Source organism: Manihot esculenta, chromosome 10 (genome assembly GCF_001659605.2).
Source record: "Manihot esculenta cultivar AM560-2 chromosome 10, M.esculenta_v8, whole genome shotgun sequence".
Taxonomy (NCBI): domain Eukaryota; kingdom Viridiplantae; phylum Streptophyta; class Magnoliopsida; order Malpighiales; family Euphorbiaceae; genus Manihot; species Manihot esculenta.
This window is the reverse complement of record NC_035170.2, coordinates 10,749,810-10,821,898: the sequence shown is the minus strand read 5'-3', so window position 1 is coordinate 10,821,898 and position 72,089 is coordinate 10,749,810. Positions and strand designations below refer to the sequence as shown.

Below are 72,089 nucleotides of genomic sequence, written 5' to 3'. Positions count from 1 at the left end.
CTCAGTATCCACCCTACCAGTGGGGGGTAGAGTACCCGATGAGAGGTACATCAGAGTTTCCTAGTTATCACCCATATCCCACCTTTATGCCCTATCCTTCCTTTTATCCGCCATATCCACCGCCACATCCACAGTATACCATGTTTCCACCCTTCTTTGGTTATCCAAGTTTAGCAAACCCTACCTCAGGGAATGTTGCACCTCCTCCACCACCAGGAGAAACAGTAGCCCCAATTGTCCAAACACCCAAGCCTAGTTCACCTGGGGAAAGTATGGTGCAGATGACAGCTTATTTGAGGTTGGATGTTCCCAAATTTGAGACTGGTGATGACCCTGTTGAGTATCTTAGAATGGTTAAGCTAATAACTGATGAGTTGGGAGCCAGTGAGAGTAGAGCCATTCAGATGGCAGGGGTCACATTGAAATGTGAGAAGGCAAGGGAATGGTTCACCCAATATGTGGATCCGAGGGTAGAAAACTTATCCTGGGAACAGTTTGCTATAGAGTTTGCAGGATGGGCTTGTTCAGATAGCTCAAGGGAGCATAAAGAGAGTGACTGTGAGCAGCCAGGGCAGACAGAAAACATGAGTATAGAAAATGACCCAGAGACTAGTGATCGTTTTCCTTTGGGTGAAGCTGCTGCAAAGAATAAAAAGAAAGTGAGAGGCCTGAAAGGGTCAAAGAAAAGAGAGTTCTGGAATAGGGTAAAGTTTGGCATAGGTTGTCGCGAGGGTTCGAGTTCTGTTTGGGATAGTTCTAGATGTGTGAAGTGCGGTAGGAGGCACAAAGGTGTATGTCGGGCTGGGACAACAGCATGTTTCAGGTGCGGACAGGAGGGGCACATGGCACGAGAGTGTCCCATTACGGTCATGTCAGCACAGTTCCCACAGACATCCGCAGACAATATAATGCCACCAGAAGCTCCAGCCTCGGTACAGGGCAGAGGTAGAGAAAGAGGGGTAGTCCCTTCTTCAGGAGGTTCCTTCAGTGGACGTCCGTTAGTTCCGGCTCAGATTTTCACCCAGGATCAGCCAGAGACAGACACACGGAACACAGTGGTGCCAGGTAAACTCACTTTTGAGTGTTCTAATGTGTATAGAATATCAGTTGATGTGAAAATAGTAAAGTGTACTAGAGTTAGATGTTCAGAGCCAAAAGGTCAGAGATAAAGGTTTAGAGACGAGTGAGTCGCTACATGTTAGTGAGCCAGGAAAAAGCTCGAGAGCTATAGCCGTATGGCTTTGAAGTCCAGGTAGAGAGAGAGTGATCTCTCATCTCTGAGTGTAGATCTCAAGTAAAGAAAGAAGGCAGAGAATAGCGGAAGAAAGTGAAGAGTAAGAAAAAAGAAGAAAAGTAAGTAAGAGAAAAGTAAGGAAAGAAAAGAGTAAATGAGAGAAGATAGAGCAGAGAAAGAATAGAATAGACTAAATGTAAAGTAAGAAAGGTTAGAAAGAGATTTCAGTTTAGTCTGGGATTAGATGGCGAGTGAGCTTTAGTTCAGATAGTTCTGGATCCGTGAGGCGTGGAGGTTACACAAAAGTAGTCTGATGGTATGGGACTACGGCATGTATAGATGCGAGCAGAAAGGACTCATATTTTGTGAGCGTCCTACTGCGGCCCAGATTGGCACAGTCCCAGCAGATGACTTCGAGTAGTGTAACTCAGCCTGTTGCTCTAGCCATGTTTCAGGACAGTGGTTGACGCAGGAGAAGAGAGTTCTCCTTTTCTTTGGTCGGTTCCCGAAGGAAGATTCGTTAGCTTTAGCTTGGATCTTCATCCTGACTTAGTAGGCGGTTAACACATTGAACACGGTGACGTCAAATACGTTCACTTGAGGGTGTTCAGATGTGTAGGTTATAGTGGACCCTGATGTTTCTTTCCCTGTTGTTGTGAGAGCCATAAATAGAGGAGGGGTTGATAACTTCTGGCTTAGAGTGTTCTCTTTGGGTCAGAGGGCCCAAGAGTGTGATCCATCTATGGCAGAGTCAGTCTGTCGGTTCAGTTCAGAGTTTGGTGAGAGTAGTAGATGCCGTCCAGCTGACCTTATGGTTCTAGGGGTGACTGATGATGTCAACCTAGGGCGGATTGGCTAGCTACTCGAGGTACTACCTACGTCTGCAAAGACAAGGTAGGACAGGTCAGAGTTCAGAGGCTTGGATGGGTCAGAGTTAGTCCTTAGAGGGGGACAGTTTAGCATACCCAGCAGTTTGATATCAACCCTACAGGCTCGTGAATTCGTTAGGGAAGTTAGTCAGGAGTTTTCTTGCTCTTGTTTGAGCGCATAGCCAGGTCAGGGAACCAGCCTCAGTATTCACAGATAGGAAAAGAGAAAGAGTGTTAGATGTTATTCCAGACGAGTTAGCAGGTTTACCATTAGTAAACCCAGTGGAGTTGAGACTAGATGTATCTTCACCTTTTCCTTTGGAATGATACCTGTAGCATGTAAGAGTTGAAACCTATAAGAGCTAGAAAAGCAGTTACAGACTGAAGAGCGATAGTAGAACAATGTGCACTTGGTAGTAAAGGCTTCTATCCGACTTAGTACTACACCCTGGAGTGTTCCAGTGTCGGTGTGAGAAACGAAGGATGAAACCTTGAGATTTTGTCACGACTGTGAGCAGTTGAACAAAATCACTACCAAGGACAGGTGTTCCCATGCAGAATGGATGATCTATAGGACCAGCTAGTAGAAGCTGGTTGTTTTCCATAATAGATCTAAGAGTTGGGAACTATATGGCCAAAGTCAATTTAGCAGTTGCGTAGAGGTGAGATCTTTATGATAGTGAAGAGTCTAAACCAGAGGGAAGGGGTAAAACTGCTCAGCGACTCTGAGTATACAAGACAAGATTTACTGGGTAAGACTTAGCTGCCCTCAGTCAGATGTCGCTTATCAGTTTATCCTATAGAAACAGATAGCGAGAGAGCTAGAGATAGTCTAGCCATGTTAGAAGGGATCAAAAGAGAAGAAGCCAGTATAGTAAAGAAGAATAAAGACGGGCAAGGATCAGAGTGCGCAGCAAAATCGTAGAATAGTTTAGAGAAACAGAGAAGCATGCCCGATATCTACGAAATGTTGTAGATTTTCAGAGAACATGGCATAGAGGTCAAGTTCTGTAAGCTGAGTGCAATTTCAGGGCATGTCTGTTTCATTGTGATGTGTCACAATATAACATTGAAAGTAAGTAGAGAGAGAGAACGTGATAGCCAAGTCATCTAGCATTTCCGTAGAGTTATAAAGCCGAGAAGCATCAAAGAGAAAGGAAGATCCGTAGTCAGAAGTACAGGTTAGTATAACCAGAGGAGTGCGAATAAGCTGAGAAAAGGCAAAGAAAAGAAAAGTTAGTAGTCATATGAAAGAGTCAGGTCGTTTGTGTACAAGCAAGAGTGGTAAACACTCAGTGTAGACACAGCTTAAGCAGTGAAGGGTCAGCAAAGTCAGACAGTATAGCCAACCCGGGAGTTTTACTCCAGGGGTATCTGTGTCTCGTCGTAGAGACCGATGGTAGGCTTTCTTCTTGTTTCCCTGTATGTTTCTTGTTGTTGTTTTAACATTCGAGGACGAATGTTTTTAAAGGAGGGAAGAATGTAATACCCGGCTAGATTCAGACATCGGAATTCCTACCGTCCGGGGGAGTTCGAGGATGTCAGAGGTCTCTGGAAGGGTAAGAGAAAGTTTTCTAAAATAAGTGCAAGTGTTTTAAAGGTTTAGCGTAGAAAAGGATTGAGTTTTGAAGAGATATGGCCAAGGAGGCATTTTGCCATGTTCGGCCCCCTAAGGTTAAGTTCGGCCGCCTAAAGTGCCCAATGTTCGGCCCCCAAAGGTTATGTTCGGCCCCCGAAAGTTGCATAGTTTTGCATGCGATTCGGCAGCCGAACCTGAGGCGGTTGCTCATCTATAAGTGCACCGAGTGGCAGAAAAAGGAGGAGGTTTCTTCTCTCCTTCTGACCTAGGTGAGGTCTTGATCTCCTTAAAGTATTTTCATGGTTTTTCTTCAAATCTTTCATGGTTTTTATGAGTTTTACTCTTGTTTTGAAGAGTTGTGAGCTTGAAACAAGGTTTTGGAGTTTGAAGCTTTTGAAGCTTGGTTTCTCCATATCTTTGAGTTTGGATCATCTCAACCTTTGTTCTTCAAGAGGTAAGTGTTGATCCATGGTTCTTCTGATGTTTTTATGAGTGTTGTAAAGGGAAAAGGGAGCTAGGCATGAGTTTGCATGAGATGTGCATCATAGGGTTTATGAATCCTTTATGTTTGATGTGTGTCTTGTGAGCTTGTTTGTTGGAGTTTAAAGTTATTTGAAGCTCCCTTAGGCTTGTTGAAGTGTTTATGCATGTTTTAGAAGGGTTAAATGCATGTGTTGAGGTCTGAACAGGTGATGGAGGGACTGGCAGGCGTCCTTGTGCACGAAACTGAGTTCTGGCTAAACTCAGGTTCGGCCCCCGAAAGTCCAAGTTAGGCCGCCGAACATGCCTGACTTTCGTCTCTGGAGGAGACATTCGGCCGCCGAAGGTGCTGCCGAAGGTGCCCTGTCCAGCCTTCCTTTGCTTGTTTTGCATGCATGTTTTGTGATGTTTTAGAAGGTTTTTGGAGAGATGTTCCTAGTTATGTTAGAGTATGTTTGGTACCTCATTTATGTCCATCTGTGTAGGATTGGACCGAGGAACCGAGGAGGCTCCAGAGTTAGAGTTGGCCCAGAGTTAGCCAGCATTGGCTAGAGGTGAGTGGAACTAAACTGAATATTTTATTTTGAGAAATGACACGATTTTAGCATGATCCATGCATCATAAAATGCCATGTTATGTAATAGGTTGTATTGCATTAGACTCCACGAATTTGATGCATTGCATAAGTTGTTGTTGTGGTGTGGATGAACGTTGGATGATCCTTAGCCCTTGACATGAGATAAGATACTACTACAGAGATATGGCATGAGATAGCCATTCCAGGTCGCTCCTGGATAGTCCAGGTCGCTCCTGGTACTCAGTTACAGATAGACATACAGCATAAGAGAAGACTGGGTGATGGCTCCGCCTCCCTAGCATTATTGGATTTGTTGTGATATGATACAGTACAGAGAAGACTGGGTGATGGTTCTACCTCCTTAGCACAGTTGGGTATAGAAGTCTAGGTGATGGCTCTGCCTCCCTAGCAAGTAGGGTATTTGTTTATAGTAGGGGGCTATAGGTGACAAGTTCATCCGTTTGATGATTTGTTTGTGATGTGACGCATTTCATGATAACATGTAATTAATGAACTGTTTTACTGTTCCTCCTCACTGGGCTATAGAGCTCATCCCACTCCCTTAACCCCAGTTTTGCAGGTTCTGAGATAGCTATGGGAAGTCAAAGTCAGCAAGAGTACAGAGGAAAGTTGTGCTTGAATGTATGTTGTAATAGCGTAGTGGACATGATGTAATTAAAAGAGTAGATGTAATGTAATGTATAGATATGTACTGTCGTATACTGGATAGACTTGTGCTTTTCCTAGTATCATTGCTATAGTGTGATGTATGATTAATCCCTTGTACATGAATCCTGTTTTACGTTTCTTGATGAGAAATGTGTGAGTTAGGCTTAATGTATGGCTTTGACGTGATACCAGTGGATTGTGTTACAGAGTAAAAGGGTTTCAATCCCTTGATCCACAGCAGATAGTAGTCCCTGGTATAGGCCCTGAGGGCCATTTCAGATTGATATATCTGAGTAGCAGTAGTTAAGCCTACAGAGTTTTACAGGATTGTTGAGTATCTTTGTATCATGTATGGGATTTATCAGGTACACAGAGAGTATAGTCGGCTTGCTACGGGTCCCGGCGGCCTTAAGCCGATCTGGATCCTAGTGCCAGTGATGGTTCGGGCCGTTACAGAGGGGTACCGGTTTCCGGGTCGTTACATAAATATTTTGTCTAGTGTATATATTTATAAAGTTTATACATAATCAACATGTAATTATTTATTTATATGTAAATGATATATGTTTATATTTGATACATGTTATAATATAGTATGTGAAATTGAATATTTTTATATTCATAAATTTTATATAAAATATATAAAAGAAGAAAATATGATTTGGGTATTAAAATTGGAATGATAGTATAGTTATATCGCAAGAACATTATATTGAGTTTTTTCTAAAGAAGTTTAGACATCTCAATGTCAAACTAGTGAATACCTAATATAATGCTAATTCTCAAAGAAGAATAGAAATTATATTATTGCTCAATTTAGATACACATATATTATTAGAAGATTGTTGTATTTAATGAAATTTTCAGACTTGATATAGTTGATGCTATATAGATTGAGGAGAGTTTTATACATAATCTAATTATTATCATTGGGCTATTTTAGTCAAATTTAAAAATTATTTGAGAGGTACTATAAGTTATGGTATTCTATATAGTAAATGTTCCACTGTATTAGAAGAATATAGTAATGGTAATTGAAATTTAAATTCAAATGAGATAAAATCTACTAATGATTATGTATTTAACTGGTGGTATAATTATTTGAAAATCAATTATTATTATTAAAACCACCATGGAGTTAGAGTTTATTGCTCTGAAATTATATGATAACGAGATTTGAGTAGCTAAGAAGTTTCTTAGCAAATATTATATTGAGAATAAAATTAATATAATTCGTGTATTGTGATTGCCAAATGGCAATAGCTATTGCAAAAAATAAAACTTTCAATAATAAAAATAGACATATTTGTCTAAGACATGATATGATTAAGTAACTGCTGAAAAATGAAATTATATCATTAATTATATGAATTCAAGTGAATTTCGCCAATTCTTTGATTATATTTTTGAGAAAGAAGTTACTATATAAAATATCAAGAGGAATGGACTTAACCAATCTGAAATTAACAGTAATAGGAATCCAACCTCTGCGATTGGAGATTCCATGAAAAAGGTTCATATGGATAATAACAAGTCACTTGTTAGTTCTGCTAGCACTATTTAACGTTGTCCATTTCTATAGTGTGAGAAGTGCTAGACTGTATTAATGAGAGGATGAGATAAAAGTTTTTAAATAATATTCATATCCCTTATAGGTGGTGTATAAATTACAGTATATATTTAATGATATCATCTATATAAGTATGGAGTGGGGCCACTTTTATGAGATTGTGGCATAATTTCTAGAGCATTTATGAACTACCAAGCATTCGCATGGCGTATTAGCGCAAAACAATGTTGACAACAAGTTATGTGGAGTGTTATGAGATTGATGTGATATTAGCATATAAAAAAGAGTTTTTGATTTATAAAAATAAAAGTTTCACCAATTACACTGTATGTTCGGTCTTATTGATTTAGGTATGGTTCATAGTTTAAAAGACACCAGATTCGAAACATATACACTAAATTTTTAAATCCAACAATAAAAAAATCTTTTAAAATATGTGGGGGATTGTTGTAAAATAAATTTAAATTTTGTGATTGTTCAAGATTTTATGGTCGTTAAAAATTTTATTTATGAGATTTTTTTACTGTTGCAAGTTTGATATTTAAATCTAATATTAAATATGACCGTTATGATTTTATTATATTATCTCAAGATTTGATAACAGTTTACAACAGCTATTTTTTTTACTATAAATAGCATGTATCTTCACAAAGAAAGTCATTCTCATTTTTTGTTTTATTCTTTCTCTTCTTTATACTTTCTGCTGAGTTATAAATTTGAGATAAATTCTTATTTTTCTAATCCTGAAAATTAAATTTCAGAAGAACCTGATTAATTCTAATAAATCCTTAAGGACAGTGTCTAATACGACTCAAGTTTTATTATTGTATCGTATTTTTCCAATATGTAGAACCGACTTTAATTTCTTCTAGACCGCCTACTCTCCATGCTATAGATTTTCAAGCAGTACCAGACACCTGTGGTGGTGTTTTATTTGCAGCATTTGATCCAGTGATATTGTAGCGGTGACCTATTTTTACTTATATACAAAATCTAAAGACAAATGTTAATAGCTATGTTGAAACAAAAAAGCAAGTAAAAAGTTAATTAGTGATAAAATATAAAATACAAGCTTTTTTGAGATTAGAACACGTGTACACTTGAAATCAACTCGTTAATTATGATTAAAAGAATTCATTGGCTCGACTAGATCTACAGAGTGCATGAGCTATGAAGGCCTAACACTCTTTCGCGAGCCTGTCGGGCTCTTCTAGTCCCAACCTTTGGATATCAAACCTCCAATCTTTATATTTTTACTTTAACAATTAAATGAATCGTGTGATGACAGCTCTAACATAATATGTGTGTCAGAGATGACATAACTCTAGCCAGCTCAACATTAAATGGGCCAATTGCCTATCATTAATAAGCCGTCTAAATGGCCTGTCAAAAAGCGCTCGATTCTTGTTGTTCTTACAATTTTTCATTTATTTAAAAATTATCATTTTTATTTTAAAATCAGGATTTTGATACTTTTTAACTTTAGAAATCACCCAACAAAAATATATATTCAAACTATTTTTTGAATTTTGATCATACTTTTTTGTATCTTATACTAAATTCTGCTTTCAAAGATTTAATTTTGTATTTTTATAGAGATTAAAATTTCACACAAACAAGTGAATTTTCCAATTGAAGATTTTCCTTTCAGACTTCAAGGCAAAAGTCATGTAAAGCAGTGAAACCCAACAAATATCTGAAATAAATTACCTTAGAGATTGTCTAAATGCTTTGGGTAGAGTGGGTTTTCTTACAACAGTTTCTTGCTTTTGGCTTCTTTTTTCATGCTACTCTTAAATCTCCTTGTGGATGTTAATGGATTAATTTGGAAACTCTTTATTTCCATAAATGATGCTATTTTAATAGTGATGTTCTCTTAGTTTATCAAATGGGTTTTACAATGTCCAATCTTGAAATATGAACTTCTAAAATATAGAAGAAGAATTAAGAGTTTATTGAGATGCTTTCGATGAAAACCCTTCGATACTCAAATTAGATCTAAAAATTTTCCATCTTTTCTATCTCCCATTTATATTTATGTAGTTTCTTTAGTTATTCACTAGAGCAATTATGATCTGAAAGTCGATTTAGGGCAAATGTTCGGATCTATTATGACATATCTACGAGGCGCTCAACGGACCTTTTTGGGCTTTGAATTAATGCAAAAATAATTTTTTGTGCTACAAGTGACGAAGATACGCGATTTAAATAATGGAAAATCTAATATTTAAAAATGGTATTGAGAATGACTGGAAAAGTGGAAATAAGGCCAGATATAATTTGATCGTTACGATCAAATCCAAAATCTTTGTAGACGGAGCCGATCATTAGTTCCCAACATGGTGAAATCTTGAATAGAGTTGTATAGGAAGAAGGAAGAAGAAAGGAAGGAGGGAGAAGGAGAAAGAGAAAGAGAGTTGAATCTTAAAAAAGGTCTCTTTCTGGATACTAAAGATCAGCGTCTCCTTTCCATTTCTCTTCTTTATCTGTTTGATTTTGTTCTATTTTTCGTCATTTTGTTACAGCCAAATAGATTTTACTTACTCTTATGGCTTGATTTTCCAGATAAAAAAAATTCTATTGTGCACTGCTCTTTCCATTCATTGGTTGAAACTTTTGCATCTTTGAAAGAATTTAGAGAAAAAGAACGGTGGCTAAAAGAGGTAAGACTTACTTTTATTTATTGATATAAAAAGTTAAATGTGGAGAAAAAAAAATTATAATTAAGAAATTTTAAAAGAGTAATATAATTTACATAACAAATATTAAATACTCTTATTTTAAAATTGATATAAATTACATTATATAATAATTTAATATAATTCTCAAATAAATAGTTTTAATAGTCTATCAATTACATTCAATCCTTACTATTTTTGAACAATTCTGAAAAAAAAATAAATATTTTTTAATTATTTTTTATACATATTTATTGCGACTTATTTATATGGTGATTTATATATTAATTTTCATTCATTTTTAGTGCTGCATTAGGTCTACATAGATATAGAAAATATATTTGAATTCAACGGCTATATTTACTAATTCAAATACTCCTTATACAATAATTCTTAGTTAGGTATAAAAAAAGAAAAAACCAAAATTTCATAATCTAAGCAGCACTTTTCTTTGTACTATTATTTTTGTTTTTATAACTTCATGGTGATGCGAATATAATTTTGTACTAACTGGTAATGATCATGTATGTTCGAGAGATTTTAATAATTTATATTCGAGAGATAAAAAAGAAGGAGGAGTATTTTTGTCAAATTATACAGGGGTTTAGACAGACACTTGAGAAGTATTTTTATCAAATTATTTTATACAGTATATGATTTTGAATGATTATAAATTTTTGTTAGACTCTAAAATTAATATCTCTGTTAGATAAATTCGTTGTAATACTACTTTAACTGTTCATATTTTAGTTAGAAAATCTATCAAATATAATCGTTTTTCTGTTTGAAATGATATCTTTCTTTATTTTGATGAAAAAAAAAATCATGTACTATGAATTCATTGTACTAGCTAGTAATGATCATGTATATTCGGGAGATTTTAATAATTTATACTTGAGAGATAAGAAAGAATGAGAAGTATTTTTGTCAAATTATCTTATACAAGGGTTTAGACAGACAATTGAAAAGTATTTTTGCCAAATTATCTTATACAAAATTTGATTTTGAATGATTGTAAATTTTTGTTAGACTCTAAAATTAATATTTCTGTTAGATAAAATTAACGTAATGGTACTCTAACTACTCATATTTGGATTAAAGAATCTATCATATATAATCATTTCTTTATTTAATAAAATTTTATTAATACAATTAATAATTTTACTTTAAAAATCATTTCTTTATTTAATAAAATTTTATTAATATAATTAATAATTTTACTTTAAAAAAAAAAAAATCATGTATGTTGCATGGAGCTGGATTTTACTTATTTACACCTATATTGGATATTTGGGTTGCGCTCATTCTCCATATATTCACGAGTGGAGCCAGCTGGATATTTGGGTTGCGCTCATGTCATTCTCCATATACTCACGAGTGGAGCCAGCTGGATATTTGGGTTGCGCTCATTCTCCATATATTCACGAGTGGAGCCAGCAGTGTGTGAAAGCGGGCTATGTACCTCGTGAAATCTTTAAAATTTTTTAAGAGTATATAAGTAATTTTTTTAAAATATAAAAAATTATTATTAAATTCTTATATATTTAAAAAATTTATAACGTTTATTTTTATTTTAAAATTATTTAATTATATCATCATTATATTTTATAAAATTAAACTATTTAAATCTATTTGTAAAAAAAAATTTACTATTTAATCCCTCAATTTTTTTATTATTTTTTAATCTAAAAAATTTAAATCTTATTTTTAAAATTTTAAGTTTAAATCTCCTCATAAATTTCTTTTTTAAATTATTCACTCATCGTCTAATTTAATTTATATATCATTTTTATTATTAAGTGATAATTTTTTATTTATCTCAATTGATTATTAATTTATTTATATGATTCAAATTATATGAAAATAAATTTTAATAAATTAAAATATTTTTTATAAAAATTAAAATTTAATAGTAAATCATGTATTAAAATATTATATTATTTTAATAGTATTATATTGGAATTGAGAGAATAGAATCTGAGATATTTTATTCAAATGCATTTACCACCAAACTAAATCTAACAGTACATTAATAATAATATCATTAACAGTACATTTCAATTAATGAAATAGAAGAGAATGATCATGATTTAATTATAATAATTTATTATTTTTTATAAAAATTTATTTTCTATATATTTATTTTATACTTTCTTTATCTTATAATTCTTGTTATTTTAATTTTTCATACATATCAATAAAGATAATTTATTTTATTAAATTTTTAATTATATCCATTTTAAAAATATTAAATTTTATTAAATATTAAGAAATATTTTGAATATTTATTTAAAAAAATTAATAATAAATAAATTTAAAAATAACATAAAATTAAATAGGATTATAATAATTAATTTACATAAATAATAATTTTAAAATAACAAAAAATTCAATAAAAATAATAGAACAAAAAGAGTATATTTTATTTTTTTAATTATTTATTTAAATCAAACCCTAGAACTAAATTTCTACAACCGTGACCACCATATGTATTTATATCAGAATATAAGAATGAGCTAGGCTTTGCTATTTCTTAAAACCTTCCTTTCAAAATGAAAATGATTCATTTGGAAAATATATATATATATATTATTTAATTTGTGTAGCATAAAAAATACTTATTAATTAATTTATTAATTTTAAAAAATATATTAAAATATTCATAAAATTTTAATTTTTATTATTAAATATTAAAAAGAAATCTAAAATACTTTCAAGAGACTAATTAATAAAATTTTTAAAAATTTCATGAATATTTTAATATATCTTTGAAAACTAAAGAATCAATTAATAAGTTTTCAATGGTATAAAAATTAAATACTAATTTAAAAAAATTAAATTAAATATTTATAAAATCATGCATAATTTTAATTTTGTATAAAATAAAAGTATAAATTATATCATTTTAAATAAAAAAATTAAATTGAATTTATTGGGGGAATTCTTGATCCAAAATAGGAGAAGAGTGTTTAGTATATTTTTATATTATTTTGAGTTTGGGTTTGGATACAAGTTGGGAATGGCAAAACTATTAGAATTATTGGAGACGAAGCCGTGATTCACATATCATATTCCTTTTAATTTTTCATATTTAATCTACTGGATCAAATATATGCTATCTATTTTTATTTGGTTCCATTCTAATCTATCTAATACTTTTATGTTGAAGGGATGAGAGAATAAAGGGAAGACCTGATGGAATTCTTCCTTTTTTAAAAATAAAAAATAAAATGCCCCTAATTAATTATTCCACCTCAGGATACAACTGAATCCGGCATATGGAATAAGCTACTCTCTCTTTGTTTCCTTTTTTTTTTTCCTCAAAGATACGAGTTCTTTATAATGCTGTCAACAGGGCAAGGCCTGATACATGAAGTTCATATGAGCAAAGAAATTATATTTAAAAGATACATTAAAATGAATTTCCGCCCTAAAGAATGAGCAGTCCTTACTGCTACCTCTTCTAAAGAAAACTGGGCACTTGTATTAAACCTTCAATGACCAATGGAGCTGGATTCCCATTACGCACTTGAATAACCAAGGCTGACTCTTCTTCAGCAATAATATGATCGAACCATGACGCTTTGCCAGCTCGATAGGCTAGACCTTCAAAAAGTAAAGGGTTTGTGATGAAGACCCACAAATGACAATGCCAATCAAAAACAAATCCCTGGTGGTCTAGGATGACAACGGCAGTTGTACCTCTTCCAGTTATGTTAACAGCTACATCAAAAAGCTGTGACAGGGCAGTACCATCATCAGGACACTTCGAAAGGGTCCTTTATCCATAAGCATGGTTGATCTCAGACCTAAGAGGAGACTGAATCCAGATAGACACCGCATGAGGACAGAGAAAGAATAGATGATCTAATGTTTCACGAGCACCACAAAAGTTACAATGATGAATACGCCGATTGACAAATCCTTGCATGGAATGTGCTCCAAGCAAAACAACACAAGATACGGATTTTGATGGGAAGAGCTAGCTTCCAAAAATAATGTTTTCAGAAGATGAACTGGGGGCCTGGATCGTCATCTCAACTCTGGCGTGGGAAGGCCTTCAGAAAATGCTGCACCCTCCTCGTCCTCAAACTAATAGGAAGACCCAGGACATACTCAACGTCATCTCAAAATTTGCCCCATGAATGGATATATCCCATTAATTGGAGAGAGGATCAATGAATTGCGAGGCTGTAGTGATATGATACTGATGGTTAGAAATGACACTTATCTTCCACATGCTACTGATTTTGAAAACGACATTGCATTAAGACAAAACCATATCACCCATCTTAACAATACATTAATAAAAAGCACATCAAATATAAGTTCATCTTATTACAGCTTCCTAAATATTTAATCCAGCTCATTCCCATAGTAATCGCACCATTAATTAAAAGATTTTGAATCAAACTGAAGTCTACTGGATGATGTGAAATAACTCAGGACACTTTTAAATGATCAAACCGAGAGAGAGAACTAATTTATTTATTTATTTTTGGGGGGTGGGGGGCGCAAATCAACAGGGATATGTGGATAATATGATATGCAGAACAGATAACATTGTAGAGACAACTCCAAGTCAAATTTGTACACAACAAACTTCAATACAAAATTCATCTAACAAAACAGTAATCTGGTTAGAGATTATCCCTAGAGTGCAGGAACAATGGGCAGTCGGCATTCTTATTATCTGATGCCCATACCATACCTACCAGGGTAAACATTTTAAGGTTCCAAAACTGGCAACTCTACAAATTTTTTCCAATGTGGGACCCTTGAGTGTGATTACTGATGAGTATTTATACACAGAAAATGAACAACCGCTTCCTACCAAACTGCTTAGCATTTACAGTAGTAAAATTTCCCTACTTACACTGCAAGTGGACCAGATAAGTTGAATCCACCTCAACAATTATCCATCAGCACCTTGGCTCTTGCTTCAATTGGATCCCACTAGGCGAGCCAAACATCATTGACTGGATATGGCAAAAAAAAGGGGGTTACAACATAAAATTCGTTAAAGTTAAACAGAAAAAACAAAATCCATCTCTAATCTGTTCTATATCTTGAATTACTAGGTGATGTGTTTTCCATATGCGACAACCATTGATTGCATAACATAAGTAATTCTCAATAAACTGCAAAAATTGTCCACTATTTATCTTAGCAAGGGGTACTGGGAATGAATTTTAGGTAAAAACAAATCTTTACTGAAAAACACTGGCACAAACACAAGTACGATTTATAGTTGAGATAAATGATCATGTCTGTCAAGTGTGAAAATAATGCTAGATGATACACTTCAGAAGTAGAAGATACTACAAAGTCCGTCTACATGATAGAATGGGCATATTCCAAACAACATTTCATGAATTGTCATCCTGGGAAAATATTAAATGCAAGTCATTTCTGAAATAACTACACACATTGAAAGAAATGCAAAAGGCATATCATTTAGAGGGAACAAATGATTTCCACATGACATTTTTTTTGTAATTGTCAATCAAGTATCTGCATGAAAAAATCTATTACAATTAGATGCTTTTGGCTGGATTTACTCAAAGGTATACTAATATGGATCAATTTACACTTAAAAGTCTTTTTACCCTCCACCCCATTTAACTCTTGACACTAACTCCTCCTTTTTACTCTCTATTTTATATTGTTCATTTGCCCTAATAAATTTAATTTATTCTCTTTTTATATTCACCAATATTAAAAAAGTAATCATAACTAAGAAGTCAAATATGGTCAAGAATCATCATTTTTTTATTATTTCCTACACTTTTTTATCCAAGCAAATTTATGTGCACTTCCCTTGCATTTTCCTGGTAACACGATGAGCTTTTAGTTTATTTTTATTTATTTCCTTGGAAACCAAACAAGTTCAACAAATTTGTATTTGTTTATAGATTGAGGTTTTAATTTTTCAAACAATTTGAGGGTATTTAACTTAATGTTATTTTTATGCTGGTAGACAAGAAAATTGAAATTTTATCAGGAAAAGGGTGATGAGGAAATACAGAAAGTAAGGGACGCAGATGGAGGTGAACAATCAGGGCAAAGGATTATTGCAATAATATTTGTAGAGCAGAATGGCTCATTCAGTATTCTAAAAAGCAAATAGGTGGAATGCACTTAATCGAGATAAATTTCTAAAGAAAAGGTTAAAAACTGAAGAAGTCGATTAAAAAAAAAACTAAAGTTTAGCATTGGTGATTTCATTCTTTTTAATAACATACAAAAACGAAACAGAACCTTTCTAGTAAAAAATGCAAAATTTAGTCATAAACTTGCAGAAAACAAATGAAGTCATTGTTCAACTAGTTAAAGATCTCTCAAAACCAAAACAGCACATGCAAATCAAAACCGACCAAAATCATTGATTCATATGAAGATAAGAAAACTCATATTAATTCATATGTAATTCTAATCATCTGAAAAATAAACTACACAAATCAGTTCTACCTTTTTCCTTTATAATTCATATATCTTAATCTCCTTACTTTTTTCCCATCTTTTTCTTTCCCCCCTTCTCTACTCTTTTCTTTCCTATGAAGGATCACTAAACCAGATGACACAGTAGTGAAACAGAAGAGAAGAGAGGAAATTTTGAGAAAAATAACTCAATGATTCCCCTCTAGCTAATTAGGATATTTATACTATAGTATCCATAGATGTATAAATTAGGAAGAAAATTGTGTCAATCCCCTAATTATAGCTTATCGTCTTAGCACCTACTATGCATACAATCACTATAAATCTAGACTATTTACAGCAAGTATCTCACACACATCTTGACATATCTCAACACTCATCAAGCTAGTGTGTACATGTTATATACTCCAAACTTGTTACAAATACACTCAATTCGTGAACCTTGAAGAGATTTAGCGACGACATCTACTAGTTGATCATTTGCATTGATGAAACAGGTAGAAATACATCTTGACTCAATATTTTTCCCAATAAAGTGGCAATCCACTTCTATATGCTCTAACTTTTTATGAAAAACTGAATTTGATGCGATATAGAGAGCATCTTGATTGTCATATGTCAGCTTCATTTGGCCAATTTCACCATACTTCCAACTCTTGAAAAAGTTGCTTCAACTAAATAAGTTTGCATTCTGCTACTGCACTTAACCTTGCAACCACAACTTTCTTTTTACTCTTCTAGGATAAAAGGTTCCCTCTAATGATAATATAATATCTTAAAAGTAGATCGTTTGTCTAAAGGGATCTACCCAATCTGCATTTGAATACCCAACAATTTGTGAGTGACCCCTTGTCTTCACCAATCAAACCCTATCTTGGAGCTCCTTTAATATATATGAGAATACGGATGATTACATCCCAATGAGCAATATCTAGTCATCCGATAGTGAGAAAGTTGAGTTTTTCATTAGAACAAAGTGCAACAAGAATAATCATCAATAAAAGCAACAAAATACTACCATAACTTGGACTCTAAATATTAGAATACACAATGTTAAACATACTAGTAGCCCTGTTATTGACTCGCTTGGGAAATGCAATCTGAGTTTGTTTTCCAAGTTGACATAACTCACACTCGAAAAGAGACAAAGAAGAAAGGCTAAAAGCTATTTTTTGAAACTTAGCGAGTCTTGAATGTCCGAGACTACAGTGAATAAATTTAGTGTTAATGGTAGCAGTAGAAACAAAAGGATCTGGACAGTTATTGGAAGTAGAGAGCTGATAATCTTTATGACTCACATCCTACTCTAGTCATCTTCCCACTACTCTCAATAGTAAGGGTTATAGAATAATTAAGATTTTTAGTCAATTTACTAATCAAGATTATATTGCACGAACATTCAGAAGTGAATAAAAACAGTAGTTAAGGGAATAGAATGAAGGAGTTGTACTTTTCCTACTTTAACCAAAGTTTGAGAATTATTAGCTAATGCAACTTTAAATAGTATAAAAGGTGAAACAAAAGTAGAGAACATGGTGTGATTATTAGATGTATAATCAAAAGCACCAAAATTTGGGATCTACGGACCAACAGGTAAAGACTTAGGTAGACAAGTAAAGGAATTACAGAGTGCACAATGTTGGATGAAAAAGACTATAGCTTAGTTATTTGGCTTAGTTATTTGACATTGTAGGTATTCCTAATAGTCTGCTCCAGTTAACAGTGAACAAATCCAGTGCCCGAGATTTATTTTCAAATTGTGAAAGCAAGCCCTTTCCATCAAACTAGGCCATATGAACAGCTGATTTACCAATATTGTCAGAGTAGTTAGGCAGTGGTGGTCGGCATGCATTGCCCAATAAGTATCCCATGTGTGACCATTTTATCACATTAAGAGCAATGGGACTTTTTCCCTTTCCTTTTGCGATTACCTCCTTTTTGATTTCCATGTTGTATAACCAAGGCTAAGGATTCAACTTCAGAAGAGTCATTCCTACTAAAGGAGACGCGTAAAAGCTTGACTAACACTTCTTCTAGAATAGAAATAACAAGACTAGTAAAAATTTGGTCTTTCACAGGACCAACGTTAGACTGAAACCCAATCAATGCCAATACCATAAAAAAATTGTCTCATTGTTTTTCTTGTGCAGTGATATCATCAGTAAAAGGCATAAGAGAATTAAATTCATCTTTCAGTACCTGCACCTATCCCAAGTAATTGACCATGTCCTGATGATTTTGTTATAAGCGGACTACATCTGACACAGCTTCTTAAATCTGTTGCATATCATTAGTGCATGATGTTTTGGCCTTAGTCCAAACTTCGCAACATGCAATATTGAAACAAATTAAGCAGTTTGGAATTTACCAAATGCCACAGAAGACTACACATTTGAGCATCAATCTTAGCCAACTTGTTTTACTAGTAATAGGAATATTAGTAGCATTTCTTACCAAATGATCATCATATTCTGCCCTAAAAACCATAATTTTAGTGAAGCAGTACAAGACACATAATTATTTCTCCATTGCAATTTAACAATAATGATGTTTGTGGAGGTAGCAATTGAAAAGAAAGGCTTAAGAGACTCGGAACCTGTAATAAGGGCTTCCTATTTCTTAGACATATTGAAAGTGAGTTGGAAAATAAAAGAAAGTGTTTGGAGATTGGAGAAAGGCTTTGAAGCTGTTGGAACAGGAGATCTGAAACTTGAACAAGAGACCTGAAATGACTGTTCACCATGGATCTATGGAGGAGAGGTGGGCAAGTGATGGGACCCCACCCAGCTAGAGTAGCCTCTCCCTAGCAAGGCTGCTAGAGGTGTCACTGATGTGAAATGCTCGTCGGAGATGGGCTCACACGTCGATGCATGGAGGGGAGAATGGTGATGGCGCTTTGAGGATACAGTATGCCCATCTGAACCCAGCAAGGCTGATAGGCTGGGCGAAGACCAATGGACTTCTAGAAGGTCCCCAAAAGAGATGGCAGATCTGCCACTTACACAGAGAGCAATAGTTTTAGCTCTGATACCATGAAACAATCATGAAATGGAAGAGAGAGAGGAAGATATTGAGAAAAAAGAGATCGATGATTCCCCTCAAGCTAATTGAGGTATTTGTACTATTAACATGTTTACAAATTAGGAAGAGAATTATGTTAATCCCTTAATTATAGCTCATAATTTTAGCACCTAATCATCATATAATCATTACAAATCTAAACTATTTACAGCAAGTATCTCAAACATAACATATCTCAACACCTAATAATGAATGAAGATCAAGCTTTTCTTACTAGTCGTTTACTTGTCATTTAACTTGTTTTCTTGAAATTTTGTGGAAGATAACGGTGACAAATTTGCTATATCAGTACAGCATATAAGCTCAAAAATGTTGGAGGTCATAAAAACATAACTTGAATTCAATATATTTTATTTGTCTTTCATGTGTATTATCATTTATAATTGATTTAGAGAATTTGTACACTTCCAATTTTGTGAAACTAGTGTTCTGATTAATGGTGTATGGTGCTAAATTAAAAATATATAATGTCAGCCACTTGATCTAGGATTACAGTAGCCACCTGCTGGAAACAACAGGAAACCAATGAATTCAGATTTCTATAGCCCAGCATGACATTCGTGTAATATACAATTCAGTCAAACTGTACAAAGTTTACCTGAGCAGTCGTTGGTAATATACAATTTGCAAGATCCTCATTAATAGATTCAGGCAGTGGCGGCATCTGGCTCATTATGCCAGGCATCTCTCTCATGCTGCAAAACAAAAAATTAAAAACACAGCAACAAAAGGAAATAATAAATAAAATGGTATATAAATATAAATATTGAATTGAATATATTGATAAACATCCACATACTCATTCAGGATGGCAGTAATATTGTTCCTTGCGTGACAAAAGAGATCAATGTTATCCTGCAACTGTTTGTAGGAGTATATAAAACTAATATACCATTTCCAATGAAGCACAGCTATTATTTTAAATATTTAGTACGAAGGGGAAAAAAATAGCTCAAATGTTCAATAAGAAACATAAGTGGCATGTTGCCAAAAAAGGTTCCAAAGTGAAGAACCAGGAAATGAGTTTCATGAACACAAGCACCTAACAGTCAAACTTGGAAAATAGTTGATAAAAATAGAACCTCTTCAAATCACAAATAGTAATCATTTGTTAACTTATTTGCTAATCCCAACTAATTCTAGGAATATGATTTGATTTGATTTGATTAGGATCATTAATTATCTCTGTAATTATTATTTGATTATTTGCTTCCTGTTTAGATATAATTCTTTGTGTATAAATAGTCATATAAACCAATTGTAAATATTAAGAGTGAAATACAAGAATTCTCTAAATTTTCTCAAAATTCTTCATGATATCATAGCCTTTTCCTGATTTTAGGGTTCAAATTTAATTTTTTCCTCTTTAGGTTTTCAAAACCCTAGATCTACCCTTTTTGGTACTAACCCATCTAGGAGCCTTTCCTCCTCTCACTGTCGGCACCAGGACTGTCGCCGGCCGATCGCCCAACTCCGACACCGAAAAAACCCGCACGTGGGGCTCACGCGCCTCCCTTTCCTAGCGCGTGACCAATTGTCTGACGCTGCTTCGCGGCTCCGATCACTTCGGCGACGATTCCGACCATCTTTCCGGCCTTCCCGTGCCGCTACCCGGTCTTTTGGTGAATCGATTGGGCTCCCTTGTGTGTACAACCTTGGGTACCTCCTATTCTTTCACGGTTCACAAATCTTTACCATGGCAGAAGGTAAAAAGGTTTCGCTTCCTAACTTTGATTCCTCGTCCTCCGGTGCCACATCTAACTTTGTAAAGTCAGGTAATGCTTCCTCTCTTAATAATGTTCCATGGATTATCGATTCTGGTGCGAATAGACACATAACAGGCTCTTCTAAAGGCTTTCTCAATTATTTTCCTTCTCTAACCAAAGATAGTGTCAAAATTGTTGATGGCTCTTTTACTCCCATATCCGGTTCTGTTATTTGCACATCCAACATTAAATTATCATCTGTCCTTCATGTTCCCCACTTTCCTGTCAATCTTTTATCTGTCAGTGCTATTACCAATGCCCTTAATTGTAAAATTGAATTTTTTCCTGATCATTGTGTTATTCAGGATCTTCACACAGGAAAGAGGATTGGCAATGGTAGGCTGCATGATGGCTTATATATGTTAGAGGGTGATCTAGGTTCTTCGATATCTCAAGCCTGTTTTGGAAAAAATAAGGATGTCAATCAGGAAATAATACAGTGGCACAGACGGTTAAAGCATCTATCATTTTTTGCCTTAGAAAAACTTTATCCTAATTTGTTTGCTAGAACTCAATTTGATTTTCTATTTTGTGATGCTTGTGAGTATGCTAAACACACTAAAACATCCTATCCTTTGAGTCATAATAAAAGTCAAATTCCTTTTACAATTATTCATTCTGATGTTTGGGGGCCTACTCAAACTATCTCCTTGTCTGGTAATTGATGGTTTGTCACCTTTATTGATTGTTGCACTCGAATGACTTGGGTCTATTTCATTAATGCTAAAAGTGATGTCTTTTCTTGTTTTCAATCCTTTCATAAGATGGTTTGTACTCAATTTGATACTAAGGTGAAAATTTTGAGAACTGACAATGGAAGAGAATACATGAATAGTAGCTTTTTTGCTTATTTGGAGAGTAATGGGATAGTACACTAAACTAGTTGTCCTTATACTAGTGCTCAAAATGGCGTTGCTGAGAGGAAAAATAGACATCTATTAGAGGTAGCTCGATCTCTTATGTTCACCATGAATCTACCCAAAGCATATTGGGGAGATGCAATTCTTGCATCTGCTTATCTTATCAATAGAATGTCTCTCAAGACCCTTGACTTTATGAGTCCTTTGGCGGTTCTACAAGGGAAGAATTCATACATTGTTCCACCAAAAGTATTTGGGTGTGTTTGCTTTGTCCATACTAGGACGGCAGGAAAATTGGATCCCAAGACCCTTAAATTTGTGTTTGTTGAGTATTCTCCAACACAGAAGGGATACAAGTGTTATCATCCTCCCTCTAGGAAATACTTAGTTAGTATGGATGTTACCTTCCGAGAAACTGAACCTTACTTCAGTACCACCCACTCACCTCTTCAGGGGGAGAATAATGAGCAAGAAGAGGTGATCCCGAATTCTGTGATTCTGAATGATATGGTTCAACTAGAAAGTTTGAGTTCTAGTAGACAGGGGGAGATGTCCAATCAAGGAGAGAGAACTGGTCATTTGGACAAGCCAGATTTGAGAAGGTATTTGAGGAGAGACAAGGCAGAATAAGCTATTATGCAGTCTACTCAGAGTCAAGAATCTTCTCCTGGTGAGTTACCCAGTCATGAATCTTCTTGTGGTGAGTTACCCACAACTCTTTCTTCTGGTGAGTTACCCACAACTCTTGAATGTTTCAATGACTTAGATAAACCTATTGCATAAATAAAAGGGGTCAGATCTTGTACTAAACACCCTATTTCTAACTTTGTTTCTTATGAATCTTTATCTCCTTCCTATAGAGCCTTTGCCTTGTCTATTTCCTCTGTGTCTATTCCACAGGATTGGAAGAAAGCTCTTGCAGATCCTAAATAGAAGAAAGCAATGATTGAAGAGATGAAAGCATTGGCTAAAAATGAGACTTGGAAGCTTGTCACTCTCCCACCTGGGAAGAAACTCATTGGCTGTAAATGGGTGTTCACAGTGAAACACAAAGCTGATGGCACAATTGAACGGGTTAAGGCTAGATTGGTTGCTAAAGGATTCACCCAAACCTATGGAGTGGATTACCAAGAGACATTTGCCCCAATTGCAAAAATGAACTCAATCAGAGTTTTGTTATCCTGCGCAGCCAACTTGGACCGGGACTTGCAACAGTTTGATGTGAAGAATGCTTTGCTCCATAAAGATTTAGAGGAAGAAGTGTTCATGGAAATTCCTCCTGGGTTCGCTAATGAGAAGACACAAGGAAAGGTGTGCAGGTTAAAAAAGGCTTTGTATGGGCTAAAACAATCTCCTAGAGCTTGGTTTGACAGGTTTAGTAGAGCCATGGTGTCCTTTGATTACCAACAAAGCAATGCTGATCACACTCTGTTTATCAAACATCACAAGGGTAAGATCACCCTTCTTATTGTTTATGTTGATGATATAGTGGTGACAGGCAATGACAAAGAGGGAATCACTCAACTAAAGAGGTTGTTAGCTCAGAAATTTGAAATCAAAGATTTAGAAAAGCTGCAATATTTTCTAGGTATCGAGGTGGCTAGATCAGAAAAAGGAATTTTCATCTCCCAAAGAAAGTACATTCTAAATCCGTTGGAAGAATCTGGTATGATGGGGTGTAAACCAACAGAATCTCCCATTGAAAGTAATCACAAGCTGGAAGCAGAAAATGGTGAGTCTATGGATATTGGAAGGTACCAGAGATTGGTAGGAAGGTTGATTTATCTCTCACACACTCGACCGGATATAGCCTATGCTGTTAGCTTAGTCAGCCAATTCATGCATGACCCTCGCGAGACTCATATGCAAGTTGTACTTCGCATCTTAAGATACCTAAAGTCTGCGTCAGGGAAAGGGCTTCTTTACTCCAAACATAGTCACCTCCGAGTTGAAGTTTTTACAAAAGCAGATTGGGCAGGATCTCTCGATGACAGGAGATCCACCTCTGGCTACTGCACAGTTGTGGGAGGGAACCTTGTCACCTGGAGGAGCAAAAAACAAAGTGTTGTTGCTTGGTCAAGTGCTGAGCAGAATACAGAGCAATGGCCCAAGGTGTGTGTGAACTCTTATGGTTACAGAAGTTATTGGAAGAGTTGAGGTTGCTCGAGAGAAATAAGATAACTTTATATTGTGACAATAAAGCTGCTATAAGTATAGCACAAAATTCAGTCCAACATGACCGGACGAAGCACATTGAAATTGATCGGTACTTTATTAAAGAAAAATTAGTAGACGGTGTCTTGAGCCTAGTTCATGTGACTTCTACTGGGCAACTTGCAGATGTGTTTATTAAAGGGCTCAACAACAAGATCTACCATAACCTGATTTGCAAGTTGGGCATGTGCAACATCTTTGCACCAACTTGAGGGGAAGTGTTAACTTATTTGCTAATTCTAACTGATTTTAGGGATATGATTTGATTTGATTTGATTAGGATCCTTAATTATCTCTGTAATTATTATTTGATTATTTGCTTCCTGTTTGGATATAATTCTGTGTATAAATAGTCATATAAACCAATTGTAAAGATTAAGAGTGAAATACAAAAATTCTCTAAATTTTTCCAAAATTCTTCACTTTTCCATAAAAAATACTGTTGCGAATAGTCAATAGCATTTTGAAACATGTGCTGCAAAAGTTTCCCTATTACGTCTCAGCAAAGTTTTTGCTAAGCTTACTTATCTATGTATAATGGACAAAGAGATAGATTTGGTTTAGCTTGGTTCTTATGAAAATAAAAATGAACTCCACTTGTTCAATAATACATATTGAAAGAAATCATAGTAAAAGGAAATTGGACCAGACAAATCAAATGTCTTAGGCTTGTCTATTCAGTTTTGGTTTATGATACTGTAGAGTAAAGACTGATCTGCATCTAGCCAAAACCAAAGCAACCAAGTCTTGATCAACATAATTCAAAGCAAGCAAACTAAAATCAGACTATTTTAACAATTTTTCTCTAAGCAACTAAGAACATAAAAGTCAGCATTTAGCAACATTTAGGTATTTGTTATGCAGACAGAGAGAGTCAAAAGAAAGAAACAGAAATAACTATTGGGTGTTCAAATGTTGAGTGTGACTATGGAAGGACAGACCACAGGAGCCTGGGGAAGGGGGGATGGAATTAATTATAAAGAATTAGAATGAATTTTTTAACCCTACATATTAAATGTACATTTGTAATAAAAGTTTATGGAGTTCTTTTTATATCAAACAACAAACGGTTAAGAAGCTTATACAATCACTATTGACATGTGCAACAATCAAATCAAAATTCAGAAACTGACAATAAAAGTAAATTTAAAAGAGCACTGAACTAAATAATTTTATGGATATGCACAGATTATCAGATAGTGATAATGATTTAGGAGCTGACCTTCATGATTAAAATTATATCAGCAGTAGTGGGGCAAGGGGTGTTCTGATGGGATAATTGTAAACAGAGAGTAAGGATGACAAGAATAGTACTATGGTCAGACCAACCGTGTTATATGGGAATTAATGCTAGGCATCAAATTGAAGGTATGACATATGTTCAAGATGAGTATGACACAAGTACAGATGTTAAGATGGATGTCTAGGTTATGATCACATCAATGAGAGAATGCATGTAGCATATATTAGCCATAAAGTGAGAGATGACTGATTTAATTTTATCAATTGCATGCCCTCCTCTGTTTTTCATGGTGATATCTCTTATAACATTTTATTTCCCACTAAATATTTATTTCCTATTGAACCGCGTATCTTTAGATGTACTTGTTTTGTTCGCGATGTTTATCCACAGATTACTAAATTGGATCCCATGCACTCAAATGTGTCTTTCTTGGCTACTCTCGGCTTCAAAAAAGTATTGTTGTTTTTCTCCTGATCTTAATCGATATCTTGTGTCTGTTGATGTAACATTTTTTGAGTCCACTCTGTTCTTTCGACCATCATTTGCTTATGACACACGGGGAGAAAGATGACCTCTTGGTATACATCGTTCACTCTTTGTCTCATCCTTAGAATCTTTCTGCACCTTCCGCTCATGTGACAGGTCGCCCTCTCATTTTTCATATTTATTCCAAACGCCTAGAGGACTTTTAACTTCACTCTGCTACTAGCTTCTTCATCGGCCCCCACTGATCCTTCACCGTCTGACTTGGATCTACCCATTGCCCTTCGCAAAGGTAAATGTACTTGCACTCGTCCTATTTCGTCTTTTGTTTCTTATAGTCGATTATCCTCTTCTTTTCGTTGTTTCACCATTGCTTTAGATTCTATTTCAGTCTCCAAAACTGTTATTGAGGTTTTATCCCATCCTGATTGGCGTGCTGCGATGAAAGAAAAAATGATGGCCCTAGACTCTAATGGTACTTAGGAGTTGGTGTCCTTGCCCCCAGGAAAGCGGGCTATTAGGTGTAAATGGGTGTTTGCTATGAAAGTAAACCCTAATGAATTTATTGCTCGCCTCAAGGCCCGTTTAGTGGCCAAAGATTATGCTCAATCTCCAGTCGCCAAGCTCGCATCGGTTGAATTGTTTATTTCCTTGGCAACTACACATGATTCGCCTTTATGTCAACTGGATATTAAAAATATTTTTTTCCATGCTGACCTTCAAGAGGAAGTTTATATTAAGCAACCACCTAGTTTTGTTGCTCAAAGGGAGTTGGGCAAGATTTGTAAACTTTGATGGCTTGAAACAGAGTCCTCAAACATGATTTGACAAGTTTAGTGAGGTTGTCTGACAGGTTGGAATGCAGATAAGTAAATGTGATCACTCAGTGTTTTATAGAAATTCTGATAGTGAATTAATTCTGCTTGTAGTATATGTGGATAATATTGTTATCACAGGAAGTGATGTTGCTGACATTACATTTCTAAAGAAATTTCTCAAAACACAGTTTCATACAAAAAATTTGAGCTCCTTGAAATATTGTCTGGGCATTGAAATTATACAATGTAAGAAAGGCAATTTCTTATCTCAAAGAAAATATGTACTTAATTTGTTGACAGAAATAAGAAAATTAGGTGCTAAGCCTTGTAGTGCACCAATGACCCCTAATTTTCAACTTACCACAGAAGACATTGAGCCATTTGCAAATCCTGAAATGCATAGAAGGTTAATTGGCAAACTGATATTTAGTAAGTGTGGTGAGTCAGTTTATAGTTTCTCCTACTTTTGGTCAATGGGATGCTCTGGGACAGAGCTCCAGGACGTGGCCTCTTCTATGGTAACTATGGGCACTCAAACATTGGATGTTTTATTGATGCTGATTGGGCAGATTTAAAGGTTGATAGGAAGTCAACAATTGGATACTATGTTTTTGTGAGAGGTAAACTGGTCTCATGGACAAGTAAGAAGTAAAATGTGGTCTCTCGTTTTAGTGCTAAATCCGAATATCAAGTCATGTGTGAAGTCTTGTGGGTGCTGTTGAAAGAGGTTGGATTCACAAATTCAATGCCTGTTAAGTTGTGGTGTTGTGACAATCAAGCAGGACATGTCAGAACTGAAGAACAATTGGAGAATATTTTCACTAAAGCTCTAAATGGACTCGAGTTGATTACACATGTAATAAGTTGGCATGATTAATAGGAAGTAAATATGTGGATATAGAAAATAAATATTGATAAATTTGTTAGTTGTTTAATCTTAAGGATTGCATGATTATAGGCTTACAAAAGGATTCCTTTCCTTTCTAGATAAGGTTTTTCATGCATAAATATGTTATAATCTCTATTGTAATATAGACAAAAAATATTACTCTTCTACATAAATAAATAAAGCTTGAACACAATCTTGTGGGATAGGACTTAGCTTTCATTTTTAGCAAGCACAACTAAATTTGCAGTAAAGTAATAATAAATTTGTATGAGATTTTAGTGCTCATGGGTTCAATATACAAGAGAAGCACAAATGTAATTAATTTAAAAAAAAGAATAAATTACACTTTAGTCCTCGAATTCTAGCATAATTAATGGATCAGTCTCTGTATTTTTAAAATCGAACACTTAAATCCCTCTATAATCAGTCAATCCAAATAAGAGGTCCTTCCATCTATAATTTTGTTAGTCATCAGATCAATGGGAGAATAAACATTTTAAATACCTAAATACCCTCATGAATACTTAAATCCTTACTAATGTTGGTGAAATATTTTGTATTACGTAAACTACACTTTAATCCCTAAGTTTTAATATAATTAACAGATTACTCCTTATATTTTTAAAATTGAATCCTTAAATCCCTCTATATACAGTTCATCCAAAATTACAGTTCTTTTATCCACTGTAGACATCAGTTTAAAGCTAGTGAGTGGTCAAACTTCTGAAAATTACAATTTCTTCCTCAAATACCTTTTGTAAAAATCTACAATCTATTTAAAGGTTACATAGTACCACTTAAAAATGGCTGAAATTGTAAGTATTTTCTGAAAATTTTGAAATTATCAAGTACTGAAGTATTTTAATAAATGAAAATTGAAGAACAAAAAGTGTTAAAATTTAGTTGAATATGATAATCTAGATATAAGTTAATGGAACTCAAGTGTTCTTTCAAATGAAAAATAAAAGATCAAAATGCTTAAATTTTAATAGCTAAGAGAAAATAGATGAAACCCTAACTCTTTAATATTTTTAATTTAAAAAGAGGACAAAAAGACATTTTCATACTTTTAATTGTAAGAAATGCTTTTAATTGAAAGAAATGGATGAAAATATTGGAATCTAAATGGATTGATTATAGAGAGATTTAATTGTTCGATTTTAAAAATACAGGAACCTATCCGTTAATTATGCTAAAATTTAATGACTAACGTGTAGTTTACCCATTTAAAAGGGTAATAAATATATTTTCACACCTTTAACGGCAAAAATGGATAGAAGGACCCTATTAGGACGGACTGATTATAGAGGAATTTAAGCATTTGGTTTCAAAAATACAAGAATCGATCCATTAATTATGCTAAAACTCAGGAATCAAAGTGTAATTTACCCAAAAAATCAAGAACCACAAAAGGTTGAGTGAATTAAGTAACAAAGGAATAGTGTAAGGTTATCCAAATTTCATTCTTCACAAGGATAAGACAAAGGGGGTAGTATAAGCAGGTCTAGATTCATTCTTCACAGACGTAGAACACAAAATGATCTTATCTACATGAATTACTTATAAGCTAGCATTTATCGCTTGAAATAAATATGGGGATGGCGCACTCACCTTGAGCATTGAAAGGTTAGCTGTGATTTTACTAAAAGCTTGGGTATTTTGCTCCAAGAGATGCCTGGATGTACCACTTATTTCTGAAAACATCCAAGAAATAAATACAATAAGAAAGAACATATACTTTGAAACAGTAAAAATTAATTAACTTCTGCCTTAATTTAAATAAAAGAAGAATTATAGACAGCAACGTAAAAATGAACAAAACATATATTTTAGGAAGTATTGGATAAATCATGGGTAGTGTGGGAATTTAGAAGTATTGGTACATGATAACTAATTTCTTAACCTTGATTTATTTAAATAGTTAATTTTAAAAATAAACCTAATATTACTTATTTATCATTCTGAAGAATTTTAGGACAAATTTTGTGTGAATTTCAATTGTATTGATCTTTACAAGCTTTAGGTACTTATACACATAGAATCCTAATAAGGAACTTCACCTAATTTAGGAATATTTACAATATCACAGTGAATAAAATCCCTATGATCAAACCTAATTAGAACCCAAAGGGTATAACTACCCATTTAGTAGTTGAATCTTCCTAATTAACCGAATTTGCAATGGTCAATATTCTGACTCAAGTCTAAAGATGTAATAGGTGTTGCCATTGAACCCTTTGATAAATACATCATTTAGTTGTTTGTCGAAAGTCACATGATTTAATCTCAAAACACCATTTGTTAACTTCTCTTTAATGAAATGTCGATCAATCTCTATGTGCTTCATTTTGTCATGTTGAACCGGATTGTGAGTTGTACATATGGCAATTTGTTGTCATAGTATAAAAGCAATTTATCCCTCTCCAACAATTTCAATTCCTCCAGCAATCTTTAGAACCATAGGAGTTCACACATACCTTGTGCCATAGCTCCATACTCAGCTTCAACACTTGATCGAGAAACGACACTTTACTTCTTACCTCTCCAAGTGACAAGATTTCCTCCTACAAGTATGCAGTAACCAGTGGTTGACCTTCTATTATCAAGAGATCCAACCAATCTGCATCTATGAATGCGGTAATTTAGAGATGATCGTATTTAGAGAACAGGAGACCTTTTCCAGGAGCAGACTTCAAGTATCAGAATGCGAAAGACAACTTGCATATGAGGTTCCTAAAGATCATGCATGAATTGATTAAGTTGACGGTATATGCTATATCTAGTCAAGTATGCAAGATACAAATCAATTTGGCTACCAATCTCTAGCATCTGCCAATATCTACTGGTTCACTGATCCCTGCTTGTAGCTTGTGATTGCTTTTAACAGGAATTTTTACTATTCTGCAACCTAATATACCAGTTTCTTCTAAGAGATTCAAAATATTTTTGCTTTGAGATGTAAAGATTCCCTTCTTCAATATAGCTACCTCAATTCCCAGAAGATATTGAAGTTTTTCTAAGATCCTTAATTTTGAATTCCCGAGCCAGAAGCTTCTCCAATCGAGCCATCTCTTCTTTGTCATCTCCTGTCATTGCAATATCATCAACATAAACTATCATAAACTATGAGGAGTAATTTCACCCTTATGATGTCTAATAAACAGGGTATTATCAGCATTATTCTGTTGATAGCCAAAGGAAACTATAGCTTTGCTCAATCGGTCAAACCAAGCTTTAGGTGACTGCTTCAACCCATACAAAACCTTCTTTAGTCTGCACACCTTTCTTTGTGTATTTTCATTAGCAAATTCAGAAGAGATTCCATATACACTTCCTCTTCTAAGTCTCTTAGTTTTTAGAAGAAGACACTGTTGTAAGTTTTTATGTGTAGTAATATTTTATCTGCCATAAGAAAGTTTTTATGCCTAGTAATATTTTATCTGCCATAAGAAAACTAGTTTTAATAGACTTAACTAATAGACAAGAGGTATTACGCTTTAAAGATGAGCTTATTCAAGAAGGTAGGGAATTATACAATTACCATGTTGTCAACCATAATGAACACTGTGACTGTAGAGAATACCAGCGAACTCTGAGATTATTTAATGTTATTTTAAACTATTTATATCAGCTATTAAGAAACGATAATTTTTAAGCTTTTAATGTTAATCTTTGATCTAGTTTGTTAGATTTAGTTGCGCTAGCTTCACCTATTGGTATCAGAGCCTGGTTAGAGAAGAGTTGATCCTTTAAGTCTAGTGAAACCCCAAGTCGCGTATCCCTTAGCCGTGATATCTGAGTGTTTTAGGCGTTGGGAGTAAATCGTTGACAGTGATCTAGACTAAATGGATAAACTATTTGATAACCTTTCTGGTCACTCTAGGAGTTCTAGTTCTTCTAGCTCTAAGACAAGCAATAAGAAAAGAACAAAAAATAAAGAAATTTTATTAGCGTCTGAAATAGATAGTAATCTAAATAACTGGAAATTACCGCCTATGTCTTCTAACCTTATATATAAGTCTACTTTGAATATTTTTAAATCTGATTATGTTGTAAAGACAGTAGAACAGGCTACTCCAGTACATGAAGGATTTCAGTCGATGAGTTTGCTATCAGAAGAACTCATTCAAAAACATCTGGAAAAGTACCTATTCCTGCACATCGGAATGGTACAGGTAGCGGTAAAACCCGCAACAAGGCTGGGTTTAAATACAGCAGTCATACTGTGTGTCAGAGACGAGACACAACAAATTCAATGACTCCTTATTAGGAGTAGTGGAATCTTCGCTTTGTGATGGACCGATCTATTTTTCGTGCTACCCCAATCTTACTTTGTCCTCACATCATGAAGACGTTGATTCTAAACATTAAGACTTCTGGGTATGATATGATATCCGGATCTGAGAACCTGATAGTTATATACAGGATCCATTATACGGCCATGAACACAGTAATCCCTAATCTAAGGGAAGAAGCTATCAAGCTGATTACTCCAAAAGGCACAACCACCCGGTTTGTGACTAATATGTCAAAAGGAAATCTAATGGTGCCAAGGTCTATACAATGGGATCAAGTTAATTTACCTGATAGTTGGATCCTAGAAGAAGCAATACCTCCTAAAAAGGAGGAATCTACATCTGTGCAATCGATTGTAGAAAGTAAAGAAGGAGCTGTAGCAATTTCTTTTGCCAGAAGCAGAAGCTTGGCTGGGGGCAGAAGATCGTTCTCAGGAGCATCTGTTTTGTCAGAACCAATCCTACCAAGATCATCGGTGTCAAACTTGGAATCCCTAACCAGATGTAATTGGTCTGCATAGATCTGAAGAGAAGGTTGCTCAACCAGTATACGAGAAACCACATAGTCCCACTCCATCTGATATGGGCTATGACAACGACAGCATTCTCTCTAAACCATTTAAAATAATGGTATTAGAAAAGGAAGAAACACCATTTAATAAATGGTTCTGTCTGAATTTCCCTAAAAGGGAACAAGAATTGTGGAGCCAGAGATATGATGTCTATAAACACCAGAAGAATGGGATTAAATCTTTCCCCGAATTCCTAAAGCACTGTTTGTCCCTAAAAGGGAAAAGCTATCCTAACTTTGAGGATACCATCTTTTTAAGCACTCTTGAAACAGCATACAAAAATTTTCTTACTCCACAGGAAAAGATTATTAAAGATGTGCATCCACCCTTGACAGATCTTTCTTACAAGATATCCGAAAATTCCTAGGTAGAGTGCATCCCGTTTGCTCACCAAAACAGTGAAAATCCCATAGCAAAGCAACAAAATTTCACTAACTTGAGTCTCCATACCATTGGCCAACAGTTAAACCGAGTAGAAAACCAAGTCTCCAAACTAAAAACCCCAATAGAACCTATACCTCCAACTATGAAAGGAGAAACCTTTGGAACCAAAGTAGAAAAGAAGGTGTTGTTCAAGCCCATGGACACGGAAAGTATAGGATTACAATTATCCTCAAATGACCATTAAGAGATTCTGGATGAGCTAACTAAAAGGTTAGCAAAGCTGGGGCTAAAAGATGACAAGAAGAAAGCGATAGTTCCATTAACTATGGAACCAGTGCCAGAACCAGAGCTGGAATCATCAAGGGAAAACTCTTCTAATTCAAAAGAGGAAGAAGAAACCTACATAAACCAAATAGAAATGATGCTAAAAGCATCCGAGCCTAATGAGGTTAACAGGATAACGTATCCTAAGCCGCAATCAACCATGGAATTAAAGTCGTATTACCCGAGACCGTCACCAGTCAATTTACAATATGAAGATACAAATTACAACTACGTACATTATGACGGTACCTCCATTGTAGAATGGAACATTGACGGACTATTTGATTACCAGATCAAGAATAAGATCTTCTCCCATTAAAAGAATAACATTAAAAGCTTAAAAATTATCGTTTCTTAATAGCTAATATAAATAGTTTAAAATAACATTAAATAAACTCAGAGTTCGTTGTCACAGTGTTCATTATGGTTGACAACATGGTAATTGTATAATTCCCTACCTTCTTGAATAAGCTCATCTTTAAAGCGTAATCCCTCTTGTCTATTAGTTAAGTCTATTAAAACTAGTTTTCTTATGGCAGATAAAATATTACTAGACATAAAAACCTTCTTATGGCAGATAAAATATTACTAGAGATTCCAGATAAGCAAAAAAAAAGACCATCCATGTACTTTTTGTCATTATTAGTTCTTAAAACTTTTATCTTAACATCCAATTGACTATAAATCATCTTGTGAAAATATTGAAAACAAGAAAATACTTCACTTTTTGCCTTTATCAAATAAACCCAAGTCATTCAAGTGCAACATACAAACTAGCGATTAACATATAGAGATACAGTCTAAGTAGATCTCCAAACATCAAAATGGATAGTTATAAAAGGAATCGTACTCCTATTGTTACTCAAAGGATAAGAGTTTCTTATATGCTTGGTATACTCACAAGTATCACAAAATAAAAATTGAAATAGTTTTGAAAAATAAACCAGGATAAAGCTTTTCTAAAGTAAAAGTATAAAAGGATGGATATCCTAATCGTCTATATAATTTTCTAATTAACATCCGTATTTTCTCCAATAAAAAAGCCCTGAGACGAACTAGAATTTGGATTTTTTTTCAACATACACAAGCCATCATGCAACTACCATTACCAATCTTCTTTCCAATTTGAAGGTTCTGAATAACACAATGGTCAAGAAAAAATTTAATTTTATAGATAGGATCTTTGATAAGAGCACTGAATAAAAAATTAACCGAAAAATGAGGAACATGAAGCAGAGGATAGCTTAATATTTGGAGTACAATCAACAAAACGGATTCCAGAGACCGGAGTGAGGGAACCATCAGCAATTCTGACAATATCTTTTTTGAGACATGGAAGAAAATTAAGAAAGCTTTTAGCAGAGCCAGGCGTGTATCTATTTATATCAGAATCAATAATCCATAGAGCACTATCAAGAGATGACATATTAGAAAACAGCAACAAAGCGAACACAAATTCAGAAAAGAGGTTGCCCAATGAAAACAAATACCCAACCAACACCCAACTCAGCAAGAAATCCTTTTTATTTCTGCCATGGTAAGGAGCAACAACAAAGCTAAAAAAAATACCAAAAAAACAGGTAAAATACTGCCCTGAATCAACACCAAATCCAACAAGCAACGGTAGGAAGAGGTCAGAAATAGAGGTCTAGACTCAATGACGATGGTCAGACGTGAAGATCTACACCAGAAACAAGCTCACGCAACGAGGAAGGGTGGCGCGAGTCACACAAACCGAGATCTCGATCACCAGAGGCTGGCCATCAGCCGACAATAGGTCTATAACAGTGCTAGAGTGGTCAGTGATGACAAGAAACAAGTCTAGGTAGAAAAGTACCAATTTTGGTTGCCTAAGGTTTTAAAGGGTCAAAATTGAAAAAACCCTAAATCAGGCACAAGCTCTAATACCATGAAGAATTTTAGGATGAATTTTTCTGTGTGAATTTTTATTGTATTGATCTTTATAAGTTTTAAATATTTATATACAAAAAACCAACCTAATTAGGAATTTCTACAATATACCTAATTTAGGAATATTTACAATATGGTAGTGAATAAAATCCCTATAATTAAATCTAATTAGAACCCAAAGGATCTGTCCATTTAGTAGTTGAATCTTCCTAATTAACCAGATTTGTGTTGGTCAACACATTCATTTATTAAAGACATTCCTTACTGGTCAATATATGATCTTAAGGTTGATAACAATAAGCCATTTTATTTTATTTTTTTTCCGGAAAAAAAAAAAATTCAAGGTAACATGATGCTACATGTTTGGTGCATGGTTACTTGGAATGTGGTATATGGTATGCCACTTAGCTAGATATGAAGTACATAGGATGTAGGCTGAGTTGATGTAACAATCTGGAAATTGGTATGTGATCGATATTTAATAACCTCAAATAAATTATTTTTTTTACTTTTTTATAACTTGTACATTTTGCAATATTAATATTATTAAAATGAAGCCCTAAAATCTTTTTTAATATACAATTAGGTTTACAATTAAATTTAACAATATAAATAATATTTAAATACAATGGGCCTTTAACTAAATTTAACAATATAAGTTGATTCAACAGGCATATAACTTCTGGTTTCATCAATTGATTCAATGTGCCTTGTGTTGACACCCAAATCTCAATTAACCCATTAGATTTAAAGATATGTAAACCGGGGAAAAAAGTCAGAGAATGATGCAAATAACAAAGCAGAAATGCCCCTTCCTCCAAAGTTGAAGTCCCAACACACCTAAACATAAACTTATGAAAGTTATTATGCACTTGTCTTTTCTAGGCTTTTTTTGGCACGATATATGACATTACAGAGGTAAAAATGACAACGAAATTTCTTTGAGAATGAGTACAAGAGTAGAACACCTCTTCCTCCCTGAACTCTCACCCTGTCTTTCCTGTAATTTAAGTTGAGCTACTGGATCACTCATTTTAGCAACCTGGGCTGTAGCCCTTCATGGATTGGGACGCAATGTTTCACAAATTGGGATGAACAAACTAGATTGTGCAACTCAATGTGTCCAGCAAATCTGGTATCTATCATTTGATATGCAAACACAACATAATGCCCTTAAATAGGCACAAAGAAATAACAAAGTTGGGAAAAATAAAAATATCCTACCAAAATCTTGTCGAGAACTAAATTTCCATTATTTAAGAAAAAAAGAGAAAATAAACTCAAATTTATAACTAATCCTAATAAAAACCTAGATATTGGATTGGACATTCTCCAGTAGTCTACATTATAGTTGTCAGAGGCAAGGTTGTCGAACTTGCTTCTTTTAACCTCAAATCGATAAATGGGTAATAAAATTGTAAGGATTTTACAACATACTTAAAATACTCTTCAAAAAAATTATAATTATATTTCTATCAACATAAACATATAGAGAACTGATTTACAAATCTTCAGTTTCACTAAATACGCCCTTTTAACAAGCTTTTAAATTTTAAAGTCAGCTTTTGTCGTCAAAAGGCTAAACTATAATTAGTTAAAGCAGGAAAAATGGAAGGAAAACAAAGTATCAAGTTGTAGGTCCTATATTGTCATTCAAACATAAGTTGCAGAAAACATATATATATATTTGAAATACAGAAGAAAGACAGCTATCTATTGCCTTAAAAGAAAAAGAATGCTTAAGATTCTAATAAAAGATATCAAAAAACTAACCTTCAAAAGACAAGGGTTCACCTTGGTCTAGGTGGTGCATCATTTGAGGGTACATAGTTATGCTCTGTGGCACAGCTGAAGGCATATTCATCTTTGGCAATGATTCCACCAGTTTATCCTGAAGAAGCATGATCTTTAGAATACTGGTTCTTCAATCAACATTGCATCTTAAAGAATTAATTGATTCAATAAATAAAAACATCCATCAGATCTTTAAGGCTACACTACAAGTAAATAGAGTTGCAAATATTAAGTTCACTTCAGGTGAGCTGTTATAGCTTAAGCTTATCCAGCATAAGAAAGTAATCATCAGAAAACCAGCTGCCATAAAATTCTTCAACATGAAACTCATGCTGAAGCCTGAAAGTTTCATGACCAGAAATTGCATTAGTTCACTCTTGAAAATTTGTTGGATAGTGTCTCAAAAGTGCAAGAACCTTTTGAGATAACAATCATTTCATCCTGGTTAAGGCATAAGACATACAGATTTCTCATCTGAATGGCAGCCCCTTATCACAGTTGGCATGTTAATATAGGACAGGTTAAGGAACCAGCCTTTGATTGCTTTGTTGCTAGAGAATTCTCAACTAAGTGATGAGTTTTAGGATTATGATTCAAGGAAGAATGGAAGTCTATGGTTAGAAAATTGAATTACAGCTCGTAAGAGTGAGAAAAAGGGGGGAATTGGAGCTTCTAGCGGCCATGACCTGCAACCAAGAGACTGCAGCTGTTGCAGCAGAGAGGAAAGGACGAGAGGAAAGAGGGAAGAGAAACTAGGCATGAAGATCTTAAACCATATCAAAATACTCGAGTCCATTATCAAAATCCTATGAAAATAACCAAGTTATGCAGATAATTACAGAGATTTACATAATTAATCCCACTGCTACAGTGCTACTGTGATTATGTTATGGATAACAGATTAGAAATCTTGTACCTGGAAGATTCAAATCCTAATGAAAACTCTAAACTGATACTATATAGGATATGAAGCAAGCAACTGTCTAAATATTCCAAACGACAAAGGTTCTAAATAGTACTAAACCCTCAATATCCCAAACAGAAAATTTAAAAAGGAAAAAACAATTCATAATTAAGAAGTAAAAGACAAATTGACATAATAAACACGAGTCAGTCCAAACTGCTTATCCTATCCATGTAAATTATGACCAAGAAGGATACCCTTTTCCCCAGAAAATAAAATAAAGATAATATCGAAAGGCATAAAGTTGCAAAAGAAGTGTGCCAATAGGAAGGACCATCTCAGTGAATAACATTAAGGTCAGGCATCACATTGCCGTTATTCTTTCATTTAAATATTGTTGTCATATGACGATAAGTGAAACACCATGCACAGTGCTAAGGCATTTTCTTTTCTCCAAATGCATGAAACCAAATGATAAAATTAAAGAACTACTACAAAAAGTAAAACCAAATCCCACAAAGAACTTATGTACCTTCCTATTATTGCACATCTTTCCCAACACACATTCTTCTGCTTTCCTTCGCTTTCGCTGTGAAGGTTTTTCGTCAGTATCTATTAATTCAATTAAACACATCTAAGGTAAACGTTAAGCATGGAACGCATATAATATTTAACAATTAAAAAACTGAGGTATATAATACCTGTAGTGACTAGATTTTGTGCTTTGCTTTCAATTTGGTCAAAATTCTTTAATTTGTAGCACTTTTGTAATTAAACCTCAAATCTGATCTCAATAGAATCAAAGTGATCGAAATCCAGTTAAAGGCAACCAAAGTGTTTATTTTGGCTGCAAGATTTGAAATAGAAAAGAGAGAAAAATGAAGAAACAGAAGGCTAAAAAACATCAGCCTGTGGAGTCCCTAGAAAGCTAAAAGGGCAAGATACCATTGGGCCACAACAGATTTTCCAGCAAGCCTCTCACTAGATTCTAGTGACATGGTTCAATTGAGACTGAATTAATGTTTGAGGACCAAATTGATACCAAATAAAGATCAGTGAACAAATAGAAACATACTGTTAGTCAATTACCACAGGTTTAATCCACCATTAAAAACTTTATGAACAAAAAAGGAACAAAATTGATCAGATACCAGACAAATACATTAAGATGCACTTTCTTTAACAAGATCAAAAAAACTATTGATCTTATTCCTTTTTTTTTACTTTCCATTTCATAGAGAATTAGGTAACATTAGCCAAAGATCCTCTTCAATTCACACCATTTTTCCATAAATTCTTCTTAAGTTGCAGCTTTTGGTGCAAGGCCAAAGTTCAAAATGATAATAATGAAGAAAAAAATAAATTCCAAGCTTAGCACTTCTCAACTTTCAACAAAAGGAATTCTGGTATTTCTTCTTACTTAGGGGCCAGAAAAAGCATTAGTTTATATGCTTCTATTTGAGAAATGAACATAAAGAAAACCAAAATACTAATAAGAATAATATAGCAGCAGCAGCAGCAGCAGAAGCAGAATTTTAGCAACAAAAACAAGGGCTAACCAACAAAACCCACCACATAACTTAAAAGTAATAATATGACAGCAAAGACATGAGAGACATCATGACAGGGAGAAAAGACCCTACCGTCATCCACCTACTCCTTAATGCAACGTCACGCACAGTTTTGTCAGGTAATGTGGCAGCAATCTTTATGTATTTCAAAATACTTGGCTCATCAGCAAAACTACATGTTCAAAACAAATTATGAGTGAGTGAAAATTAAAATATTAAAATATAGAATAAAAGTAAATCAAACTTAGCCCAGTAGGAAAGCAAACATGCAGTGTAAATAAAAGACATAATCAAAGGAAATTTTCATACCAAGGCTAATAAACAAGGTAAGCAGTCATTTCAACATCACCATGGAAATATAAATCTTATAAGGTAGTAAAATCAAGTAGGCTGAAAAACAATTGCCAATATTCACGAGGATATCTGAGCAAATCACCATATTATGTATAGTTATACACATAAAACCAGAAGCAGCAAGTATTTTTATGTGCAGTTAATAATTGGCCAGTCCACATTTTATTTCTTTCTTGACCTAAGGAAATATCACATAAATCCCCTCCTAAACAAGTCCAAAACATCTCACCTGGAAAAAAAAAAAAGGTTGAATATCTACCCCAAGTTAATTAAAAACGTAAAATCAGCAACAACACAGTAAAACCGTTGTTACTTTATTTAATTCTTAATCTTTTAATTTATAGGAAGAATGGATTTGAACCATCTTGGCTAGTACGTTAACAGTATTACAAGACATAAAAATTTTCAATGAGCATGTGCATAAGCACATAAAATATATGTAGCAGTTATCTAGAAAATAAATAAGGAAAAAACACATCCCAAAAACCAACTACCTACTTGCTAAGGCCTTCCTCCAATTTGTATTGTTCGTCAACAGACCACTCAACAGCCAGGCCAGTATCATGCTTGATGTCAGGGGCAATACCAAGAAGAAGAGAAGAAGCAGAAGAATTGACAGCTTGAACATGAAGAATTCCAGGAGGTCTGTTGTTAAACATGCCAGAATTTCCCGGCAAAATTACAGTATTAGCACTAGTATTCATCCCAAAGTAACTCCCCATCGGAAAAATCTCTGAAGAACTATTTATTGCATTGGATTGAAAAGATATCGCATGCCGACTGAAAGCAGAGCCCAAAGCTTCTTCACGGCGAAACCCAGTATTGTACTCCGCTGCCATATTATCGGCTAAATTCTCTAACACACCATAGTCCCACAGAACTCATAACTCAAATCTCACACTTCACTTGCTCTGTTAGTACTCGTAGAATCTTCACCACTAATAAAACCTAAAATAACTGATGAATCACAACAAATGCCCAACAGACTTCACAAATCAGACTCCAATACATTAAAAATACACAGCTTCAAACTTCAAAAATCAAAATTCAAGAAGTAACTAAACTGTAAAACAGTTAGAAAATGGGATGTGGGGGTGAGAGGAGGGGAGAAAGAGAGGGGAAGACGTTGAGTTACCTTTTGAGGGTCACTTTCCGACGGAGCCCTAAGTTGGGCTAATTTGCCCTTTGCATATGCCTTTTTCTCTCAGTCGTTCCTTGCGCTCCCACCTTTTTCCTTTTGCCGAGACTCAGTTGTCAGTTGTTGGTTTCTCAGGGTCTGTTTTGCATAAATGGCATTGGCTTGAAAATTGCAGTTATATTAAAAATATAAATACTACGTCGTTTTAAATGAATTTTCTTTTTTTATTTCAAAAACATGCATTCTCAAATCAGTTGAAGACGTTGGGTAAAAAGTCCAACCGATAACTACCCTATAAAAGTAAAATGGGAGATTTGAATTTTTAAAATTTTATTAATTAATCAATATTTTAAAATCACCAATTGAAATGTAAATATATTTTATGAATTAGCCCTTTTCATTGAAATTAAGTGATTTAAATTTTTGAAAAATTATTTACTTAAAATATTTATTTTTTTTGAAACAATTAAAAATATTTAATTTAATTTACTTTTTAATCTAAGATTAAAATGTTAATTATAATTCTATGTTAGACATACTATAAAAATTTTAAGGCATGCTTTTTTATTTTTAAGAAAATACAGGAGAAAAAAGAAAAATAATAATTGAGGTTTCCAGAGCTTGGAATTGAGTGCGAGTTCCTACAAGCATTTGATGCCAATTGTGGTGGAGCCTCCACCTTTCCTTTTTCGACCAACTTTTTTTTATTTATTTAAAATTTTTAATTTTCTTTTTCGTGTTACTTTATGATTTTGATTTGTTGTTTTTTTTTTTCAAAATTTCTTGTTCCCTACTCAAACTCTATTTTTCTGCCTTGCCTTACATCGAAAGTGGTTAATAATTAAAAAAATTAAAAATTAAATTTTCAATTATTACATTAATGTCTTATTTAAATTCAAACTCTATTATTAAGTAATTATTTTTTTAAAATTAATTTAATTTAAATCAATCATTATATATGTAATTAATTAAATTTCATTGAAACTTAATTTTTTAAAAAATATTAATTTAATATAATTTCTTTGAAAATACTATGAGATCATATAGTGTAAGAATTTTGTAACTATGCATTTTATTTTATTTTATTCATTATATATATATAATTATTTAAATAATAATTTCAAGCATTATATATATAAGAGAGGAATACGTTTATTTTTTTCTAAATATTAATAATTATATTTAAATTTTAAAGTTGACAGATTTTTTTACTTCAATTATTTCATTATTTAGAAACCCAAAATTTCTGTACATTTGTATAAATACTCACTTATAAGATTGAAATTTCAAGATAAGGCTATTAAAATAATATATTCAAATATTAAATAATTATATACATGTTCATATACAATATAAGATTAAAATTTTGGAATAAAACTATTAAAATACTATATTTATATATTAAATAATTATAAAAAAAATTATGTTGCTGAAAGTTTTTATGAATTTTAGATTTAAAATTATTAACATAATATATTTAATTTAAAGATAAAATTAAGATGATTCAATAATTTTATTTAATTATTTCATAATTTTAAGAGTTAACTTAATTTTAAGCATTAATGATATGAATAAGCTAAAATAATGTAACTAACTTTTAAAATTTAACAACTAAAATACTTTACTTTTTTGCACGAATATAATAAAGTTCGTATTAAATTAATGTAATAAAATAAATTTTTAATATTAATTTAATACCATTACAATTTAAAAAAAAAACTTTTATTATAATTTATAACTTTTAAATTTAGTAATTTTATGGTCGTTATTTTTTTCTAAAGCTAGCAAATATATTAAAAAAAGAGAATACAGAATAAAACCAAAAGCACAAAGAATTAACCAACCCAAGCCAATAGGCTTTCTACATGCACCCAAGCCTATGATACATTAGCTTCGGAAACAAAATAAAGCTCATTCAAAATAAAAGAAGGCCGAGATGACCAAACATGAGGACAAGCATAAGAAAGAGAGGATCTAGCAAGCAAGTGAGCCACCCTGTACGCTTGATGCTTAACCCAAAAAAGAGAAATGTTAAGAATACACGGCTAATAAGTTTCTTACGTTCAGAAATTAACAAACCATACTCGGATTGGTCAACAATATCCGAACTCATACAATTGGCAAGCCCAAGGTTGTCCACTTTTACATCCACACCTGTGCAACCGCGAGAAGAAAGAATTCAGGAAAGCGCCTCCTTCAATCCCATCGCTTCAGCACCCCCGAGATGGAAAATGACCCATATTATGCCCAGAGATTGCAGCAACAAACAACTCCTCACTATCCCGCAACACTGCTCCAAAACCCACTGCATCTTGCTGTCTAAACAAAGCACAGTCCACATTAAGCTGCAAAACAAGATTAGAAAGGGCAAAGGAAAGGCTTTTTTATGCAAAACATGAGTCCAATCTTGAAGTAAAGTAGAAGCATGCAGACACATATCAAAGGAAACAATACACTTATTTCTCCACAAAACTTTATTACGATGTCACCACAAACTCCAATAAGAATACACACCTTTGCAAAGAACATCATCCCCAAGAGAAAATACATGGGATAGCATATTGAGCACATCAGAGAAATTAAAAACTAATCCTATGGCCACCCAACTCTCTCTAGCCAAAGGACAATGTAAAAGAACATGATTGACATCTGATAACATTTCGGATTAATAGGAATACTCTTATTTTAAAGACACACTCAGTAGGTAAAATATTCCTAGCAACCCTCCATTCAAAGTTCCTAAATTTAGCAGGAATAGCAGCCTTCCAAATCTTATTCTAACAGAAATTCAAACTTTTCTCCTAACCCGTGGAATAAATATAAACCACCACATGATAGACTGACTTAACACTGTAAGTACCAAACTTGTTAAAATGTTAAATCAATTTATCAAGATAGGTAGAACCCGTACCAGATACAGCAAGTACCCTCTCAACATCCACTTCAGCAAACATACCCCTAATTTTTTTCTAGAGAAATTATTATGTATGTAAAAATAATTAGTAATAATTTATTATAATAAATAATTAAATTTTATTAGTTATTAAATTAAATACATGATAATATGTTATATTAAATAATAAAAAATTAAATTTATAAATACAACGAGTAAAAATTAATAATTGCACGTTAAAAACAAAAAAAAAAGTAACAAATTGTTACTTATTATTATTATTATTATTATTATTATTATAATTGGGAGAGTTTGAAATGATCAATTAGTAACGTTAACAAAAACTCTTAGTGAGATTTTTTCGTAATTTTTTATATTTTGATAATTGTTTCTTAGTTAATAGATAAGAATTGGGAGGAAAACTTTTGTTAGTGTAGAAGAGTCATGTGTCTGTGGTTGGCTTTTTTTCAAATTTTATTGATTCGGTTGTTTTGGAATGTCATGTTCAATGGAGGTTTACTAGTTATTATGGGTTTCCGGAATCGCAACGATAACGTCAGTCTTGGAACCTTATTCGAGTTTTATCTCGTAGAAGCTCACTTTTGTGATTTTGTTTGGAAGATTTTAATGATTTATGCTCGAGAGATGAGAAAGAAAGAGGAGAATTTTTGTCAAATTATCTTATGCAGGGTTTCAACAGGCACTTGAGAAGCATATTTGCCAAATTATATTATGCAGGGGTTTGATTTTGAATGATTATAAATCTTTATTAGACTGTAAAACTGATATTTCTGTTAGATGGGTTCGTCGTAATACTACTCTAGCTACTCATACTTTGGTTAGAGAATTTATTAAGTATAATTGTATCTCTAATGATATTTCTCTTTATTTTATGAAATTTTATTAATAGATCGAGTAGTTTTGCTTTTAAAAATATATATATAAATTATTTAGTAATTTTAATAATTAAAAACATCATTTTTTTATTAATTGTTTTGTTATCCCAAACTTCAATAATAATGTTAAAAAATTTTACAAACCATATAAAATTAAATGTAACATTTGGTAATTTTATGTTGATAATTAAAATTATCCTCTCAAATTTTTAATATCACAAATTCTCTGTAATATTATATCATATATAAACTTTAATAATAAATATATAAATTAATTAAATTATAAATTAAACTGAGAGTATAAACAACATGAAAATATCAAAAAAAAAAAATTAATGTGATCAAAAATATAGATAATAAATGGTAGATCCTATTAGAAACACCACTAGCAGAAATCCTTGAACATAAAGAAATTTATCTTTGTATTAAGAATAAAATTCTCTTTTGTTTTGTCTATCTCTTTTCATATCTCTATTTATGGTGTTTAAAAATCTAGCACTAGTAAAAAGAAAAAAAGAAAAGAAAACAATTAATAAATCTACTAATACAAGGAAATTCTACCTAAAATAAATAAAAAAATCTAATCCTATTAAAAACAAGTAAAATAAGGATACTCTAAAAAAAAGGCACATATTCACATGATTTATGGACTAAAAATACTAAATAACATTAAAGTTTAAAATACTTTAAAATCCAAAATTCAGGACAACCTTTAAAAACACGGAGTAAATTTCAAAGAATATAGGACTATGCTCCTTGGTCTATATTTCATTTGTACTCCATGTCTATGCTTCATTGATTCATAATATAACACGGGACAATTGTTTATAATATAGGATAAGGCGTGTATAATCGTATTCTTCGCTTCTATAAGTGATTTTGATGCATTTTTTTGAAAGCTGCAGCGAATCTTTCTCATTGATCGATCTGATACTTCTCAAATATATTTCTCATCTTGGATACCTCAAAGCTATCGAAGATAGCTTGATTTCTCTTGGTTTAGAAATTGGCATTGGATTCCATGGCTTGCATATTTTTTTGTCCATCGAATATAATATTGTTCATGGATGACTTGAACCTTTCTAAATTCTTATGATTTGGAGCCTTCAAGTTATTAAAAATTATTGCTTCCGTGCTCATATTAGATCCTCCCTCCTTAAGGTGACTCGCCTTCGAATCAATAATTGTAATAGCAAAAGAATGACCATCAAGTATAAACTCATTTATGCACTTATTGTCTTGAGCAATAATCTCGGTGGCAACTTGCATTTTATGGCTTTGATCTATTAAAGTCGAAATTATAGATGTATTCAATAATGCAATCTTTCGAATAAGATTCAAAATCTCTTGGCCATATTCAAACTAGACAACATCACAATGGCTCTTTTCATGATCTTCAAAATCATTGAACTTTATCATACAACTCACAATGGATGCATTGCATCTCCTATAACCATCTTTACTACTATTGTTGAATATTTTTCTTATTTTCTGCACAAGCACAACTAAATACATCTTTTACTCAATTGAGCACTCTCTTTTTAAAAAAAAAAATCCAAAACTACGAGATAAAAAGCAAGAACGAGATAAATTGAAACAATAAAAAATAATGATATAAACTAAAACAATGAGATAATGAGATATAATGAAATAATGAAAATAATGTTAAATTAGAAATGACAAAGAAACTAAAATAAAAATAACTTGCATAACCAAGATAGATATATAAGACTTTATCTATGATCTAGCTCTAATTTCAATCCAGGATCAACTTGTGATTAATAATCTATCACACAACTTGATGTTAAAACACATAAAAATTAACTTCCAAGATTTACTCGGCTATACCCCTAACTAAATAATATGATTATAAACATAGGTAATCAATTGATAAATTCTATTAGAAATTCCACTAAGAAAAAATTCTCGACAAATTTACTAAACAAGATGCAACACAAAATATTAAAAATATAAGAACAAAAATCTACATGATCATAAACGTAATTCTAAGGTCGTCCATCCTTTTTTCTCCATTTTTTTATACTATTCTAAAAGCCTAATCCTAATAATAAAAAAAAAATAATTTCTAAAATTCTACTAACACAAGGAAATCCTATTTATACCAAGAAAACTAACTTTATTCCTACTAAAATAAGTGAAATAATTCTACTCTAATGATATGAATGAATTTATATGTATGATTTAATAGGCTTGAAAATACTAAATAATATTAAAAATTATAAAAGGTTTTTTTAAAAAGGATAAATATATAAAGAGGCGTGTCTCCATGAAAGGGACACATTTCTTTAGTACTTTAACTAAACAAATGTATTAAATTTTAATTTTTTAAATTTAATTCAATTTTATTATTATTTTTTAAAATAAAATATTGTCTCTTTTTAATGTGCCCTTTCAATATTTATAAATAGACATCAAAATTTCATTACGAAAACTTCCTCTACTCTTCTTTCTTTTATCAATATCCATTCTTATATTCTTCTTTTTACCATAATTTGGATTGAATTCTTAAAGTTAAAAAGAAATTAAAAAGTGTAGTATATTAATTTCTTGATTAGACTTTATATTCTGGAGATAAAATTTTTATTCAACCTTAACGTGATAATTTTTTTATATTTAAATTTAGCACTTTTTGATACAATTTCATAAAACTTGAAAAGCATTTTCATATGTTTTTATACTAATTTTTTTATTTAATATGCATATACTTCCAAAATTTCTAATTGTTGTTATTTTTCTTATTTCTAAGCGTGCAATGGAGATCAATCGGTACATTTATAGTGAAGTTGAGAGTTATTTAAAGTGTTTAGAGGTGTTAGAAAAATTAAATCTCACATCTAAGCCATGAAATATAGAAAAATATGAAAATAAGAAAAAATAGAATGTTTCATGGTCTAATCATAAGAAATGACCAAGTCTCATGGCCTGGTCATAAACATAAAAGAGGCACATGAGAAGTGATCAAGTCTCATGGTCTAGCCATGAGACATAAAAGAGGCACACGGCGAGGCCATGAGCAATGGCCAAATCTCTTGACCTGGCCGTGAGACATGTTTTTATGCCAAAATCGGTAATGGTTCTTATGGCTAGGTCGTGAGAAAGACCAATCACGTACGACCTAGCCGTGAGACGTATTAAAGACCCGATAGTCTTTTTATTTTGTCTCTAAATCCTAGGTTAAACATCCAAACACTATAAAAAAAACTTCATTTTCTCTTGTTCATAATTACTAGCCACCTTAGAAATCTTCAACAACTCAATTTTCAACAATCATTCTCTATAACAAGAGAGAAAAAGTGCGCTTCATAGAAAGAGGAGTAATTGGTTTAAAATATTAAAACTTGCTTTCCTCCATTAGTGTTTTTTTTTTCCTCCATTAGTTTTTTTTTCTTCTCTTTTAGACTTTATTTTATTAATATTATTTTGTATTTTGTTATAGAGATGGCTGTATATTCTATAATTTTGTTAGGAATTTTGAACTCTTATATCATTTAACTTTCAAAGTAGAGCATTTGATGTAGTTTGAACTCTTATTATTTGGACTTATATATTAATTTTCCTTATTAAATGTGAAAGTTTATTATTATGCTTAATACTTTTGAACTCTATTGTGTTACTTAATGATTTAATTCATAACTAGTACTAGGAGAAAATGTTATAAATTGGGTTAAAATAATAAACATCTTGGGGATTTTTAACTTGAGTGTAAGTAATTTAGTTAAACTCTTTAGGATTTGAAATTATAACTTATACTCGATCAACTAATTAAAGTTTATGGCACTGTTGAAAAATAGGTTTAAGATTTAGTAATATTTTTAATACTACTTGGAAAAGGGTATTAAAAAGATTAGAATTATATTTCCTTGCATTGATAATTAAATTGATTATTCAATATAAGCGTTGAATTTGATATTAGATTAAGTGAAGTTAATGCTCCATATGCCTATTTTATTGCATTCTTAATTCTACTATATTTAGCGTCTCTAAATTTTATTTTTAGGTTTATTTTAGTTTATGAGATTTTAGTTTAATTAATTTAATTTCATGTTTGTCCTCAATTGAGTGTGAGATTTAATAAAATGTGAATAGAAATCATGTTTGTCCTCAATTGAGTGTTTAATCTATAATTTGATTGTTTTGATATTTGTGATTATTTAAATAGAGTTTTATGCAAAAAATTAGCTACTTTGCTTCACCAATCTCATATGTAACCTTGTTAATTTATAGATACAAAGTACAGATGGTATACTTGAGGGAAGTGAAATAGGAAAATTATGTTTTATATATTCTTGAAAAATCAAAATAGATATTATCCACTTTATTTATGTAAATAAACTTTTTATGATGTTTGAGAGGGCGAGTTTGTCTGACTTAAAGCTGACCTGTCTTGAGGTCGGGTCTCTTCTCTTGATTATGAACGCGATCGTTAAGTCTTCCTTTCCTCGGGCGGGACTGCTTATCAACTTATCAACTTGAAGAAAACTAAAGCAGAAGACTGGAATTGATTTGCAGAAACAATTTGGGCAAGTGATTTGCCCAAATCAACTGCTTAAATCGAACTGACTCCAGCAAATTACAGCAGTGCGGGAAAAGAAGGAAATTCAAAATTCCAAAACTATTAGAGTCCTATTCTACTTCAAACACCACAAGATCAATCCTATGACAACTCCAAGAGCCACACTAAAGAAAGTCCTTCACCAAAAGAGTTTTACTCATGATAAAACATAAAGGCAAATGAGAGATTAAAAGACCATTAAGAGACCAAGTCAAAATAGGATTCCAATTCCAAAAAGGATTAGGACTTCTCACCTATAAAAGGGGACAGCACCAAACAACAAGATATCTTGACAATCACATCAGATTTTCGGCAGCAACTCTTCCTCTCCTTTTCTTTCTCTTTTATGTGTTCTTTGTCCACTATGAGTGGCTAAACACTTTTGTCTCTAGTTGAAGTTGGAGAAATTTTAGTTTGTGATGAATTGGGAGATTTAAAACTCCATTGTTAAACTTCTATTTTTCAATATTTATACAACTTGTTCTTCATGCTATTATGGCCTTGCTATTAGAATCAATTAAGGCCTGTTGCTTTTAATTGCATGAGTAATATATTGTTAGTTTGAATAATTTGGGTCCGTAATTGCTTAGATTATTTGAATACAAGTACAATTGGTTGCATGATCTAAACTTGACCACGCGGTTGGCAAGGTTAGAATTAGGTTTCTCTAAATCTTAATACAGTTAACAGTTGAAAAGTAAAAAACCCCAAGGACGTTCCTTGGCAACTTGTTAACTAGTGTTTGATTAGTGAACGTTTTCTAATCGAACTAAAACTAAGGAGGAATTTGGTTGTAAGAAGCATCTTCCACATCCTAAACTAATTTATTGAAATAAATAGGAGAATCAAAAAATCAATGATCAATTCGAAAACTAAAATAGATCCTATGCTTCAACTAGAGTCCTTTTACCATTGATTTACTCATCATTTTAATTATTACTTTCTTTTACTCAGTTTTAATTTTAGTCTACCATCATCCAAAACCAACCCCCCTCTATTTTATTTTATTAATTTGCCCAAGTCATAGTTAGGAAAGTCCTTAGTGTCAAATCCATGTGGTTCGACCCTATTGCCACTATCTACAAGTTATTTTTGTTAATTGTTAATAGACTTATTTTTAACGGCTTCGACAACCGCTATCAGCTAGATATTACTCTTGCAAGAGTTTGATCTAGAAATTCGAGACAAGAAAGGGAAAGAAAACATTGTGGCTGATCACCTAAGCCGTCTTCCTACAAATCTAGAACCATGTCCAATCAATGAAGCCTTCCCGGATGAATAACTATTTGCTGTACAATCTGTCACACCGTGGCATGCTGACATAGTTAATTACTTGGTTACTGGTGATCTGTCCCCTAATTTGCCCAAACACACAAAGGAAAAAGTTAAGAACAATGCAAAGTATTACATTTGGGATGAGCCTTACCTATGGAAGCACTGTTCTGACCAAGTAATCAGGAGATGCATCACAGATCAAGAAATAGCATCAGTCTTGACCTTTTGCCATTAACACAGTTGTAGAGGACACTTTGATCCATGCAAAACAGCCTAAAAGATCCTTGAGTGTGGTTTATTTTGGCCTAACATATTTCATGATTCTTATTCATTTTGCAGGCCATGTACCAAGTGCCAACAATCTGGAAATCTAAACAGCTGTAATCAAATGCCACAAATGCCTATCATGGTTTGCGAGATCTTTGAAATATGGGGATGATCAGACCAAATTTAGACCCATTTATCATTCTGTTATTAATGTTAATTTACACGTTTTCTACCTAATTCTGTGGTTTTGATCTTATTTTGCAAAAAATAGTGTAAAGAGGTAATTTGGTGAAAATGCTCTTAAAACTGCCTAAAAAAGGATAAAGGAGAACAAGTTGTTTGCCCAAGCCAAGTTGCAGCTGGAGTGAAGAAAAATAAGGAAAGTACAGACAGCAGAGTAATTTGAAATTCAAATTTCAAATCTTCAAGAAGTCTTTCCCTTATTCACGAAGCCAAATCTCAAAAAGATGCACTTGCCTCCCAAGAATTCAAAATTCAAAATTCAAAATTCAAAATTCAAAATTCAAAATTCAAAATTCAAAAGAGGACATTCAAAATTCAAAAGAAGGCTCCACCTCAACAAGGAAACTTAGGGCAACACTTTAAGGCTATAAAAGGATCATAAGCAAGCCGCACAACATCTCCACACACACCATTTGGATCTCCACACACACCATTCAGATCTCCACTCTCCCATTCGGATCAAGCCGCAGGCTCTCCCAAGCCGCCGCCGGTTCCTTCTTTCCTCTTCTCTTTCTTTTATTTTTTATTTTGTTTCAACTATGAGTGGCTGAAACCTCTTTTTCTAGTTGAAGATTAGGTGAAACTTTGATTGTTTTATAGATTGGGAGATCTGAATATATTGTGTTTATCTTTTATTTATCAATATTTATGAAATTTCATGCTTAATTCCATTGTTGCTTTGTTGTTTAGATCAATAGGGCCCATTGATTCTGATTGCAAAGTAATAATTTGTTAGTTTGGATAGTTTTAAGTCCATAATTTCTTGAATTATTCAAACACAAGTAACTCTTGGTGTAAAAATTAAGGAAATTACATGATCTAGCAATATCACCATACGTTTGGGTAGCTAGAATTAGGTCTCTCTATTGCTTAATACAATTGACAGTTGGTAGATGCCAAAGGCCCAAGGACATTCATTGGCAACTTGTTGATTAATGATTAATTAGAGGACGTTCCCTAATTAATTTATGCTTAAGGAGGGATATAGTGGTGAGAAGCGTCTTCCACCTCCATACCTAATTTATTAAATCAAATAAAGGAATGTTTGTGTCAATGATCAATCCCAACAACTGAAGTGGATCTAATTCTTCAACTAGAGCTTTTCTCATATTTGAATCTCCTTTACTTTAATTATTTGCTTTACTTTGTTGCTTTCAGTATTAGTTTAATTGATCAATCTCAAAACCCCCCTTTTTTTACTTTCAGTTTGTTTACTTGGTCTTGATAAGAAAAATAGGTAAGTATCAATTCCCTGTGGATTCGATCATTTTGCCACTATCTACAGTTGTAAAATTATTGATAACCAAAAAGATTATTTTTGACCGGCTTCGACAACCGCACAGTCAGGGGGATAGACTTTATGGGACCGTTTCCACCATCCTTTGGATACGCCTCGCTGTAGATTATGTATCCAAATGGATAGAAGCCAAAGTAACCAGGACAGACGATGCTAAAGTAGTAATGAAGTTTGTAAAATCTTACATCTTTTCTAGGTGTGGTGTGCCCAAAGTAATTATTAGTGACTGAGGAACGCACTTTTGCAACAAAGTAGTGGAAGCCCTTCTCAAGAAATATCATGTTATCCACAGAACGTCCACTGCCTACCATCTTTAAACCAACGGGCAAGCTGAGGTGTCAAACAGAGAGATCAAGGTCATTCTAGAGAAAACGGTTTGCCCAAATCGCAAAGACTGGAGTGTACGCTTTGATGATTCCTTGTGGGCATACCGAACAGCCTAAAAGACACCCATAGGGATGTCTCCATACCGGTTGGTCTATGGAAAGGCATGCCATCTACCTGTTGAACTAGAACACATAGTCTATTGGGCTGTTACAAGTTGTAATCTTAACATCGAAGAGGCTAGTTCAAACAGGAAGTTATAACTTCAAGAATTGGAAGAGCTAATACGTGATGCATATGAAACTGCCTGGGATTACAAGTCCAGAGCTAAAGCTTTTCATGACAACCATATTTCCAGAAAATTGTTTAAGGTTGGTGATAAGGTTTTACTTTTTGACTCTCATTTAAAACTGTTTCCAGGAAAGCTACGGTCTCGTTGGATTGGACCCTTTATAGTGGAACACATTTTTCACCATGGTGCTGTGGACATTCGCAGTTTAAAAACAGGTAAGGCCTTTAAAGTCAACGGACACTGTCTGAAGTCATATTATGAGCTATTTGCTGTTCAAGTAGTTGAAGAAATTCCATTGAATATCCCCTCTCCATCTATTTGATCAAACCGGGACATTCTAGCCCGTAACTTTAAACCAGGGCGCTACTGAAAGGCAACCCAGCAGGAACGATTCGCCCAGAGCTGATTCGCCCAAATCAACTAGGCAAATCGCTACACCAGAGAACTGTGAGTCTGCATTTATTAACCAGGGAAAACAAATTTCCCTAACCACTTTAAATTGTTTCTTTTATTTTTACTTACTTACGTTACCTTCTTCACTAAGTTTTCTCTCAAGCCAACACACCTTCCCCCACAGACAAACATAGTGCGAAAAAGATGGTGGCTACTTTCGAACCAGGCCAGTGGCGCCACCTAGGCCTACCCAAACCAGTACGCGTGCCCGCGAACAGTGACGAGGAGCCAATCGTCAACTCCCCACCCATCGCAAACATCACCGCCGAGACTGGGTCAACAGCTAAAGCGTCTCTACGCACTTCATCGCCGCCGGTCACCAACACCTATCAGTGCTGACCACGAGCGCCATCTACGGCGCCACACTCTGCACCTCAGGCCAATGGCATATTGACTCCCAAGCCACACCATCGCCATCACTACCTCCCTCAGACAAATGCAAACAGAAGCTCCCAGCACCTACACCCTCATCTAGGTGTCCTAGCACTAGGTGCCGCATTGAGTCCTCACCTAGTGGGCCAGCCACAAATTCTGAAGAACACTGCATTCCTAGCTCCAACCGCGATTTGTCCAAATCACAATCTACGAGTCATGCTTTGAAGGCACTAGTCTTCAACAAACAGGCCAAATGCACCAGATACAAGACCATCTCTTCCCTCCCTTACATACTAGGTAAGTTTCTACATCTTCAGACACTTGATTCATTGGGTATTCGGGAGGAAGTAGCTCCTTATTGATGGCATTGGTTAAGGATCGTTTTTCCACCTAAGCAAGCATGCTTTCACAGAACTCACTCATGAGTACTTCTGCACTTTCTTCTTTGATAAAACTGCTATGCTCACTATCCACACATCTGACATAGTTAGTTTTCAGCTAATAGGACATCGCTTTCGCATGTCTATGGCTGAATTCACTTCTACACTGGGATTTGACTCCCAACATGCTCTCTGTGATATCCCTACTGATTTTGATGCCACTGTTGCATATGCTAAACTCTGTGATAGCCCTCCTGATTCATACTGCCTTAATAGATCCAAAGACTTGTATATACACAATTCTTGTTTGAAATACTTGCATAGGTTTTTAGCCCATGCTTTTTCTGGATGCAAGGACGCATCAAATATTTTGACCAAAACTGAACTTTATTTTCTTTGGAGCATGGTGTTTAAGAGAAAACATAATTCCGGATTCTGGTTTGCCACACATATTTTTGGAATTCAGTCCTATCACGGTCCACTCATTCTTGGTCATGTTATTGTAACGACCCGAAAACCGGACCACTACCGGCGCTAGGATCCAGATCGACTTAAAGTCGCCGGGACCCGTAGCAAGCCTACTATACATGTTGTACACCTGATAAAATCCCATACATGATCATACATTTTTATAAAAACTTTAAATTTTCACATATATCAAGCTTGACCTGTGCATGCACCATACTGTAAACATAAAACCCCATACTAGAGCCCTCATCAAATGCTCTAGTGGGTCAACATATCATACATCAAGCTTGGTTCAACATTTCTTATCATTAAAACATTTCATATAGATCATGTACAAAAAGGGATTAACCATAAACATTAGGGCCAAACACAATACTAATCCTCAATACATTTCTTTACATTACATTACATTATTCTTACACTTCATGTCCACTACTAGACTATTACATAGACTATGCCATAATCCTGCTGACTTTCCCATAGCTACCTGTGCTCCTGCAAACCTGGGGGTTTGGGGAGAGGGGTGAGCTACAAAAGCCCAGTGAGCAGAACTATAAAAATATTATAATAAACATATGCTCTTATGAATGCGTCACAGCACAAACAATTCACATCACGGATGGACTGACCCAAAAATCCCTCTACTCTGTGCCCGGCCCTCGGTGGTGCTCCTCAGGACTTCTATTACATATATAAGCTCTGTGCCCGGCCCTCAGTGGGGCTCCTCAGGACTTCTATTACATACATAAGCTCTGTGCCCGGCCCTCAGTGGGGCTCCTCAGGACTTCTGTTACATAACATAATATCTAGAGGGCTAATGGGTCGTCCTATTGTCCATCCACACCCACAATGAATAATGCAATGCGGCATATTCGTGGATTATAATGCAAACAACCTATTACATATCATGATGCATGAACATGCTTAAAACATTTGATTTCTTGAAATAAAAGATTAGTTTAGTTCCACTCACCTCTGGCTGACTCTGGACTAACTCTGAAGCAGTTGTCTCACTGCTGATCACCTCGGATCCTCAGGTCTGATCCTACACAGATGGACTCAAATGAGGGTCCAAACATACTCTATCATGACTCTAAACATCTCCCCAAAAATCCCCTAAAACATCATAAAACATGCCTTGAGAACATGCAAAGGAAGGTTGGGCAGGGCACTTTCGGCGGCAGGGTACTTTCGGCGGCAGGGTTCGACGGTCGAAAGTCCTTTCAGAGCCGAAAGTCACCCACTTTCGGTGTAACGACCCAAAAATCGGACCGCTACCGGCGCTAGGATCCAGGTCGGCTTAAGGCCGCCAGGACCCGTAGCAAGCCTAACATACATCCTGAAAACCTGCTTAATCTCATACATGATCAACAACATACATAAAAATTTAAAACTTTTCTTTCATACATTCTCACATATACCAACCTCAACCTGTGAATGCACTGAACATAGTCATAACTATACACATTGACCCCTCTGTGGGATCTCATCAATGCCCCAATGGGCGATACATCATAAGTTGAGTTGGTTTACATAATCATCATAAAACATCTAGATGTCATGGTTTATATTTTTCAGTTGGTCACCTATCCAAGTGGCTAGTAGCTCTTATTTTTGTGCTTTTGAGGTCTATGCCTTTGCTGAATTTTCTTTCTCTCAATGATTTGGGCAAATCAACACCAATTGCTAAATCAAGTCATATTAAGTTCATTCACACAACTTTAATTTATTCTCAATCAATTGAGGGTCATCAATACATTTTTCACCATGGCAAACTCAAAGATTCAATTCAAAAGGCAATTTTCAAACATGAATACAACTCACTGCAATTGATTCAACATAAGTTTAAAGAGTTTTCACATCAATGGGGTCATGGAAAGAAAGACTTATCCAACATAGTTCATCAGTTTGAGTAGAGCAAAACAAAAAGAAGAAGAAGGTTGTGGTTGTGTGTGTTTTATTGAAAGCATAAACAAATCAAAATTTAACTGTGGCTAATTAACTTAAGACTGAAAGGAAAAAGAAAAATTTTTTGCAATCTGAAAGCACATGTATTAAAAGGGATACCTTATACATAAAGTCAAGCACAACCTCTAATCCTCAATATCATTACACATAACATGACTATTCAACTTTACATCATCTTACAATTTATCATGTCCACTTTCTATCTATTACAAACATATGACTTTACTCTTCTTGACTTCTCTGTCTAGCCCGTACCTGCAATCCTGGGGGATAAGGGAGAGCCCAGTGAGCAGAATAACGAAAAAAAACAACATTTAAATTCTCATGCCATCATGTAATGCAACACATCACAACAAATCACATCTCGGATGGTATTGTCACCAATAGTCCTCTACATTACAAAGTGTCGGGACGTAGAATAGGTACAACCGGTCTTTCTCTTAACATAACATATCATAACATTCCAATGAGCTAGGGACGTAGAATGGGTACAACCTGGACTTCCATACCATATCATGCCGTAACATCATCATACCATATGAGGACTAAAGGATCATCCAATAACCAATCCACATCAACATCATAAATGCAATGCAACATATTCGTGAATTCTAATGCAAACAACCTAATTCATCACATGGCATTCATGATGCATGAACATGCTAAAAACTTTATAATTTATTTGCTTTAAATCGTAAAGGTTTATTCTACTCACCTCTGGGCTAGCTCTGACAATGACTGAAGCAGCTAACTCACTGCTGGGGTCCTCGGTTCCTCAGGTCCGAACCTACACAGGTGGACTCAAATGAGGGACCAAACAATTAGAACATAATTCTAAAAACATCCCCCAAAAACCCCCTGAAATACCTCAAAACAATCATGCAAAAACATGCAAAGGAAGGCTGGACAGGGCACTTTCGACGGCAGGTTCGGCGGCCGAAAGTCCCTCCAGAGTCGAAAGTCAGGCAGGTTCGGCGGCACCTTCGGCGACCGAAACTCCCAGACAGAGGCGAAACTTATGCATGTTCGGCGGCACTTTCGGCGGCCGAAACTCCCAGACAGAGACGAAAGTCTCCTTTCGGGGGCAAGCTTCGGCAGCCGAAGGCTGCTTCCACAAGCATGTTCGGCGGCCGAAAGTTCCTTCGGCTGCCGAACCTGGTTTCTCCCTTAGTGGCAGAAACTCAGCTCTTCTATGCATATACGCCTCCCATTCCATCCAAACATGCATAAACCTATTCTACAACACACATACATAAGCATACAAGCTCCTAGAGGCTTCAAACTATCTAAAACCCCATCTACAACACATCAAACATGCATTTGCAAGCCACATTGTTCAAAAACACAACATAAACTCATAAACCTAACCATAAGCTAAACATGCATTCTACCCCATAGATCTTCATAAAACTTACTTAAAACATGCATTGAGCTTAAGATCGACTCTTACCTCATGAAGATCGAGAGAGAGACGACCTAAACTCGGAGGTGGGAGATTTACAACTTCCTTGGGTCTCCAAGCTCAAAACTTGCTCAAAACTTGAAAATCTTCAAAACAAGATGAAAACTTGTGAAAATCGTGAAAGATTTGAAGGAAAGAACTCAAGATCGGTGAGGGGCGGCAGAGAGCTCACCTTGGCCGAAAATGGGGAAAAAGCTCGCCCGTTTTCGGCTAAGGGACCCTTTTATAGTGGCTGGCCAGGCCACGTTCGGGGGCCGAACGTGCCTCCGCATGCATGCCATGTTCGGCGGCCGAACTTGAGGTTCGGCGGCCGAACCTGGACTTCCCTCACTTATGCCTTCGGGGGCCTAAGGCACACCCGAAATGCCTGCATGTTCGGCGGCCGAACTTGAGGTTCGGCGGCCGAACCTGAGTTTTCCTCCAAGGTTGTTTTCATGCAAAAACTTATTTCCATCTTGCTTTAAACCATAAAACACATTAAAACATTTTATGAAAACATGGTTTTACCCTTCTAGAGGTTTCCGACATCCGAGATTCCACCGAACAGTAGGAATTCCGATACCGGAGTCTAGCCGGGTATTACATTCTCCCCCCCTTAAGAACATTCGTCCCCGAATGTTCCTCAACTAGCACATAGCATGGCATACACATAACATACATACGAAGCACATAAAACTCACAAGGAACTAACCTCAGAAAAGATAAGGGTATTGCTGGAGCATGGACTCCCGTGTCTCCCAAGTGCATTCTTCTATATTGTGGTGGTTCCACAGGACTTTCACCATCGGGATTTCCTTGTTTCTCAGCTTCCTGATCTAGGTGTCTAGGATCCGTACTGGCTGCTCAACATAGGTGAGATCTTCTTGGATCTCTACATCAGGCTCACTAAGAACCTTACTCGGATCTGACATGAACTTCCTTAACATGGAAACATGGAAAACCGGATGGATTCTTTCCATTGAAGCAGGCAAATCTAGCTTGTACGACACATTTCCAATCTTCTGCAAGATTTCAAAGGGTCCGATGTATCGTGGGGCTAGTTTATCTTTCTTCCCAAAACGAACCACTCCTTTCATAGGAGACACCTTGAGCAATACCAGATCCCCCTCCTGAAACTCTACTTGTCGTCTGCGGATATCTGCATAACTCTTCTGTCTGCTTGCAGCAGTCTTGATCCTTTCTCTGATTATGGGTACCACCCTGCTGGTAATCTCTACTAGCTCAGGCCCTGCCAAGGCCTTCTCTCCAACTTCCTCCCAGCAAACAGGTGACCTGCACTTCCTTTCATATAAAACTTCATATGGAGCCATCCCGATGCTAGCATGATGGCTGTTATTGTAGGCAAACTCCACCAAAGGTAGATGCTGCCTCCAAGAACCGCCAAAGTCCAGCACACACATTCTAAGCATATCCTCGATAGTCTGGATGGTCCTTTCTGACTGTCCGTCAGTCTTGGGGTGGAAGGCAGTACTGAAATCCAACCTGGTACCCATGGCATTCTGCAGACTCCGCCAAAACCTGGAGGTGAACTGTGACCCTCTATCCGACACTATTGAAACAGGAACCCCATGCAACCTGACGATCTCATCAACATACACCTGCGCCAACTTGTCCACAGAATAGCCACTCCTGACAGGGATGAAGTGAGCAGATTTGGTGAGTCTATCCACAATCACCCATATGGAGTCCAATCTGTTGGACGTCACCGGTAACCCCACTACGAAGTCCATAGCTATATTCTCCCATTTCCACTCTGGAATAGGTAGCGGGTTAAGCATTTCAGCCAGCTTCTGATGTTCCAGCTTCACCCTCTGACACACTTCGCAGGCTGACACAAACTGTGCCACTTCTTTCTTCATCGCTGGCCACCAATAAACTTTCTTCAGATCTTGATACATCTTGGTGGCTCCGGGGTGAACGTTGTATCTTGCATTATGAGCCTCCCTCATAATGTCTCCTTTTAGCCCTATGTCATCTGGTACACAAAGTCTGCTCCCATAGCGGAGGATCCCCTTACTGTCAAATCTGAACTCACTGTCCTTGCCTGACTGAACAGTCCTGGCAATCTTCACTAACTCTGGATTCTCATGCTGTTTCTGAGCCACTTGCTCCAGAAACACAGGTGTCACTCTCATCTGGGCCACTAAAGCACCTGTACCAGACAACTCCAACTGTAGACCTTCATCAATAAGCTTGTAAAACTCCTTCACCACTGGTCTCCTCTCAGCCGTGATGTGGGATAGACTGCCTAGTGACTTTCGGCTTAGGGCGTCTGCCACGACATTCGCCTTACCCGGATGATACTGAATCTTGCAATCGTAGTCACTCAGCAGCTCTACCCACCTTCTCTGTCTCAAGTTCAAATCTCTTTGACTCAGGATGTACTGCAGGCTCTTATGATCTGTAAAGATCTCACATTTTATCCCATAGAAGTAGTGCCTCCACATCTTGAGTGCAAAGATTACTGCTGCCATCTCTAGGTCATGCGTGGGGTAATTTAACTCGTGCTTCTTCAGCTGTCTAGAAGCATAAGCAATCACCCTCTCATTCTGCATTAGTACACATCCCAGTCCCACACGGGACGCATCACAGAAGACTGTAAAGTCATCATCACTAGATGACAGAGCTAACACTGGTGCTGAAGTCAACCTCTTCTTAAGCTCTTCAAAACTCTCTTCGCACTGGTCGGTCCACACAAACTTTTGATTTTTCCTGGTTAGTCTGGTCAGAGGAGCTGCAACTTTTGAGAAGTCCTGGACGAACCTCCTGTAGTAACCTGCCAAACCCAAGAAACTCCTGATCTCTGTCACTGAAGTGGGTCTAGGCCAGTTAGCCACAGCTTCTACCTTCTTGGGGTCCACCTCTATCCCATTTTCTGACACTACATGCCCCAAAAAGGAAATGCTCCTCAGCCAGAACTCACACTTAGAGAACTTGGCATACAAGCCATGTTCCCTCAAGGTCTGCAAAACCAACCTCAGATGATGGGCATGCTCCTCTGCATTTCTGGAATACACTAAGATATCATCTATGAAGACAATAACAAAGTGATCCAGGTATTGGCTAAACACTATGTTCATGAGATCCATGAATGCTGCAGGGGCGTTGGTTAACCCGAACGGCATAACAAGGAACTCAAAATGCCCATATCTGGTCCTGAAAGCTGTCTTTGGCACATCTTCTTCTCTAATCCTCAGCTGATGGTACCCCGATCTCAGATCTATTTTGGAGAAACAACCCGCTCCTGCTAGCTGGTCGAATAGATCGTCGATCCTTGGTAATGGGTACCTATTCTTGGTAGTGACTTTATTCAACTGCCTGTAGTCGATACAAAGTCTAAGGGATCCATCCTTCTTTCTGACAAACAAGACTTGTGCACCCCAAGGTGAGGTGCTCAGTCGGATGAAGCCCTTTTCTACCAGCTCTTGCAACTGTTCCTTCAATTCTTTCAACTCGGCCGGAGCCATCTTGTAGGGAGGAATAGAGATCGGTCGGGTTCTAGGCATCAATTCTATCTCAAACTCTATCTCCCTAGCAGGTGGTAAACCTGGCAGCTCGTCTGGGAAAATGTCTAGAAACTCTCTAACCACTGGCACCGAGGCGAGCTCTCTAACCTGACTGCTAAGCTCTCTCACATGAGCCAAATACCCCTGACATCCCTTCCTAAGCAACCTACGAGCCTAAAGAGCTTATATCAGACCTCTAGGTGTACCCCTCCTGTCTCCCCTGAAGACAACCTCTGACCCATCCTGACCTCTGAACCTGACTACCTTGTCCCTGCAGTCCAAGGTAGCACCATAGGTAGATAACCAGTCCATCCCTAGAATGATGTCAAAATCTGTCAAGTCTAGAACCACAAGGTCGGCGGAAAGGCATCTTCCCTCAACAAAGACTAGACTGCACAGGCAGACTGACTCTGCCACTGATGGATCACACTTGGGTCCACTGACCCAGAGAGGACACTCTAACCCAGAGATCATCAGACCCAACCTCTCGACGGCTCTCGGAGCAATAAAAGAATGAGATGCACCAGGGTCCATCAAGGCATACACATCTGAACAACCAATGACTAAATTACCTGCCACCACGGTGTTAGATGCATCTGCCTCCTGCTGAGTCATGGTGAAGATCCGTGCTGGAGCTGATGGACCTTCACCTTTGAAACCCACTGACGAAGAGGCTGCCCCTCTTCCTCTGCCTCTGCCACTAGCCTGAGTCATGGCTGGAGTTGCTGGTTGAGCCACACTGCCAGAAGCCGTCTGCTGAGACTGTGCTCCAAAAGCTGCCCTAGGACACTCCCGAGCCATGTGTCCCTCTTGCCCGCATCTGAAGCAGGCTGTTGTCCCAGCCCGGCAAACTCCCCTGTGTGGCCTACTACACTTTGCACAAACTGCATTATCCGCACTAGAGCTCGAGCCACTCCCTAGTCCCAGACTGGACTTGACCTTGTTCCAAAACTTGTTCTTCTTCAGCTTCCTAGTGGTGTTACTCCACTTTTTGCTACCTGAAGCTGCTGCACTCAGAGAAGAAGAGCCTGGGGTCTTGAAACCAGAAGACTGTGCCACTGACTGTCTGACTGTTCCCTGAACGATAGCACTGGCCTCCATTTTCCGGGCCATATCCACTATGGCATGGAAGCTCTCCCTATCTGCTGACTGGATCAAGGAGGAATATCTAGAGTGGAGTTTCATGATATACCTCCTTGACCTTTTCTGATCCGAGTCAAGATTTTGCCCTGCAAATGGCAACAGCTCCAAGAATCTGTCTGTAAACTCCTCTACACCCATCTCATCAGTCTGCCTCAACTGCTCAAACTCTGTCATCTTCAGCTCCCTTGAACTATCTGGGAAAGCCCATCCTGCAAACTCGTTTGCAAACTCCTCCCAAGACATGTTGTCCACTCTCGGGTTCACATAATTCTTGAACCACTCTCGTGCCTTCTTGCACTTAAGCGTGAACCCAGCCATCTGAATGGCTCTACTGTCATCAGCCCCAATCTCCTCTGTGATCACCTTGACCCTCTCAAGATACACAAACGGGTCATCTCCTTTTTCATACTGAGGAGCACCCAACTTCATATAGTCGGTCATCTTGACCTTGCTCCCACTGGCTAAGCTAGGTCTAAAAGGTTGAGTAACTGGGGCTGCTGGTTCTGTAGGTGGTGGAGGTGGGGGTGCAGCATTCCCCAAAGTGGGGTTTGCCGGGTGAGGATAAAAGGGTGAGGGTGGATAAGCTGGGTACTGGGGGTGAGGTGGATAGAAAGGTGGATAAGGCATGTAGGTAGGGTAAGGGTTAAAGCTGGAGTAATCCGATGTGCCTCCCATCGGATACCCTGAACCCTGTGGGAAGGGTGGATAATGGGGTGGAAAACCATACCCCGAGGCTTGAGCGCCTCCCTGAGACTCCCCTGTCCCTTCTTCCGACATGCTGACATCCAGATTCCCATCCCTCCTCTGATCCTCTTCCATAACCTCCCTCACATCTGAAGAACTTCCTCCTCTATCTGTCCCCCTTCCGCTAGCATCAAAAGACCTTCTAGGGTCCCTTGATACTCTTTCTCTGCTTGATCTACATGACATTGCCCTAGGCAATGCAGGAGGACGGGCGCTCGTGCCCTCATCCTCAGGTGGCACTCCAGTCAATCGTGTAGATCGATGAGTTTCCCTCATTCTGTTTTCTGAAAGGCAGCACATAACTGTAATACCCGGCTAGACTCTGGTATCGGAATTCCTACCGTCTGGTGGAATCTCGGATGTCGGAGACCTCTAGAAGGGTAGAATCATGTTTTGTAAAATGTTTTAATGTGTTTTAATGGTTTTAAAGTATGAAACTAAATGAGTTTTGCATGAGAAGTCTTTGGAGGAAAACCCAGGTTCGGCCGCCGAAAGTCAAGTTCGGCCGCCGAACATGCATGCGTTTTGGAGGCACGTTAGGCCCCCGAAAGCATGAGTTAGGGAAGTCCAGGTTCGGCCGCCGAAAGTCAAGTTCGGCCGCCGAACATTTCATAGATGCGGAGGCACATTCGGCCCCCGAACGTGGCCTGGCCAGCCACCTATAAAAGGGACACTTAGCCGAAATGGGCGAGCTTTCTCCCATTTTCGGCCACAGCAAGCTTCCGACCATCCCTTTGCAAATCTTGTGTTCTTCCTCCAAATCTCTTCCATTTTCCTTGAGTTTTAAACTCACATTGCAAGTTTTGAGCATTTAAACCAAGTTTTAGAGCTTTGGGAACTCAGGAGCTCATTTTCGTGGATCTCCAAGTTTAGGTCGTCTCCCTCTCGATCTTCAAGAGGTAAGAGCCGATCTTAAGCTCCTTATATGTTTTAAGTAAGTTTTAAGTTGTTTTATGGGTAGAGATGCATGTTTAGGCTTGTTGATGAGTTTATGGTTTTGATGTTTTGATGAACAATGTATGTTGTTTGTGTGTGTTGAAGTGTTGTAGTTGGGGTATTTGATAGTTTGAGACCCCTAGGTGTGATGTATGGTGTTTATGCATGTTTTAGAACGAGTTTATGCATGATTGGTGAGTTTGAAGGCAAAAATGCTTAAGGGAGCCAAGTTTCTGCCCTTTTGCAGAAACCAGGTTCGGCAGCCGAAGGGAGTTTCGGCCGCCGAACATGGCTTGAGAGGCAGCTTTAGGCTGCCGAAGCTTGCCCCCGAAAGTTGGAGTTTCGGCTCAGTCCGAGACTTTCGGCCGCCGAAGGTGCCGCCGAACATGCATGAGTTTCGCCTCTGTCTGGGAGTTTCGGCCGCCGAAGGTGCCGCCGAACCTGCCTGACTTTTGGCTCTGGAGGGACTTCCGGCCGCCGAAGGTGCCGCCGAAAGTGCCCTGTCCAGCCTTTTCTTGCATGCTTCCTAGGAGTGTTTTGAGGTGTTTTTAGGAGGTTTTTGGGGGTATGTTTAGGGTTATGTTCTTGTTGTTTTGGTGCCTCATTTGAGTCCACCTGTGTAGGTTCGGACCCGAGGAACCGAGACCCCCGGTTGTGAGATAGTCGTTCAGAGTTCGTTGTTAAAGCTTCAGTCACCAGGTGAGTGGAACAACCCTTTAAGTTTTAAAGTAAAGTAAATGAATAAATGAATGAATCATAAAGCATTGCCCATGCATCATTATGCCATGCAATATTTCAGGATGGTTGCATTAGAATTCACGAATATGCTGCATTGCATAAATTGATGTTGATGTGGATGGTTGTTGGGTGATCCATAGTCCTCTGATGTTATGTTATGATGATATGTTATGGAAGACCAGCGAGGCCCATTCTACGCCCCTGGCACTATGTAAGAGAAAGACCAGCGAGGCCCATTCTACGCCCCTGGCATTTTAGAATGTTATGTTATGTAAGAGAAAGACCAGTGAGGCCCATTCTACGCCCCTGGCATTTGGAGATGTTGAGGACTAATGGTGACAATACCATCCTTTTATGTGATTAGCTGTGATGTGTTGCATTTCATGAAAGCATGAATAAGAAAAAGTTAAATAATATAATAATAATAAAATGAATAATAATATACCTAAAAATGGAGGAATTAAAGCAAATGTTTTTAGTTTCTGCTCATTGGGCTTTATAGCTCACCCCCTCTCCCCTAACCCCAGTCTTGCAGGTGTAGAGTAGATAGAGAAGTCAGCAGAGTAAGAGAAGTTTATGTAATAGCTTAGCTGTGGACATGGTTTGTTAGAAATGTAAAAGTATGAGATGTAATGCAATGTAAGTTGATAATGTGCTTGACTAGAGTCTGTTGAATTCCCTGTACACATGGTCTTGTATGAGATATAATGTTTTTATGATGCCTATGTAATCCAAGCCCATGTTATGTTATGTTACCCCATGGGAGTATTTGATGAGGACTCCAATGAGGGGTTTATGTTATGGTTGTGCATGCACAGGCTAGGCTTGGCAAAGAAATGTTTGAATGAAAGAAAAGTTTTTTTTTATTTTTCTGTATGTTGTTGACCATGTATGGGATTAAACAGGTTCACAGGATGTATGTTTGGCTTGCTACGGGTTCTGGCGGCCTTAAGCCGACCTGAATCCTAGCGCCGGTAGCGGTCCGGTTTCCGGGTCGTTACAGAGTGGTATCAGAGCCCTAGGTTCATATGGTCGGACCTAGAGTGTCGGGCTCATAGATGTGATAGAAAGTCAAGCACAATAGGAAATCATGTCCACTAGGATAGGATGTAGAGTCCTGTCTAGAATGAAAGTATGATATGCCATGAGATATGCTATGTATATGATGTGGGTTCATGTGTTTCCACATGAACCATTGGATGCTAATGTTTTGTTATCTGTGCTGTTTTTCAGTAAACAGAATGCGAGGAACTCGTCGATCAGCTAGATTGACTAGAGTACCACCGGAGGATGAGGGCACGAGCGCCCGTCCTCCAGCATTGCCAAGGGCAATGTCAAGTAGGTCCAACAGGGACAGAGCAGTGGGAGACCCTAGAAGATCTCTGGATCTGGGTAGAAACAGATCAGTAAGAGGAACGGTTCAAGGAGGCAGGTCAGTGGATGTGGGAAAAGAGATGGATGTGGACCAGAGGAGGGATGGTAGTCTTGGTGTAAGCATGCCAGAAGAGGGCATGGGTGAGTCTCAGGGAGGCACTCAGGCCTCGGGGTTTGTTCCACCACCCCAGTACCCACCTTTTTCACCATACCCCGGGTATTCGATGGGAGGTACATCGGATTACCCCAGTTTTAATCCTTACCCTTCTCACATGCCATACCCACCTTTCTACTCACAGTATCCACAGTACCCTATGTACCCACCTCCATCCTTCCATCCAGGCACAACAAACCCTATCCCAGGGGATGCCGCACCTCCACCACCAGCAGAAACCGCAGCTACAGAAACCCAAAGACCTCAACCTACCTCATCTGGAGGGAGCAAGGCCAAGATGACCGACTATATGAAGTTGGGTGCTCCCCAGTTTGATACCGGTGATGATCCGTTTGTGTACCTGGAGAAGGTCAAAACAATTACAGATGAGATAGGGGCTGATGACAGTAGAGCCATTCAGATGGCTGGTTTCACTCTGAAATGCAAGAAGGCACGAGAGTGGTTCAAGAACTATGTGAAACCAAGGGTGGACAGTCTGTCATGGGAGGAGTTTGCGAATGAGTTCGCAGGATGGGCTTTCCTTGACAGTTCCAGGGAGCTGAAGGTGATTGAGTTTGAACAGCTGAAGCAGACAGATGAGATGGGTGTCGATGAGTACACCGATAGATTCTTAGAGTTATTGCCGTTTGCTGGGCAACATCTGGACACAGATCCGAAGAAGTCGAGGAGGTATATCATGAGGCTCAATTCCAGGTATTCCTCTTTGATTCAGTCAGCTGATAGAGAAAGTTTCCATGCCATTATAGACATGGCCAGGAGAATGGAGGCTAGTGCCGTAATAGAGGGAAAAGTCAAGCAGTCAATGGCACAGCCTTCTGGTTCTAAGACCCCAGGTGGGGGAAGGATAGACCCTTCATCCTTGAGTTCAGCTAGTAAGAAGTGGGGCAGTACCACTAAGAAACCAAAGAAGAATAAGTTCTGGAGCAAGATCAAATCAGGTCTGGGAATAGGGGGTGGCTCAAGCTCTGGTGCTGATAATGCAGTGTGTGCAAGGTGTGGTAAGCTACACAGGGGGGTATGCCGGTTTGGAACGACAGCCTGCTACAGGTGTGGGCAAGAGGGACACATGTCTTGGGAATGTCCGAGAGCAGTTCCTACGGCACAGCCCCAGCAGACAACTTCGGGTAGCGTAGCACAGCCAGCAGCTTCAGCCGCAACACAGGCTAGTGGCAGAGGCCGAGGGAGAGGGTCAGCCTCTTCTTCATCATTTTACAGAGGGGAAGGTCCGTCAGCTCCAGCACGGATCTTCACCATGACGCAACAGGAGGCAAACACATCCAACACCGTGGTGTCAAGTAATATCATCATTGGTTGTTCAGATGTTTATGCCTTAATGGACCCGGGTGCATCCCATTCTTTTGTTTCTCCGAAAGCGGTCGAGAGGTTGGGTTTGATGGTCTCTGGGTTAGAGTGTCCCCTATGGGTCAGCGGACCCAAATGTGACCCGTCAGTGGCAGAGTCAGTCTGCCAGTACAGTCCAGTTTTCATAGAGGGAAGATGCCTATCCGCCGACCTAGTGGTTCTAGACTTGACAGATTTTGACGTCATTCTAGGGATGGATTGGCTATCTACCCATGGTGCTACCTTGGATTGCAGAGACAAGGTAGTTAAGTTCAGATGTCAGGATGGGTCAGAGGTTGTCTTTAGAGGAGACAGGGGGAGTCCACCTAGAGGTTTGATATCAGCCCTACAGGCTCGTAGGCTGCTCAGGAGGGGTTGTCAGGGTTATCTAGCTCATGTGAGAGAGCTAGACAGAGATGTCAGAGAGCCCGCCTCGGTGCCTGTGGTTAGAGAGTTCTTAGATGTTTTCCCAGACGAGCTGCCAGGCTTACCGCCTCCTAGGGAGATAGAGTTCGAAATAGAATTGATGCCAGGAACCAGACCAATCTCTATCCCTCCCTACAGGATGGCGCCAGCAGAGCTGAAAGAGCTTAAAGAACAGTTGCAAGAGCTGGTAGACAAGGGTTTCATCCGACCGAGTGCCTCACCTTGGGGTGCTCCAGTGTTGTTCGTGAAAAAGAAGGATGGATCCCTCAGACTTTGTATCGACTATAGACAGTTGAATAAGGTTACTACCAAGAACAAGTACCCGTTGCCTAGGATCGATGATCTATTCGACCAGCTAGCAGGAGCAGGTTGTTTCTCCAAAATAGATCTGAGATCTGGGTATCATCAGCTGAGGATCAGAGATGAAGATGTGCCAAAGACAGCATTTAGGACCAGATATGGGCATTTTGAGTTCCTAGTGATGCCGTTCGGGTTAACAAACGCCCCTGCAGCATTCATGGATCTCATGAACAGAGTATTTAGCCAATGCCTGGATCACTTCGTTATTGTCTTCATAGATGATATCTTAGTGTATTCCAGGAATGCAGAAGAGCATGCCCATCATCTGCGGTTGGTCTTGCAGACTTTGAGGGAACATGGCTTGTATGCCAAGTTCTCTAAATGTGAATTCTGGCTAAGGAACATTTCGTTCTTGGGGCATGTAGTGTCAGAAAATGGTATTGAGGTGGACCCCAAGAAGACAGAAACTGTGGCTAACTGGCCTAGACCCACTTCAGTGACAGAGATTAGAAGTTTCTTGGGTTTGGCAGGTTACTACAGGAGGTTCGTTCAGGACTTCTCAAAGATAGCAGCTCCTCTGACCAGGTTAACCAGGAAGAATCAGAAGTTTCTGTGGACCGACCAGTGCGAAGAGAGTTTTGAAGAGCTTAAGAAGAGGTTGACTTCAGCACCAGTTTTAGCTCTGCCATCTAGTGATGAGGACTTTACAGTCTTTTGTGATGCGTCCCGTGTGGGACTGGGTGGTGTACTGATGCAGAATGAGAGGGTGATCGCTTATGCTTCTAGGCAGCTGAAGAAGCATGAGTTGAATTACCCCACACACGACCTGGAGATGGCAGCAGTAATCTTTGCACTCAAGATGTGGAGGCACTACCTCTATGGGGTAAAATGTGAGATCTTTACAGATCATAAGAGCCTGCAGTACATCCTGAGTCAAAGAGATTTGAATTTGAGACAGAGAAGATGGGTAGAACTGCTCAGTGACTACGATTGCAAAATCCAGTATCATCCGGGTAAGGCTAATGTTGTAGCTGATGCCTTAAGCCGGAAATCACTCGGCAGTCTATCCCACATCACAACAGAACGAAGACCAGTAGTAAAGGAGTTCTACAAGCTCATCGAAGAAGGGCTACAGTTAGAGTTGTCGGGTACAGGTGCCTTGTTGGCTCAGATGAAAGTGACACCCGTGTTCCTTGAGCAAGTCGCTCAGAAACAGCATGAGGACCCCGAGTTAGTGAAGATTGCCAGGACTGTTCAGTTAGGCAAGAATGATGAGTTCAGATTTGACAACAAGGGGATCCTCCGCTATGGGAGTCGATTATGTGTACCAGATGACATAGGGCTAAAAGGAGACATTATGAGAGAGGCTCATAATGCAAGATACAGCATTCACCCTGGAGCCACCAAGATGTATCAAGATTTGAAGAAAGTTTATTGGTGGCCAGCGATGAAGAAAGAAGTGGCACAGTTCGTGTCAGCCTGCGAAGTGTGTCAGAGGGTGAAGCTGGAACATCAGAAGCCAGCTGGAATGCTTAACCCGCTACCGATTCCAGAATGGAAATGGGAAAACATAGCTATGGACTTCGTAGTAGGGTTACCGGCGACGTCCAATAGAGTGGACTCCATATGGGTGATTGTGGACAGACTCACCAAATCTGCTCACTTCATCCCTGTCAGGAGTGGCTACTCTGTGGACAAGTTGGCGCAGGTGTATGTGGATGAGATTGTCAGGCTGCATGGGGTTCCTGTTTCGATAGTGTCAGATAGAGGGCCCCAGTTCACCTCCAGGTTTTGGCGGAGTCTGCAAAATGCCATGGGTACTAGGTTGGATTTCAGTACTGCCTTCCACCCCCAGACTGATGGACAGTCAGAGAGGACCATCCAGACAATAGAAGATATGCTTAGGATGTGTGTGCTAGACTTTGGCGGTTCTTGGAGGCAGCATCTACCTTTGGTGGAGTTTGCCTACAACAACAGCCATCATGCTAGCATCGGGATGGCTCCATATGAAGCTTTGTACGGAAGGAAGTGCAGATCACCTGTTTGCTGGGAGGAAGTTGGAGAGAAGGCCTTGGCAGGGCCTGAGCTAGTAGAGATTACCAGCAGGATGGTACCCATAATCAGAGAGAGAATCAAGACTGCTGCAAGCAGACAGAAGAGTTATGCAGACATCCGCAGAAGGCAGTTAGAGTTTCAGGAGGGGGACCTGGTATTGCTCAAGGTGTCTCCAATGAAGGGAGTGGTTCGCTTCGGGAAGAAAGGTAAGCTAGCCCCACGATACATCGGACCCTTTGAAATTTTGCAAAAGATTGGGAATGTGTCGTACAAGCTGGATTTACCTGCTTCTATGGAGAGAATCCATCCGGTTTTCCATGTTTCCATGTTGAGGAAGTTTGTGTCAGATCCGAGCAAGGTCCTTAATGAGCCTGATGTGGAGGTCCAAGAGGATCTCACCTATGTTGAACAGCCAGTGCGGATCATAGACACCCAGATCAGAAAGTTAAGAAACAAGGAAATCCCGATGGTGAAAGTCCTATGGAACCACCACAACTTGGAAGAATGCACTTGGGAGACACGAGAGTCTATGCTCCAGCAGTACCCTCGTCTCTTTTAAGGTTAGATCCCTATGTGTTGATGTGCTATATCTATATGTTATATGTTTGCCATGTTATGTGTTGTTTGGTGAACATTCGGGGACGAATGTTCTTAAGGGGGGAAGAATGTAATACCCGGCTAGACTCTGGTATCGGAATTCCTACCGTCTGGTGGAATCTCGGATGTCGGAGACCTCTAGAAGGGTAGAATCATGTTTTGTAAAATGTTTTAATGTGTTTTAATGGTTTTAAAGTATGAAACTAAATGAGTTTTGCATGAGAAGTCTTTGGAGGAAAACCCAGGTTCGGCCGCCGAAAGTCAAGTTCGGCCGCCGAACATGCATGCGTTTTGGAGGCACGTTAGGCCCCCGAAAGCATGAGTTAGGGAAGTCCAGGTTCGGCCGCCGAAAGTCAAGTTCGGCCGCCGAACATTTCATAGATGCGGAGGCACATTCGGCCCCCGAACGTGGCCTGGCCAGCCACCTATAAAAGGGACACTTAGCCGAAATGGGCAAGCTTTCTCCCATTTTCGGCCACAGCAAGCTTCCGACCATCCCTTTGCAAATCTTGTGTTCTTCCTCCAAATCTCTTCCATTTTCCTTGAGTTTTAAACTCACATTGCAAGTTTTGAGCATTTAAACCAAGTTTTAGAGCTTTGGGAACTCAGGAGCTCATTTTCGTGGATCTCCAAGTTTAGGTCGTCTCCCTCTCGATCTTCAAGAGGTAAGAGCCGATCTTAAGCTCCTTATATGTTTTAAGTAAGTTTTAAGTTGTTTTATGGGTAGAGATGCATGTTTAGGCTTGTTGATGAGTTTATGGTTTTGATGTTTTGATGAACAATGTATGTTGTTTGTGTGTGTTGAAGTGTTGTAGTTGGGGTATTTGATAGTTTGAGACCCCTAGGTGTGATGTATGGTGTTTATGCATGTTTTAGAACGAGTTTATGCA

General features: G+C 36.7%; 1 protein-coding gene across 9 annotated transcripts; it reads right to left on the bottom strand.

Annotated features, from left to right (window-relative positions):
- Nucleotides 1-12,876: 12,876 nt before the first annotated feature.
- Nucleotides 12,877-40,844, bottom strand: LOC110624769. 9 transcript variants are annotated; one of them, XR_006352369.1, is made up of 11 exons: nt 40,696-40,844; nt 40,059-40,517; nt 39,279-39,378; nt 38,168-38,224; nt 36,711-36,828; nt 29,063-29,145; nt 19,978-20,039; nt 19,777-19,873; nt 14,533-14,635; nt 13,359-13,847; nt 12,877-13,262 (listed from the first exon to the last, which is right to left on the bottom strand). XR_006352369.1 is itself a non-coding variant. In XM_021770074.2 (10 exons), the coding sequence occupies exons 2-9, from the start codon at nt 40,397-40,399 to the stop codon at nt 14,579-14,581; spliced, it is 915 nt and encodes a 304-aa protein (XP_021625766.1). In that variant the 5' UTR covers nt 40,400-40,517; nt 40,696-40,844; the 3' UTR covers nt 12,877-13,847; nt 14,533-14,578. The 9 variants fall into 9 exon arrangements, 6 of the variants coding, with proteins under 6 accessions (XP_021625766.1, XP_021625765.1, XP_021625768.1 ...); XM_021770074.2 differs by having other exon boundaries at nt 12,877-13,847; XR_006352370.1 differs by lacking the exons at nt 12,877-13,262; nt 13,359-13,847 and adding an exon at nt 18,297-18,374 and having other exon boundaries at nt 14,190-14,635.
- Nucleotides 40,845-72,089: the final 31,245 nt, after the last annotated feature.

Coding starts and splice junctions, on each gene's coding strand:
- LOC110624769 (XM_043961278.1), bottom strand. CDS start 40,399: ATGGCAGCGGAGTACAATACTGGGTTTCGCCGTGAAGAAGCTTTGGGC. Junction 39,379..40,058: donor TTGGAGGAAGGCCTTAGCAA/GTAGGTAGTTGG, acceptor TTGAACATGTAG/TTTTGCTGATGAGCCAAGTA. Junction 19,874..19,977: donor ATTACTGCCATCCTGAATGA/GTATGTGGATGT, acceptor TTTGTTTTGCAG/CATGAGAGAGATGCCTGGCA.